At 51.4% G+C, this 68,442-nt stretch overlaps 4 protein-coding genes and 1 non-coding gene across 10 annotated transcripts in view; all 5 read left to right on the forward strand.

Annotated features, from left to right (window-relative positions):
- The first annotated feature begins 14,720 nt into the window (after positions 1-14,720).
- Positions 14,721-20,224, forward strand: PRSS56 (serine protease 56). The gene is made up of 14 exons (XM_063086819.1): positions 14,721-14,734; positions 14,984-15,138; positions 15,782-15,889; positions 16,261-16,314; positions 16,418-16,607; positions 16,978-17,077; positions 17,163-17,322; positions 17,556-17,698; positions 17,946-18,108; positions 18,291-18,467; positions 18,563-18,727; positions 18,843-18,905; positions 19,276-19,382; positions 19,781-20,224. The coding sequence occupies exons 1-14, from the start codon at positions 14,721-14,723 to the stop codon at positions 20,069-20,071; spliced, it is 1,890 nt and encodes a 629-aa protein (XP_062942889.1). The 3' UTR covers positions 20,072-20,224.
- A 453-nt stretch (positions 20,225-20,677) lies between these two features.
- Positions 20,678-29,666, forward strand: CHRND (cholinergic receptor nicotinic delta subunit). Of its 4 annotated transcripts, none has more exons than XM_063093361.1 (12): positions 20,678-20,759; positions 20,992-21,137; positions 21,603-21,647; positions 22,235-22,344; positions 22,503-22,658; positions 22,857-22,966; positions 23,860-24,060; positions 25,286-25,397; positions 25,477-25,591; positions 26,420-26,624; positions 26,713-26,831; positions 27,964-29,666. In XM_063093361.1, the coding sequence occupies exons 1-12, from the start codon at positions 20,708-20,710 to the stop codon at positions 28,144-28,146; spliced, it is 1,554 nt and encodes a 517-aa protein (XP_062949431.1). In that variant the 5' UTR covers positions 20,678-20,707; the 3' UTR covers positions 28,147-29,666. The 4 variants fall into 4 exon arrangements, with proteins under 4 accessions (XP_062949431.1, XP_062949413.1, XP_062949422.1 ...); XM_063093343.1 differs by having other exon boundaries at positions 20,681-20,759; positions 20,963-21,137; XM_063093352.1 differs by having other exon boundaries at positions 20,688-20,759; positions 20,996-21,137.
- A 3,406-nt stretch (positions 29,667-33,072) lies between these two features.
- Positions 33,073-39,293, forward strand: CHRNG (cholinergic receptor nicotinic gamma subunit). The gene is made up of 12 exons (XM_063109815.1): positions 33,073-33,155; positions 33,333-33,472; positions 33,727-33,771; positions 33,947-34,056; positions 34,649-34,804; positions 36,086-36,183; positions 36,547-36,747; positions 36,968-37,082; positions 37,279-37,393; positions 38,112-38,328; positions 38,510-38,643; positions 38,950-39,293. The coding sequence occupies exons 1-12, from the start codon at positions 33,101-33,103 to the stop codon at positions 39,121-39,123; spliced, it is 1,560 nt and encodes a 519-aa protein (XP_062965885.1). The 5' UTR covers positions 33,073-33,100; the 3' UTR covers positions 39,124-39,293.
- A 2,521-nt stretch (positions 39,294-41,814) lies between these two features.
- EIF4E2 (eukaryotic translation initiation factor 4E family member 2) overlaps positions 41,815-68,442 on the forward strand; it is a 26,985-nt gene continuing 357 nt past the window's right edge. The window contains exons 1-8 of one of the 3 annotated variants that reach the window (XM_063102779.1): positions 41,815-41,920; positions 47,393-47,507; positions 48,558-48,692; positions 52,113-52,217; positions 53,715-53,867; positions 53,964-54,100; positions 61,032-61,110; positions 66,193-68,442. The exon at positions 66,193-68,442 is cut by the window's right edge and continues 357 nt beyond it. In XM_063102779.1, coding sequence (XP_062958849.1) covers positions 41,901-41,920; positions 47,393-47,507; positions 48,558-48,692; positions 52,113-52,217; positions 53,715-53,867; positions 53,964-54,100; positions 61,032-61,077 — 711 coding nt within the window. In that variant the 5' untranslated portion in view covers positions 41,815-41,900 and the 3' untranslated portion in view covers positions 61,078-61,110; positions 66,193-68,442. Of the gene's footprint in view, positions 41,921-47,392; positions 47,508-48,557; positions 48,693-52,112; positions 52,218-53,714; positions 53,868-53,963; positions 54,101-55,961; positions 56,228-61,031; positions 61,111-66,192 lie in introns of those variants that run through there. The other 2 variants (XM_063102789.1, XM_063102771.1) reach the window with 2 other exon arrangements.
- TRNAT-GGU (transfer RNA threonine (anticodon GGU)) lies at positions 44,088-44,162 on the forward strand. Its single transcript has one exon. It is a non-coding gene; the product is annotated as a tRNA-Thr (tRNA).

Genomic DNA, 68,442 nt, shown 5'->3' on the forward strand with positions numbered 1-68,442 from the left:
GACTCTCTGTCCCTTGCCTCAGGCGCTCCAGTCCGGCCACCTTCCCTGTGAACCCGTCTGTCACTGCATCTCCCTCCTCCCCCACCTTCATCCCACGTCACTGCTCTCTCCCCCACTCTTCCTTCCTAACCCACCGGAGACAGCGCCGGGGAGACGCTAAGAGTCAGGCCCTCGGAGTCCCAGCTCTGCCTCTTTAGCTGAGAGACCTCGGGCAGGTAACGTAACCTCTCTGGGCCCCCGTTTCCACACCCGAGCCTTGTTTCCACATCTGACACTGGGAAATAACAGAAAGACTCTACCCTCCCTGGGGAAAATTAAATAACACACATAAAAGGCTTAGAATTTAGCAGATTCTGGTAGCCAAGACAGTGTAGTTTTATACCGGGGGAGGCACAATGTCCTGGGGTGTGGCTTCTCTAGAAAGATCCCTGCGCACTTCAGTGTTGAAAGCACCATATTGAGGACTTTGACCTGAAGGGCCAGAACGTCTCAGTGGGGCTGCCAGGTGGTGAAGCTGGGGTCCTTCCTGACGGGGAGGCTCACCCAGTCCAGGACTCCCACCCAAACCCAGGCTTCACCTCCCTTTGCTCCTCCCAGGGCCCAACAGTGCCCCACTGGCCCTCTCTCATTCATTCCACACCTTTGCATAGCCCTTTGCAGTTTCACAGTTTGTCAATTTAATCCTGAATGCATAATCCTGGAGCAGTGTCCTCCCATTACACAGATGGGAAAGCAGAGGCCCAGAGAGGTTATATGAGTTGCCAAAGGCCTCACAGCAGCAACACGACATAGTATTATGGCCTCAAATGTCAGCCACTCTCCAGTATGCCTCCCCCTCTGAGGACCACTTAGTTGCTAGGAGACAGCAAGCTGTGGTTACCACGGGAACCGGGCTGATGTGGAAAGTGGAAAAAGCTGGTGTTCAGGCAGCAATGCTCCAGGTGTGGGTTCCATGGCCCCTTCCCTGCCCCTCCCATCGAGACAACTCTTGGCTTTAGCTCTGGGGTCTGGGTCCAGATCCTGGGTTCCAGGCAGCAGATGCTCAGTGACAAGACGTGGGAGATGTGAGGTGATGGTGCGTTACCCTGGACACTGCCCTTGCAAACCAAGAGTCCTGGTGGAGGATGTGGTCCAAGAGATGGGGGGCAAGCCAGGCGAGGCCTGGGAACCTCTCACTCCTGCATCCCACATTTGCTGCAGTCTTAACTCCTCTGCAGACAGCAGTGCAGAGCAGACTCTCTCCTGGAGAAATAAGAGAAAGGGAGGGCAGGACCACAGTGAGGCACAGAGCCATGCCAAAAGGCTCTGAACCTCAGTTTTCTCATCTGTAAAATGGGGATGATGCTAGTTCCCTTCCCAGGTAGTGTGTTGAGAAAATTGACAGACACAAAGTGCTATGCCTGAAAGATAGACCTCACTAGCTGTGTGACCTTGGACAAATCACTTAGCCTCTCTGAGCCTCTATAGAATGAGGATATTAACAGTATCTTCTTCAGAGCGTTGTTGTAAGGGCTTCAAACAGGGTCTGCCGGGCTTTAAGGACTATGGTGTTAGCTGTTCTATTTTTTTGTTGTTGTTGTTCATTTTTGTTTTTTTATGGGTTTTTTTGACAGCTGGCTGGTACAGGGATCTGAACCCTTGAGCTTGGCGTTATAACACAAAGCACTAACCAACTGAGCTGAGCGGTCAGTCCTTACCTGTTCTATTTTAATAGGAAATGCTCACCACTCTGAACCCAGCTCCTTCTTACTCTCCATCTCTCAGCAGAAAAGCCTCTTGCTAGCCCTCACCCCTTGCCAGACATTTGAGGAGGAGCAGACGTGAGAAATGGGATTCTCTGAGGCCTCAGGCCTCCCCCACTCAAAGGCCTGAGGCCTCCACCAGGCCACAGTCCAGGCCACAGTTCACAGGCTGGGAGGCTGGGGCCAGAGAGAGCGCAGGGGCAGGGGCGGCACTGGCAGCTCAATTTGTTCATCCAGCCTGTCAGTCCCTTAATCTGATCCCCGAGGAACAAGGCAGAGGCTTCACTCTGGATGACAAACGAGGAGGGGAGAGGCCTGCCCTGCCTGGACTCCGGGTGAGTAATGGCCTTGCATTAAGATATTAGGCCTGGACGACGAGAAATGTGCTCCCCCGCCTCCCCCCAGCAAGGCCGGGAAGGGCTTGGAGACGGCAGGAGCCTTCATGAAGACTGGGAAGGACCAGGGGGTGCTGGGCGATTTCCAGAGAGGGCATGGGAAGGGCGGTGGGGTGAGGGACACACAGAGAGGAAGAGAGAGAGACAAGCCACAGAGATGCCCAGAAACAGAGACACAGCAGGAAGAGAAGAGACAAGGGCAGGGGTGGGGGTGGGGGGTTGGGGTGAGGAGAGACAGGTAGAGACAGAGGCTCACTGAGAGACAGAGAGAGGTAGAGGTGTCAGAGAGAGGCAGAAAGATAGGAATCCAGAGGTGGCAGGGAGAAAGGGAAAAGAGACAGAGGGAAAGACAAGGACTTGGAGAGAGGAGACTGGGGGGAGGGGATCCTGCACTAGCACATGGCCAGGGTGCCTTAGCTACCAAGGGGGATTCAGACTCCAGGTGGGGGCTGTGTCCCGAGCCCTCCAGGGAGAGCCAGGCTCCAGGCAGGGCTTCAAGGCTGGTCCTCTGACATCTGTGTGCTTGATCCTGAGACTCCTGGGCCCATGGGACACTGGGGAGGGATGGTAGTCCCATCTGCAGTGGCTTAAACTGATGGGCTGGGCCTCCAGCCACATGGACAACCTGCTTCTTGGAGGAGAGGGGGGACCTGGCCCCCAAGCAGAGAGAGGGGAGCCAGTGCAGAGGGTGAGCTCCAGCTCCAAGCTCCTACACTGTTCTGTGCGTCCCTCCTTGGTAGATGCCAGGTCCCCACAACCTAAGTCCTATGATGCAGGGTTGGTGGGAAGGGGGCCCCTGGAGGAGGAGATGGAGCCAGGCCCAGAGCAAGGTTTGGAGACAATGCAGCCCAGAGACAAGGGGCTGAGAGAAAGTGGAACAGGGCAGAGATGGACTCCAGACAGACCACAGGGGCAACCTGCCCCCCGTCACAACATTTCAGCCTCCCCTAGCACCCTCGGAGGTGGTGCTGTGGACCTGCCCTGCCTGGATTCCAGTCCTAGCTTCACCCCTTTTTGTTGAGTGAACTAGAGCCAGCTGTGTGACCTCTCTTGCCTCACACAGTCCCCCATCTGTAAAGTGGGATGATTATAGCCCCTACTGAATGAAGTTTCTGTGAATGAACTTCACAAATTACTGTTAATTTTATAAGTTCCCCCAGGCCCCAGCCATGTCTGTGTAAGGAAGATACACCTCGAGCAAGTCCCTGTACACCAGTAGTCTCCCCAATAGTTCATGCTCAAATCTGGGAATCCTGACTCACTTTGGTAAGCCATCAACTTCTCCAAGCCTCAATTTCCTCATTTGCAAAATGGGCATACCATGAGGTTCAGTGGAACTAGTCGGGCATAAGCACAGAATAAAGCCCATGCACAAGGACTGGTTCAGATACCCCGGCACTCTGTTCTGAAGACCTCTCTGGCTTTCATGTGTGTGCCTCCCAGAATGGAGATGTTCCGGCACAACTATGAGGTGAGGGGGAGCCCCAAATCCCAGGCCCAGGGCCTCAGGCACCAGAGAGTAGACATCAGGGAGCCCAGCTAACTCCACGACCGTCCCCCTCCTCTGCCAGCACCACCTTCAGTGCGAGTCTGGCTCCTGGCCCGCTCAGCTTCATGGGCGATGCCCCCAGACAGCCCCCGCCTGGTTTAATGCTCTGCTGTCAATGACTTGAAATTCTTTTTTTTTTTTTTTTTGTCGTTTTTTCGTGACCGGCACTCAGCCAGTGAGTGCACTGGTCAGTCCTATATAGGATCCGAACCCGCGGCGGGAGCGTTGCCGCGCTCCCAGCGCAGCACTCTACCAAGTGCGCCACGGGCTCGGCCCTGACTTGAAATTCTTAATTGTTGAACAAGGGGCCCTGCAAAATAGGTAACCAGTCCTCCACTTGGCAAACTCAGATTGCATGGTTGGGCAGTGGCTTGAACAGGGCCAGGGGTGATTTGGAAACAAGAAGGGGCAGCTTTGCGGTAAAGGGGGGACAGCATGGAAAGATCATGGGGAGGGACAGAAAAAGCAGTAGTCTTATCTACCTGCGCCCCAGAAAAATCCAAGTCAGAACAGCCGTGCCCTTCTGCTGGGTAGGCCTGAGGGAGGGGGCTTGGGGGCTTATCACAGGGAGTGGGGGGGTCTGAAACTGACTCCCATGGGCTGCAGGGTTTCTGGGGTAGCCACAGTCACCGAGATCTCCCTTCACCTGCCCCAAGATTTCCCCCTGAATCGTCCAGCTTAGACCCCTTGGTTTTGGTTAACCCCAGCCCTCCTGGGGTTCTGGAACTTGGTCCTGCGCTGCTGCCCAGGACTTCCCGATCCTTCAAGGCTGCGTCTCTCCCGGAGTGCCACCAGGAGGCGCCCCGCGCCTGCTCCGCGCCGCTGGGCCCTGGGAGGAGGGGCTTCGAGGGTCGCTGGGGGGGGGGGGGGGGTCTGCGGCGGCGCAGCCCGGAGGCAGCGCGTCTCCCACAAGGTGACCCTTTTTCTTTCCTGAGCCCCCGGCACTTCTTGCCCCGACTGCAGCCCCCTGCCTCCCACCGCCTGACCCTCCCAGCCCCCACCCCATCCGGTGGCGGGTGTCCCCCCCCCCCAGCCTCGCTCCCCGGTGCTGCTGCAACTCCGTCCACGGTCACCTTTTCTCGTCACCCCCTCAGTCCCACCTGCAGGGTCCTCGGCCTTTGTGGGAGCACAGTTGCTGCAGAGTCCCTTCCCCCTCAGCCTCCGATCCCTGCCTGAAGGTTTCATGGATTAACTGTTCCCAAACCCGGTTTGTTCAGACTCACCCAGCGCTTTAATACTTATTCGCGGACCACCGCAGCTGGAGGTCAGGCCTGGGATCACTGTGTTTATCCGAGGACTGGCTCCAGCCCCCTCAGTCCGTCACTCAGTCCGGTGCTGCCATTCTACCCAGGAGCCCGCTGTCCTCCAGGAAGAAGCAAAGTTCCTGAAATACATATATTTTTAATTATAGATAATACATCCATGTTATTCAAAAATCAAAGCAATTCAAAGTATACAGTCTCCATGCCACTCCCATCCCTGTGCACCTGGTTTCCTCCCCCACCCGGCTTACCCCCAGCTGTGTACTCTTCTAAAGAAAATGAAAATATGGGCTCTTATTTTTTCTCTTTTCTTATACAAAAGGTAACTCACTATGTGCACTGTTCGTCATTTGTTTTCACTTAATCTGTCTTAACATTCTTTCCATAGTAACAGATTCCTTTTTCCTTTTTCACAGCTGCATAATATTCCACTATGAGGCTGTACATAGTTTATTTAATTCAGTCCTTCCTTAATCAGTACCTGGTGTGTTGCTACTTTTTTTGCTCATGCTAACAATGTTGCAGTGAATATCGTCATTTCATAAGCATGTTTTTGTACATATCAGTAGGATAAAATGCTTCAAAGTGGGAGTACTGGTTAAAGAATAAGAGTGTGTGTAATTTGGGTAGGTATTTGAGTCGGTACTGCCAGTTGCCCTCCAAGGAATTAACAGCATTGGACGCTCCCACAAGCAATGTACAAGACTGTTTCAACAGCCTCACCAACAGAGTGTACTGTCAAACTTTTGGATTTTTGCCACAAATTTGCTTCTGTTCAGTGCCCTCTGCCCCCCAGGAAGCCTGCCTTAGCCTCCACACTGTAAGCAAGTCCCCTCCCAACCCCAGCACTCAGGGCTTCTCCTTCACAGCACCGTGTGCATTTGTTTGTTGGTTTTTTGGGGGGGTGGGTTGTTTGCTTTTTTAGAAAAAGGTGACTGGTAAGTTAAGAACCCTTGACTTGGTGTTGTCAGCACCACACTCTCCCAAGTGAGCTAACCAGCCATCCCTATATAGGATCCAAACCCATGGCCTTGGTGTTATCAGCACCACACTCTCCCAAGTGAGCCATGGGCCGGCCCTACCGTGTGCATTTGAAATGACTGAACTTGGAGCTCTGACCTGGGCCTGACCACACCATAGTCGTCATTATTATCATTTCTTTAATGTTCACCTACCAGCGGCCTATAAGCTCCACTGTACCCCAAATATGTGCACATCATAGATGCTGAATACACCTTTGTTGTCTGGGACAGCTCCGTGTGCCCAGCACGTTAGTAGGTGCTTTGCATGGGTGGCCTTGGCTGAGCATCTCAACAACCTAAGGAGGGAGGTGCTGGCATTAGCTCCATTGAACAGAGGAGACTGAGGCTCAGAGACAGGAGGTGAGGGGCTGGCTGGTTAACTTGGATGATTAGAGCATGGTGCTGATAACACCAAGATCCGATTCCTGTACCGGCCAGCCACCAATAAATAACAACAACAACAACAAATTTAATTTTTTTTAAAAGAGAGAGAGAGGGCCGAGCCCGTGGCGCACTTGGTAGAGTGCTGCGCTGGGAGCGCGGCGACGCTCCCGCCGCGGGTTCGGATCCTATATAGGACTGACCGGTGCACTCACTGGCTGAGTGCCGGTCACGAAAAAAAAAAAAAACGAAAAAAAAAAAAAAAAAAAAAGAGAGAGAGAGAGAAAGGAGGTGATTTGCTCAAGGACTCACAACTGTCCAGCAGGAGAATTCTTTCCCCTCAGCCCCTATCCCCTCTCCCAAGACCCGGGCTTTGCTTCTTCCCTCCTCTGGCCCACAATGGCCAGGAGGCGTGGCCAGGCCCAGGTCAGAGCTCCAAGCTGAGGATGGGCCCCCTCTGCACCACCTGCAATGATGAGGAGCCAAGCTGGGGGCTGGCATGAGTCCCTGGAGGCTCTGTCAGCCTGGAGGGTCAGGCACCCTGTGCAGTGGCAGTGCCAGGGCCACAGTGACCCTGGTGGCCGTGCAGTTGCCAGAGCCCCTTCCCGGAGGCCCCACGGCTGTGCTGGCTTTGTGCCCGACTGTCACTCTGTTCCCCAGCAGCTCCTCGTGGCGGCTGCCTGCCTCCCTGCCTCCCATTAATCATGTGTGCGGGATTTATTTTCTCCAGCAATTTATTTCAGCAAATGCAATCTGGGTGTGCCCGCAGGTGGGCAGGATGCTCCATTGCTGCCAGAGTCACAGAGCTCATCTTTATTGTCAGGCTGACAGGCATGATTTGCCAGGCAGTAACCCATGGCAGATGCCAGGCCTGGCTGAGTCCTGGAGCAGGACACTAGGGACCCCAGGGACCAGCCCCACTCCCACATCACCATGAACCTCAGGGTCCCAAGAAGCCTGGGGGGGTCCAGCTTGCCCCACTTTGCTGGGGTTTTGCTGCCCATACCAAGGTTAGCTGGCTAAAGGGGTGTGGGGGGGAGATTAGCCCCCTCTGTCCTCAGCCTAAAACAGGCAGTCAGCAGAGGTCTTTTCTGAAGATCCAGATAGCACCTCTTTTCAGCTTCCTGATCTGGGGAAGGAGGGGTCCTTCCTTCCTGCAGAGCCCTCTCCTTCCCAACACTGCTGGGCAGATCAGCCCTGATTCCCATGAGAGTCAGAGAGAAACAATCAACTAATGCAAACCCCGCTGCCCGCATCGCCTTACCCACAACACGTGTCCTTTCTAGGACTTCCTTTCATCCCTTAGTCACCCTATGTCCCTCTCTCTAGGCTGCCAGGTGCAGCAGCCTGGGCTGGGTAGGACACAGTCCGGAGTCAGTGCTCCTAGTTATCTGCCCACTCATAGACTTTGGAAACAGAAAGGGAAAGGGCTGCGGGCAGCACAGGGCAGGGCCCATCCACCTGGTCCTGGCCCTCACCAGGCCCGTTGCAGCTCCCAGCCATGACCCTCACCCCTGCAGTGTCCCCAGGGGCCCAGGTCCTAATGGGGGCACCTGCTTCTTCCCTTGCTATCCCCCATGCTCAGCCTGAGACCCCCGCCCCCAGCTTGCCCTGCTCAGCTGGGCTGCCTCTAATGCTGCAGATAATTCCTGCTGTCGCAAAGCCATTACCCTGCAAATGGGCCAGCTTCAATGTGTGTGAGTGCATGCGCTCGCGCGTGCGTGCACATGTGTGCAGGGAGGGGTGGCTGCGGCAGGCAAAGCGCCTTGTTTATGCCTCGCTCACTGCTGTAATTGCCTCAGGAGATTTACTGGCTTTGCATGCTCGCCCTGCACCCTCATGGCCTCCACCTCTGGTCCCCGCCCTGGCTGCCACCCTCTGCTGGACCTGGGTGACCGGGCCTGGTGCTCTGGACGTGCCCAGCCTGAGGGTGGGTGAGGCCTTGCAGAGAGGCCCCTGATGTACCTACACACCCCCTCCTGCTCCTTACCTGGTGGCTTGACACAGGAGAGAGTGGTTGGGTACCCCCATGAGACATCCCAGATCTCAGGGGTCCTGAGGAGTAGGGCAATCTGGGGGTGCAAGATGGACATGGGAAGGGCACTGGAGCGACTTTGGTGGCTCCCACTGCCCTGGTTTCACCTCTTCCTCTCCCCTCCAGGCCCCTGGTCTCCCACCATCTGCTTTGTCTGCCATTTGCAGACACCCCCACCTCTGCCCCATGTCACCACAGCTAGCTCACCTTGCCGTCTCCTGCCTCACACAGCTAGGACTCCCACAGAGGGAGGCAAAGCCTTAACCCAACCCTCTTATTTCAAGAACCTTCCACCTTTGCGTCAATACCTCAGCAAACCCCTGCAGGCACCTATGGACTCAGGAGGCAGGTCTGGGCAGTGGTCCATCTCTTCTCCGGTTTCTAACAGTGTGATCTTGGCCACATCACTCAACTTCTCTGAGCCTTGGTGGCCTCATCTGTAAAATGGGTCAGATAACACCTGCCTGAAACAGTTATTCTGATGGTTTAATATATTGTAATACATCACACTACATGAAATTGCCTTTATTCGACCAGCTTTTGACATTAATAATTACTTATTGGGTGAACTGCTACATCAGTAAACTCTATATCATCAATAATATTTCTGCTTGATGCCTGCACTTTTATGTTCTTGATGTTTTGTATTTGTATAAATGCTACCTGCTGATTTTCAAGAATGCAGCAATGAAGGAAAGCACAAAGAAGAAAGTAAAAAGCAAAACAAAATAAAAATAAATCTCAATTTCAGAAATTAAACACAATAATGAATAACCACCATTTCCAGAAACTTCTCTTTGCACTAATACAGATAGAAGTTTAAAAGACAGGTTAATAGAAACATTGCTATAAATAGGGATCCTACTGAAAAATTTAACATAATTTATCAAATCTAATTTTAGTTTATTTTAACAGAAGAAAATAAATGAAAGAAACATGTGAGGGAACCACATTAACTCCAGTAAATATCTCTTTATCATTGAGATAGTGTTTCCAAAAGAAATCATCTAATGTTAACAAAAAGATCTGAAAGCAATAACAATGGGAAATATTGATCAGGGAGAATCTATTATGTAGGAGGAGGGGAAAATGTGAATATGATCATATAAATTGAAGGTGTTAAATTAGCAAATTTCAGAGAAACACAGCTGACAGCCAGATTGAGAAAAGGGAAAGAAAATGTATGAGAGATCACAAAAAGAAAGGAAGAAAAGACAAGAAAAAAGACAAAAGAAAAAGAAAAGAAGAGGAAGTAGGCAGAACTGTGACATGGTTTGCATTCTTCTGATCACGAGGTTACACGGTGGTCTTCAGTGGCGTGGGTGGCTGTGGGTGTATCATGCTGTGTGGCTCCTGCCCAGAGTATGGGTGAGAAGGGAAGGGGCACAAGGGTCGCCGACCACAGAGAGGCCTGCATGCAGGTTTTAGGACCACCTCATTCTCAGAGACCCATGAACCTCTGGGGGCAGCCCCAGCTTCAGCACCCACCCTCCACCCCCAGGCAGCATCCCTGTCTCTCCAGGGCCCTCGTAAAGCCAAGTTCAGACCAAGGCAAGCAGGGAATTTCTGAGCAGGAATCAAAGCTGACAAACTGAAGGAGACAGGCCATCCCTGAGGAAGGCCCCATGGGTCGAGGTGACACGCAGACACCCTCTGAGGGTCGGGCCACACACACCTGAGCACTGTCCCAACCACACACTCCCCTCCCCCACTGCACTGCTCCCAAACTCAGGCCCTGACTCCCCTCACCATGTGCGTGCAGGGCAACAGCATCCTCTCATTATCTTTTTGGGGGACACAAGTCAGCCCATGACAGGAATTGACGCACCCAAGGTCACACGGAGGTGTAATCAGAACCCAAAGCCCAAGGTCTGGATCACATCCCAGAAGACCTGACCTCAGTGTCCCCTCACACTTCAATGCATCAGAAGCCGGCCTGTGGCCACTTTTGTGCCTAGCAGGCCACTGTGGTCAGTAGAGAGGCATAGCCAGGGGTCCCACTATCCCATCTTGGGGACACTGCCCCTAAAGCCAGCTTGGACACCTCTGGGGTGAGTCTCCCTCCCACTCTCCTTTCACGCATTTCTCTGGAGGAGCCCGAGAGGTCAGGCTAGCTTGGGATGGATGCAGGGACAAGCACCTCCATGACATGGAGGGTCCTGAGGAGGGGAGGAAGAAGAAGGTCCCTCCCCAGAGGACTACTATGGACATTCTGGACAGTCAGCTTCCGCCTGAGGCCAGAAAGTGCCCGAGTCTCTCCTCCCCATTTCCAGAGGCCCCTCCCCCATCCTCCTCTGAATATAGGAGAAGGCCACATGCCAGTCAGGGGGCTGTGGGCTGACACAGCACCTGAGTCCCCAAGGAACCTCCTGACATGAGCCTGCTGGGGCATTCCAGAGATAGCCACAGAAAAGGTTTTTTCCCTCCCTCTTCTTGAAATGGAAGGATTGGAGCCAAGATTTTGTCTATTCCTGCAGAAGGGATCCAGGTGGAGGGGCTGTGGCCCGGAGGACATCCAGGACACCCGGGACACCCAGGGTCCAGGGAGGGTCTGTAAATGGCAGACAGGTCGTCCCTCTTCCTAGGCAGGAGATGGGGTGCCTGGAGGGGAGGTGGTGAGAGGGAAAGAGGAGAAACCAAGGGCTGTAGACGTCACTAAAAGTCCTTCTAGGTCCCCTCTGCATCCCTTGTCCACCCTGGACAGTCATCTTGCTCCCCCCCACCCCCACAAACAAAGCAAAAACAAAAACCAACAAGGAGAAGCGAAGCGGGAAGAGCATGGGAGCAGCAGAAGGGGGTGCCCAGCTCTGCGCCTCTCCAGCCGCGTCCCTTCCCTGTATCTGGAAATAACTGCAGGAAGGGCTGGTATCCACAGGCCCCTCAAAAAATGTCACTTCTTTTCCAGGCTCAGGGGAGAGGAAGAGGCTGGGCCTGCCGGAGAAGGGTGGTCCCAGGGCTGGACAGACTGGACGTGGGCATGAAAGAGAAAAGGCTTCAGGCGGAGAAACGGCTTCAGGCCCCAGCCCCTGTGTGGAAAGGGAGCTGGTGGGTAGTGGGGGAACCCCAGGACTGCTTTGGGCAGACTGAGGTTGAAGTGCTGGAGGCAGGAAATTCAGGCCTAGGGCTGGGAGAGGGCCAGTGCCAACTGCTCATTCATTTACCAGATAAGTGTGTCAGGCTCTATTGTAGGTGCTGGGGGCAGCATGGGGATGTGACAGACAAGCCCTGCTCTTCTGCAGCAGACTGACAACAAATGGCCAAACGCACAACTGCAGATGGCTCTAACCAGCCTATTGGGGCATTTGAAACGACTTAATTTTTCCAGGCACTGCCCTCTACTAGGCAGGTCAGAGACCCCTTTCCCCATGGAGGGGGCTGCTCCCTTCCTGACATGAGGCCAGATTCTAAGCCTCTCTGTCCTCCAGGTTAGAATCTTCTCCTTCTAGGCACTGTGCATTGAAACTCCAGTCTCCAGCTTGATCCTAAGCTCTTCTCCCTTTCCCCAGCTCAGGACGAGCTAGGAAGCTCTAGTGGGGGTGGGATGGTGAGTAGAGGCCTCCTCTTTATTCTCAGTTCCTCTGGTGTTGGGGTAGGCAGAGAGGAAGGGGCATGGGCTCCTCATGTGCCTGGGCCAGGGTGTCCCCAGAACCTCAGCTGCTGCCCAGCAGCTGCTCAGAGCCCGGCATGGGCAGCGCAGGTCCAAACTGCCTACCAACCCAAGGCTCACTCCAGTGGCTCCTCTGGGCACAGGGCCCCGTGCTCAGCAAGGCTCCACACTTGGTCACTGTCTTGAAATTCTGAATAATTGTTGGACCAGGGGCCTTCCATTTTTATTTTGCACTGGGACCCCTGCAAAGTATGAGGCCAGCCCTGTCTGCCCGGCATGTATATTGCAACAATATGCGGCTGTTGGTGTCAGACCACGTAGCCCTTTGCCCCCTGTGCTTCAGGGGTCTCCAAAAGCCTGGAGCCACTGGTCTCATCCACACTTAGGGCCAACTCTTAGGCCTGTGGACAACCATGAGATCATCCTCTGCAAATTCTTAGGGACTAGGAACTTCCGAGTGGGGATGTGGGGACCCTCCCCACTCTGCAGTCCCCACCACACCATGGCTGCAGGAGTCCCTGTCTGGTCAGCAAGTCCTCACTAAGCTGACCTCCAACTGGATGCTGAAATAAGAACCTCTCCCCTCTGCCTCCTGCCAGCTGCCTTGATTCCTGATCAAGGCATACGGGATTCCTCCTGGAAGCCCCTCCCTCCTTTCCCCCTGGTCTGGGCAAGTGCAGGGAGGTGCAGAGGCAAGACGCTGTGCTGCTCCAAAGGCCCCTCTCCCTATCCTTTTTTCTGCTTGCTTGGGGGAGGGTCTATGGGGATCGCATGGATTCTGACACGTGCCTGGCATCGAGACCCTCACTGCGGGGAGGTCTGGGGCTGGTGCCCACTGAACTAGACTGTGGGAGATTGAGCCCCTTATGAGAGGCAAGAACCACTCGAGTTCCCACAACGTGGAAAAGATTTCTCTGAAGAAAATGCAAGAGGGTTATGTGGGAGACAGAACAGCCAGACGGTGGCCTGGGAGCTACCCCATCACATTCCAACAGGAGGGGCGGACAAGGAACAAATGCGCCATGCACCATAATGAACAGGTAATTTCACAAGATTTGGATTCAGATGTGATTCTCAAGAGGTGACCCATGACCCAGATTTGGGGGTGGGGTATATATAGGGGAAAGGAGAGGAGAGGGCTCAGGACCAGCTGTGGGGACAGGAAATGGGCAGAGGGGCCAGAGAACAGTGGGACAGGGTTTGAGGAGAATTGCAATCCAAGCTGTAAGGTCCCTGTTTTCTTTGGCAGTGGCTGGGTTCCTACCCTGAGGCAGCTTGGGACAGAAGCCACCGTAAGTAGAGACAGCAGCTTTTGATCCTATTGCTCCTGCCACCTCATGCCCAGAAGACCAGTGGAGGTGGAAGGGTGGGAGGCGGAGCAGGAAGGCTCTGCAAGGCCTGCCCTGGCCTGGCCCATATGGCTTTGAGGGACTCGGGTGGGTGCTGAATGGTCAGAACGTACCCCACTCAAAGGAATTCCCCAGGGAAAGTGTCCTGAGCTGCTTGGTCGTTTATCCCCTCAGTTGGGATGTAAGGACCTGCAGGGCAGAAGCTCAGAGGACAGGTCGAAGCTGTTGGCCTCTCCGCCCAGACGCCTGTGAGGCTTCCCCACCCACCTCCTCTGCTCTCAGGGTCCCCTACCTTGATGGCTCTTACTTGGAACCACAGATAATCTTCCTTTGGACACTTTCTCACGCCCTGTGTGCTAGGGGGTGGAGGACAAAGTTGAGCTAACACCCTCTCTGCCAAGAATTTGGAGATGATGTATAAAAAGATACCATGCAAGATGGGTAGACACTGATACTTCCTGCAATTCCCTCACAACAATCCGTACACAGACAGTATTTCCATGGCATTCCTGAATCAGAGGCACTGTCTTTAGGAAGCACAGTGGGAACTGGGGAAGGGAGAAGCCACATACATGGTGTGTTGGTAAATGTTGAACCACTGGCTGTCCAGGGGGTGAGAGCTCTGGTTCACAGCGTTTACTGGTTCCTGTGGTGTGCCCTGGGGTCACCAGCATGAATTGGGGTGCCAGGGTATTTTGGGGGGACCCCAGGGCATTCTTCAGGGCAGATGGGAACCACCCTGCCTGAGGTGACTCAATCCCAGGAGAGCTGCCCATTTGTGGCCCTTCCCGTGAGACTCCAGAAGACTCCCTCCTGCCAGATCAGGGTCACAGCAACTGAGAACAATGCTGGACAGGCGAGCGGGCACTGTGCAGGGACAGGGGGTCTGGGAGCGCGTCAGAAGCTGCTGGGGCCTGTCCTCCCCGAACTGGGCCACTGTGGGCCTTTCATCTCTCGCCCTGCTCTCCGGGCCACCCCACTACCCCCAGTGCGGCAATTACGGCGCTAATTAGGATGCTTTGATCATCTTTAGAAATGGCCACATTGCGGAGGGACGCTGCCAAGCAATTAGGGGCAGAGGGGCCGGGAGCTCAGGGGCTTCCTCAGGGGGTGGGGATGCCAAGAACCCCCGGACACCCCCTTCCCTCCTCCCTCCAGGAGTGTCTGCCCCCAGCACAGCTGAAGCTCCTCAGAGAGTAGAGGCACATGGGGATGTCCCCCCATCTCGGCCCCAGCGACAGGGCCAGCCCCTGCCCACCAGTCCCCCTCTGTCTGGCCCCTGGCCCAACCGTCAGTTCTTCTCCCCTGTCTTGGCCCCTTTGATGGAGCCGCAGAAACAAGGGCTCTTTTGACAGAAGGGGGGCTCAGAGCTGGGACGATGAGACTTCAAAGGTGAGGGTCGAGCCCACTACCCCACTCCCTCCCCCAATCCTGGCCGCCCTCCCAAGCACCCCCACCCCAGTCTGTGCTGTATATAGCCCTGTGGGCTCCTAGGAGTTAAGGGCCAGGTGAGGGGCGGACCAAGGGAAGTGGGTAATTTTGATGTAAGAGAACAGGGTCAGATGATTTGAGGGACAAAAATTCAGTGCCCAGGGGCAGAAAGGCAGCGGGAAGCGGGCACCAAGGGGTAAGCGCCTGCAGGGTGGACCCCGAGGAGGACAGAGGACAGGGTCTTTTGCCCCAGCTCCTGATCACCATGCTGCTGACTGTGCTGCTGCTGCTGCTGCCCCTCCCAGACCCATGGCCCGCTCATGGGCACCCACTATACATGCGCCTGCCCCCCAGCACCCTGCAAGGTGAGCCCGGGCTGGTCCAAGGGAGCGGCGGAGGCGGGAGGGACACAGAGGAAGTGAGGTCCCTGGTGGGGGAAGATGAGTTTGTCACCCCCACTCATAAGGACCTTTAACCTCTTCTGCCCACCCTGCTGGGAGAAGGGGCCAGGAATTGAGGTTCAGGTAGGAGATAAAGGGGAAAGAAAGGCTGGAAAGAGGAGAACTGGAAGGTCTGCCAAAGGGCATTTAGTGAAGTTTCCAGACTTAGCAGGGAGGAAAAGGCCCAGAGCAGCATGCCCTTGTCTGGCTGGACCTCAAGCGGGCAACTCAACCACAGTTACTTTATGTCAACAAGCCTGAGTTCTGTGATGTCTGTATCTTTGGAGTGCTGTTTTTCCTTTAATGTTTAAGAAAAAGGCGCTTTTCAAAGGTTCCAGCCCAGCTCAGTTGAATTAGAGATATCTCGGGCTGAGGTTCTGGGACCATCTGCTCTGAGTGCTGGACCCAGGGGCCCTGGGGCTCTCTCCTCCCGATTCTGCCCCAGTGCCCCGGGAGCCCAGCCTGCTTCCCTGTGGGTTTCCCAAGGCAGGGCTCAAGGCTGGGGCCAGGATGACTGGACTGAGGCTCCTGCCCAATCATTCATAATTTTGTGCCCCATGCCCCGCAGTTCTGTCGGCCCAGGGGACGCAGGCATTGCAGGTTGCCCAGAGGAGCGCCCAGTGGGCAGTAAAGCGTGTGGTGATGGAGATCCAGCACAGACTGCATGAGTGTCGAGGTTGTGCCAATTATGTCACCCCATGCCCCAGTGAACTTGCACTCACAACCCTGGGCCCTTTCTCCTGTCCGCCTCCACCCCCTCCCTTCCAACTTGACTCGGCTCTGGTGGGCAGAGGCTGGGTGGGGCTGCAACCAAAGCAATGCTGATGAAGATCCCTCCGAGTAGAAAGGGCATGCCAGGCTTGGGGCACAGCATGGGCCAAGAGGGGTGACGGGAGCAGTCTGGGCTCCCGGGGTGAACAGTGAGTTCATCCTGCTGAACTAGCACCTATGTGCTAGGGGGAGGGGCACAAGGGGAGAGAAGCCCAGCCTGGGGTGGAGGACCGGCAAGAGGATGGCAGTGAGACTCAAGGGTGTGTTTCTCAGCAGGACCTGGGCATCCCAGGCCTCAAGCCCCCCTCCTCCAGGACCCACCTGAGTCAGGTGAGGCTGAAAAGTCTGAGGGGGCAGGGCTGAGAGCAGGGTGGGACTCGATGGTGAGGATGGCCAGAATTTGTCCCTCATGACACCACTTGCGCCTTTCTAGGGCCGTGCGGCGAGAGGCGCCCAGGCACTGCCAACGTGACACGGGCCCACGGCCGCATAGTGGGGGGCAGCGCCGCACCCCCTGGGTCCTGGCCCTGGCTGGTGAGGCTACAGCTTGGCGGGCAACCTCTGTGTGGCGGCGTCCTGGTGGCGGCGTCCTGGGTACTCACCGCGGCGCACTGCTTTGTCGGGTATGTCGGGCCCCCAGGTCCCTGCCCAGCCTGCGTCCCCACTGCCGGGTCCAGCACCTGCGGAGTGGTCAGACGGGCGACGCGCGGGACAGCCGGTCTCTGCTGCCCCCTGGCGGCGGACGGCGCCACGCTCCCGGGTCTCAAGTCGCCAGCCCCCGCGCCCGCCCACCCAGGGTGCGGACCCCTGGGGTATGAGCCCACTCTGTGGGGAGAGACCTCCCCGGCCCACCCGCCCTGCCCCCCAGGCAGAGAAACAACCTGGTGTGCGGGATCGCGGCGTGGTGCCAGGAGGCGCAGGGCAGGGTTTCCAGGGGGCCTCGGTGCACCCCTGACCTTCCTGTGAGCCCCTCTCCGCCCCACTCCCCACCAGCGCCCAGAATGAGCTTCTGTGGACTGTGACGCTGGCCGAGGGGCTCCAAGGGGACCAAGCGGAGGAGGTGCCGGTGAACCGCATCTTGCTCCACCCCAAGGTGAGAGGGCACGCTCCAGACGCTGGGGGCTGGGAACAGCAACCCCACCCGCCTCGTTGACCTTGCGCCGCCGCCCCCTCCCCAGTTTGACCCGCGGACCTTTCATAACGACTTGGCCCTGGTGCAGCTGTGGACGCCGGTGAGCCCGGCAGGACCGGCGCGCCCCGTGTGTCTGCCCCAGGGGCCCCGGGAGCCGCCCGCTGGCACCGCCTGCGCCATCGCGGGCTGGGGGGCCCTCTTCGAAGGTACTGGACGGGGCAGGGCCTGGGTGAGCCGAGCGCCTGCGTGGGAAGAATGGGGGGCGACATGACAGAGTTTGGGGAAGCCAGGCTGTGAGAAATCCGGCCTGCTCCAGCTGCCTCCGCGAAATGCTGCCCGATCTCGCAAAGGGGGGGGATTCAAGGAAGGCGTGGAGAGGGACCCTCAAAGCGGGGCTCCTGCCACCCAGACTAGAGCCCCTTCTACCGCTTTCCTGCAGACGGGCCAGAGGCTGAGGCGGTGAGGGAGGCCCGCGTCCCCCTGCTCAGCGACGACACCTGCCAAAGGGCTCTGGGGCCCGGGCTGCACCCCAGCACCATGCTCTGTGCCGGTTACCTGGCGGGGGGCATCGACTCGTGCCAGGTGAGATCCCATACTGATGGGAGGGCGCTGGCTGGCAGCTGCCCAGAAGCAGGACGGCCTCCTTTCCTTTTACGGTCAGGCTGTCGCTCAACTTCACTGAGCCTCTACGTCCTCGTCGCTAAAATGGGTCCGAGTGGTAACCACCGACGAGCTCAGAGCTGCCTTAACTTACCCTGCCAGGTGTAAGGCAGGCAGGAGAGGGGGACGGGAGGATTCAGTGCCCTCTCCCTTGGCTCTGGTCCCTCAGGGTGACTCTGGAGGCCCCCTGACCTGTTCCGAGTCCGGGCCCCGCCCCAGAGAGGTCCTGTTCGGCGTCACCTCCTGGGGGGACGGCTGCGGGGAGCCAGGGAAGCCCGGGGTCTACACCCGCGTGGCCGTGTTCAAGGACTGGCTCCGGGAGCAGATGAGCGGTGAGCGCCTCTTTCCAATCCCCCGCTCCCCAGAGTGTCCCTGCAGACAGCCCTGGGACAAGCCCGGTTCGCCCGCGCCCCCAGCTTTCTTCTGCGTGGGTTAAACCTGTCGCCTTCAGGGGAAGGGCTGCGGGGGCTAGGGCCCCAAACAGGGGGTGAGCTGTCCCCTGCCCCGCTCGCAGCGGCCCCCTCCAGCCGCGAGCCCAGCTGCAGGGAGCTTCTGGCTTGGGACCCGCCCAAGGAGCAGCTGGCACACGCCGCCCAACCCTGCGCCTTCTACGCGCGCCTGTGCCCAGGGTCCGAGGGCGCCTGTGCGCTCCTGGCGCACCAGCAGTGTCTGCAGCGCCGGCGGCGATGCGGTCAGTCCCTTCTCCAGGGCGGGGGCGGGGGCGGGGGGCAGGAAGCCTGGCCCGCTTCTCACCGCCGCTCGGAACCTTGCTTGTCCCGTCCGCAGAGCTGCGCTCGCTGGCGCACCTGCTGCTGGGCCTGCTGCGGGGCGCCCAGGATCTGCTCGCCCCGCGCCCGGGGCTCCGGCGCCTGGTCCCCGCCCTAGTTCGCCCCGCTCCGTCGCTCCGGGAGCCTCCCGGGCACACTGCCCGAGAGCAGCGGCTGCACTCAGGTACCCCGCGCCCTCCAGCCCAGCCCCCGGCCCGGTCCCGGCCCCAGCCCCAGCCCTGCGCTTCGGAGCCAGCTTTCTGCTGCCGACGCGCTCCTCTGACCCCGCGCCTCCCCAGGATCGTGGGCTGCAGGCGCGCGCTTCCCGAAGCGGAGGCCAGAGCAGCGCGGGGAGACGAACGGTAATGACGCCCTCTGCCGGCTGCGCGGAGAGAGTAGGCCCAGGGGCTGGCAGAGGCCCGGAGGGGCGCGGGGGGAATGCGCTGGGGAGCAGTTACCCCAGGAGGAACGGGCAGGACCGCTCTCTCCCTCTTCCAAGTGAGGCAGATGAGGCATTTGAGGGGACTTGCGGCTTTGGGCCCTCATCAGTGTCAAAGATACTCTGCCTTGTGTGATCGCTTAACTTCTGTGAGCCTCAGTTTCCCCATCTGTAGCATAAGGAGGATAAATGTGCCCATTGGGAGGCCGACCTGAGATACTGGTGGGAGTCCCTCTTCAGCTCCACACCCTGTCAGTTTTCTGCTATTCCTTGGACCTTTCCCCTTCCTGCAGGCTGCCCTGGGCTGGAGCCCCTGCAACAAAGGTTGGCAGCTCTTCAGGAGGCCCATGCCTGGATCCTGCAGGTTCCCTCTGAGCACCTGGCCATGAACTTTCACGAGGTAGGTCCCCAGGCTCCCCAGACTCCTTCACAGTGGCCTTGGAAGGCTGACCTTGCTGGGGCCCAGGCCAGAGAAAGTGCAGAGGTCCAGCCCTGATGGGTGGGGAAAGAGGGGACACCTACCCCACAGCAGGAGAGAGGACCTCCCCCACCCCCAGCAGCCTGGGTTGCCTCTGCTCCAGCTCTGGGGTGGAGGTGGGAGGTGGGGTGGAGAGGTGTCAGTGTAGGGGCTCATGGAGGTGTCCAAGTGAGCAGGAAATGAGCGGGGCTGGGATGAGGGGAGGAGAGGGGCCTGGGTCTAGGTGAGAGTTTCTGGGGTCCAGGAAGAGAGGGGGTGACCTCCAGGATTCCCACTCAGGAGTGGGTTTCTGGGCCCCTGACCCCCCTCCTACCTTGTAGGTCCTGGCAGATCTGGGCTCCAAGACACTGACTGGACTCTTCAGAGCCTGGGTGCGGGCAGGCTTGGGAGACCGGCGTGTGGTCTTCAGTGGCCTGGTGGGCCTGGAGCAGGCCACCCTGGCTCGCAGCCTCCCCCGGTTGCTGGTGCAGGCTCTGCAGGCCTTCCGCTTGGCCACCCTGACAGAGGGAGAACCTGAGGGGCCCCGGGTGGGTGTGGGCCAGGGCCCGGGGCTGGGGCAGAAGGGACATCCCCCACTCAGCCCTCAGGCTCCCCTAGCCAGGCAGCCATGAGCCATGTCAGGGCCCGTGGTGTGGACCTACTGCTCCCAGGGACTAAGAGGGGTTCAGGGAGCATGATGACAAGCTGCCACAGCTGGCTGGATGTGTGTGGGTGGGGTAGGGGTCCTGGCCTGTGTATCTTTCCAGGTGTGTGATCAGGGAATCACAGCTGCTTTAATAAATGTTATTTATAATCTACAGAGTCGATTCTGGAGCTTTCTTGGGTGGGGATCTGGTGGGATCTCATGGGGTGGGGCCCACGCAGAGCCCTGTCTCTGTAAGCAGCTGGCAGAGGTCACAGAGAAGCTGGGGAGGGGCTGCTAAGCCCCCATCTGAGTATATCTTCTGCCTCTCATCCCGCGCCACCCGTGGCCAGCTACCACTGCTCCCAGCGTCAGTGTCTCCACCCTGCCCCCACCCTCACCACTAGTGCAGTTAGTCCCAGCCTGGAATCTTTGCCTCATGTCCTTGGGCTCCTGCCCTGGCTAGACAGTCCCCACCCCCTCGTTGAGGTGTCAGATTGCGTTTCCGGCTGCCTCTTTCCTTTGCCCCCCACCCGCACCCAGCACCTGTCCCCTCTCCCGCCCACCCTCATTCCACAGCCCTGCAGTAGGAGGGGCAGACACAAGATGCAGACAGAGGGACAGGATGGAGGGGACTGTGCTGACGCTGGGGCTGCTGGCCACCTTTGTCATTTGTGGTAAGGGTGGACATCATCCCCACCTCTCATGACGCCCACTGGGGCCCCCCACTGCATGACCCCCTGCTGCTCTTTCCTACGTGATGCTCCCTCCCCAGAATCATGCCCAACTCCCCGCTCCCGCGCTGCCATTCCTCACTGTGAGGGCCCGACCTCCAGGCTCCCCACTCAGGGCTGCCTCCTTCCTGGGTCCCCTGCTCAAGGCCCTGTTCCAGTCCTCAATCCTCCCCAGGCAGCTGGGGCCTGAACGAGGAGGAGCGGCTGATCCGGCACCTGTTCCACGAGAAGGGCTACAGCAAGGAGCTCCGGCCCGTGGCACACAAAGAGGAGAGCGTGAAAGTCTCGCTGGCCCTCACCCTCTCCAACCTCATCTCTCTGGTGAGAGGCCCCTCCCGTGGGGGGACTGGGGAGGGAGGGCAGGGACTGCTTCTCCAGGACCAGACAGGACCAGATGGCATGGAGGAAGCTCGAGGCCCCAGACCAGCCTGTGTAGCTCCTTCCCCGGGAAACACGCTCGGGCCACCTGCCATGTCTTGCGTGCCCACAGGCCTCCTGCCCTCCAAGGCTGGCACCCCTGCTCCTCCAGCTTCAGCTCTAGGGGATGCCCCCCCATTGCACACTCCATATGACATGCCACACGCATGATACACTTCAGAGGCCATTTGCCCTCTGGTCCCTGGTCTGCCCACCCACTCCTGCCTGTGAGTGCTCGGGGCAAGAGGCTGGTCGGCTTTGTTGCCATGGTTTCCCCTGGGTGCCAGTTGGGAGTAGGTGCCTGGTAAATGAGTGCCAGTGACAGAACAATGTAGGCTCCCGGAGGACACCACGCCTGTCTGATTACAGAAAGAAGTCGAGGAGACCCTCACCACCAACGTGTGGATAGAACACGTAAGAACACCCCACTCAGAGCCGGGGTGGGGTGCAGGGCCCAGGCTCCTGTGTGCTCACTTCCACTTGGGGATCCCCAGCGTGCCTTGGACACTGTCCTCCAGGAGAGGTTGGCTCCTCTCTACAAAAAAAACCGCAGGCCCGACTGCCCTTCCCCTGACCTAGCGCCCCTGCTAGCCCTGATGGCGCCTTCTAGTGGATTAGAATTCTTCTGCGGGGTGTTGCTATACACCACAGTGCACCACAGATATGTACAATCGATTGTTTCCAAAAAAAATTGTCTGTGGGAAAATTGTGACTGTATCCTGATTTTTATTAGAAGACACTCTTCTGCCTCTTGTCAGAAGTTTGTAATACAGACACAAATCTTCTATGTCCACAATGGAAATAATGCTCCCTCAGTTGTGCAGGGCACATGCTGCAGAGCTGTCGTGACAGACCTGAGTCCCCACTCTGTGCCTACCTCCTCCAGTCCTCTTTTGTCACAGCTCCCAGACCCTGTTCAGCCTTCCCCAAGGAAAGTTGGGGGGCGGGGGGAGCCTGGACAGCAGCAGAGCCCGCTGCTGACACGCCTTTCGGGATTCCAGGGCTGGACAGACAGCCGTCTGAAGTGGGATGCCAATGAATTTGGGAACATCAGCATCCTGCGCCTGCCCCCCGACATGCTGTGGCTCCCGGAGATCGTGCTGGAGAACAAGCTGAGCTGAGCCCCCCATCCTCTGCCCCCTTCCTCACGCGTTCTCAGCCTCCCCCTCCAGCCCCCAGCTCCTGCCTGCCCTTCCTCCTCTGCCTCCCCTGACCCTGTCAGTTCTCAGCTGGCCAGTGCTCACTATGGCCCTTGTCCCTGTCCCCCAGCAATGACGGCTCCTTCCAGATTTCCTACTCCTGCAACGTGCTCGTCTATGACTCGGGCTACGTGTACTGGCTGCCGCCTGCCATCTTCCGCTCCTCCTGTCCCATCTCCGTCACCTACTTCCCCTTCGACTGGCAGAACTGCTCCCTCAAGTTCAGGTGCACCCACGTCTCCAGCCACCCCTCATCCCAAGCCACCCTGCGGGGGGCTGGAGGAGAAGAACAGGGCACCCTCCAGCAGAGGCCCTCCACCCCGTCCTATCAGAGCCCCCTCCCCCGGCGGCCTTCCTCTACTAGCCCTTCCCCCAGACCCCCGCCAGTGGCCGAGGGTCACCCTGTGTCCACTGCCCTCCCCAGTTCGCTCAAGTACACGGCCAAGGAGCTCACCCTGAGCCTGAAGCAGGAAGAGGAACAGGGCCGCCCCTACCCTGTGGAGTGGGTCATCATCGACCCTGAGGGCTTCACAGGTACCTCGAGCAGCCGCAGGTGGCAGACAGGCCCCTCAGACATAGTCACACTGACACCTCCCATCCCCGGAGGTGCACGCGTGTGCACACACACCTCGGACGCCAGCACACAGGTACACGTACACAGACAACACGACAGGCCTCCCGTGTCTGCCCACCCAGAAACACAGACACTCCCACTAACTGACATGCACACATCCCAGAGGCAGAGACGGCACGGTGCCAGTGTCCCCAACCCCCCAGGCCAGGAGACTCTTCTGGGTCTGGGCAGGAGTCCCCGGGGATGGATGCAGCTGAGGGTGGTTAGTGTTTGGGTGCCTGGAGAACCCAGGGGTGTGGCTGGGGTGTGGGCTGTGTCATCCTGATAGGGTGCATGTCATCCCCTCCCATATGCCCTGATGCCCTGTCCGGCAGAAGAGACCCCTGTCCTGCTGGTTTCAGGGCTGACACATCATGGCCAGGGAGTGGTGTTGCTCTTGCTGGCTTGTTATACCCAAGACCCAGCCAAACAGGGGCAGCCTGATTAAGTCGACTTCGCTTTTCTTTTTCACTTAGGAAGACAAGCTTAATAACTGAATGTCTTTTTTTTAACTGTCTCTTTAATCTGTAAATACCTATTTTTGGCTCACGATGTATTTTGAACCAAAACATACTCCCCATTTGAACCTTGTATGGCCTGTACGGCCTCAGCTTCTATTTTTTCCAAGGAGATTAAAAAAAAAAAAAAAATCAGTCGCAGAGGAAAATGTCCCCCTCACAGACCGAAACTTGCATCCCAACCCTCAGGGAAAGACCCGGGGCCGCCCACCGCTTTAGGTTCTGTCCTGGGGTCCTCCTTAGCCCCCAGCCCCTCTTGCTCAGCCCAACGCCAAGTGTCCATGTGTCATCCTCAGAAAACGGGGAGTGGGAGATAGTGCACCGGCCGGCCAGGGTCAACGTGGACCCCCATGTTCCGCTGGACAGCCCCAGCCGCCAGGACGTCACCTTCTACCTCATCATCCGCCGCAAGCCTCTCTTCTACATCATCAACATCCTGGTGCCCTGCGTGCTCATCTCCTTCATGGTCAACCTGGTCTTCTACCTGCCAGCCGACAGTGAGCCTCGGCACCAGTCCCTCACCCAGCCGCCTCTTCCCCTCCCCTGAGGCCACCTGCCCCTCACTTCCTCCGGAAGCTGCATGGGTCACCACTCCTGGAGCTCCCTGCCCAGGATCTAGGCCTGCCTGAGGACCAGGGGGCCAGCCAAGAGGAGGGCTCTGTGACACTGTCCACCCCCCCAAGTGGACAGGGCAGGGTCCCTCCTGGACACTACTTCTGCCTCTCACAATGGGCTTCCCAGAGGCCCTAGGGAGAACTGCTAGACTGTCCCTCTGTCGGGGCAGAGACTGGGTCTGTCATGGTCACCACTATGTGGCCATGGCCCTGGCACACAGGAGGCCATTAGCCATTGAGCCAGTGGGTGAATAATGTGGTGTCCAGGAAGCCAGGGCGTGGGGGCAGAAAAGTAATCTCCACTCTTGGCTCCGAGAGGCAACAATTTTACAATTTCAGTATATTTATTATAAGCAGGACACAGTGAGTCCCAGGGACAAAGGGGACCCAGTCCCTGCCCCTGGCAGACAAGGTAGAAACCATAGGACTAGGCGGGTGGCCTGGGGTGGGGTGGGGGCCGTTCTAGGTGCCGTGGGGATGGGGGGATTTCCTGGAGGAGGCGGAGCTCGAGCCAGACTGTGAAGCGGGTGTGCGGCTGTGTTAGGCAGGCCATTAAGAGCAGCCGTGCAGATGAGGAGGGGTGGGGGCAGGGGCAGGTGGGACCCAAGTGGGGGAGCCCCCTCAGCCCCACCATTGCACACAGGAGCTCAGGTGGGCAGAGGAGGGCAGCGCCAGGCTGGGGCCTCTGAGTGAAGGGCTGAGAGTTGGGATGTTATCCTCGTGCTATAAGGACACCTGGGAGCTTTCTGAGAAGGGGAGTGACACCCAGATCTGTGCTTCAGAAGGAGGGTTGAATAGCAGGGGGTGGGCTAATGGTGATGGCTGGTGTTTGTTGAGCACTTACCCAGTGCCAAGTGGAGTGACGTGTGTTTAACACACTCTCACAACACTTAACAGTTGAGAAAATGAGGTACAGAGAGGTTAGGCTACTTGTCCAAGGTCACCCAGCTAGTAAGCGGCAGAGCCAGGATTTGAACCCAGGGACTCTAGTTCCATAACCCATGATTTTCATAAGGGCACTGTGGCATCATGAACAGTGGTGGCAGGGGCTGCAGTGGGACTCGCTGGGCCTGGGGCCCGAAATCACAGTTAAGTCTGGCTTCCCCAGGTGGTGAGAAGACGTCAGTGGCCATCTCAGTGCTCCTGGCCCAGTCTGTCTTCTTGCTGCTCATCTCCAAGCGGCTGCCTGCCACATCCATGGCCATCCCCCTCATCGGCAAGTGAGTGACGCCCACACCCAGCCCTGCTCCACTCACCTGTCCTGGCCCTGGGGGCTCCAGGCTGAGTGTGTGCCCGCAGGTTCCTGCTCTTTGGCATGGTGCTGGTCACCATGGTCGTGGTGATCTGTGTCATCGTGCTCAACATACACTTCCGAACACCCAGCACCCACGTGCTGTCCGAGGGCGTCAAGAAGGTGAGCACTCTCGATCCCCAAATGCTGGAAATTGTCCAGAGGCCACCTACAGGAGGACAGGTGAAGACACTGGGCATACTCGGCAGGGGAATACCACCAGGCAGTGCAAAGGCACCGGGTGCTGCTGCATGCCAGCACGGATGCCCTTCCCAGCACGATGTTGCATGCAAGAAGCCACACACCAGACTTCACAGACTGCAGGGTTTTCTTCCCATGAAATGCAAGAACAGGAAAAACCAGTCATTGGTGACAGAAGTCAGGATGGTGGCTACCTCTGTGGGTGGGTAGGAACTGCGGGGAGAGACCTGAGAACCTTTTCAGGATAATGTTCACTACCTTATCTGGTTGGTGACTACACAGTTGTATGCATCTGTAAAAATTCACCTTCTGCACGCCTACGATTTGCTCATTCTACCTCGGTTTATAGGAAGAAGATGAGGACCGAGGGGGCAGGGTGCTCGGGAGGGGCTTCCCTCTCGGCCACTGCAGGGCCAGCTGACTGTTCTGGGCTGCCTGAGAGTAGCTTAGCAACTCTTTTTGTCTCTAAGCATTTGAGTGGGGAGAGTTCAACATTTTGGGCATTCATCTTACTTTTTCATTTTTAATATTTATTTTTAGTGAATGAGTTCTGCTCTGTGTTGTGAGTAATGAGGGAGAGTTGGAAGTAACCTAAGTGTCCATCAGCAGGGGATCAGGGGAATAAATGACAGGGTCAGACTGGGAAGCACTGTGTGGCAGCCAGGAATGGAGTCACACACATTAGGATGGGCAAAAGTCACCCCGTGTTTGTAAAATGGCCTTTCTTGTGTCCCCTTGACCCTGTCAAAGCTCTTTTTGGAGACTCTGCCCAAGATCCTGCACATGTCCCGCCCGGCAGAGGATGGACCCAGCCCTGGGGCCCTGGTCCGGAGGAGCAGCTCCCTGGGCTACATGTCCAAGGCTGAGGAATACTTCTTGCTTAAGTCGCGCAGTGACCTCATGTTTGAGAAGCAGTCAGAGCGGCATGGGCTGGCCCGGCGCCTCACCACTGCACGTGGGTCTCTGGTGGCCTTGGCGTTGACCCATCTGTGGGAGGTGGGGGGAGGCAGTCCTCATACCCTGTTCTGGCCCCATGTCCACAGGCCGGCCTCCAGCAAGCTCTGAGCAGGCCCAGCAGGAACTCTTCAGCGAGCTGAAGCCGGCTGTGGACGGGGCAAATTTCATCGTTAACCACATGAGGGACCAGAACAATTACAATGAGGTGAGTGGCCACAGGGTTGCCACATGCAGGTGTTCAGGTAGTGCACTGACCAAGCATATCCTGTCTTCAGGGCTCAAGGTTCCCCTCTGTTTTAGTCCGTTTTGTGTTGCTGTAACAGAATTACCTGAGACTGGATAATTTATAAAGAAGAGAGGTTTATTTGGCTTATGATTCTAGGACAGCTGCGTCTGGCATGAGCCTCAGGCTGCTTCTACTCATGGCGGAAAGTGGCAGGCTGCCGGTGGGTATGAGCAGATCACGTGGTGAGAGAAAGCAAGAGAGAGGAAGCAAGAGAGAGAGAGAAGGTGCCAGGGTCTCTTTAAGCAACAAGCTCTCGCGGGAACTAATCGAGCGAGAACTCACTCATTAAACCCCCTCCCCCAGGGAGAGCATTAATCCATTCAGGAGGGATTCGCCCCCATGACTCAATCAGTTTCCAACACTGCCACATTGGAGATCAAATTTCCACATGGGTTTTGTAGGGGACAACACATCCAAACTCCATCACCCTCAGAGACACAAAACAGTTTAGATGAGGGAGTTCATGGTGAGTGCAGATTCCAGGCCCTCAGAGAGGAAGGACTCCGGCCTTGTACTGCACAGCGGCACACCAGCCAGACACACAGCCCCATCCTGTGCAGGCCACACTCAGCATCCTTAGGGCCCCTTCTTTCTCCCAGCTGGCAATCTTTTTCTGTCCCTGTTCAACTCCAAGCCTGATGCTCCAGAAAGAGTCAGACATTTAAAAGGTAGCCATAGATGGTTGTTCAATATTATACAATTTTTTAAAATTCTCTCTTGAGAAAGGGGTACCTTTTTCCAGTTCACATATGGGCTAGCAGTGGCCCTAAGTGGCTGGGAAGGGTGAGAGAGAGGAGAGGGACCTGTTCCCCGTCCTCAGCCCCCAGCTCCTGGAACCATACCTCCCAGACCGACAGAGTGACCAGCCCTGTCTGTAGCCAGAGGGTTTGTGCTCTTCCTGGGAATATGCCAGCACACCCTGTCTGCTGTGAGCAGGAGGTGGCCACCACAGACCCACCAAGGCCATGGCTCCATCACTGAGCGCTGGCTAGGGGTGCGGGTCTGTGGTCTGAGGGCCCTCCTTAAACACTCTCTGTGCTCCCACCCCCAGGAGAAGGACAGCTGGAACCGGGTGGCACGCACAGTGGACCGCCTCTGCCTGTTTGTGGTGACACCCATCATGGTGATGGGCACGGCCTGGATCTTTCTGCAGGGCATATACAACCAGCCCCCACCTCAGCCTTTCCCTGGAGACCCCTACTCGTACCATGTGCAGGACAAGCGCTTCATCTAGGGTGGGCTGCGGGGGTAGCCAGGCAGACAGCAGGGTCTAAGAGAGGAGCAGCTCTCCCTAGGAGGGCCAGCTCCTGGCCTGAGGCTTGTGCCCTGTGGGTCCTGCAAGGCTGGGGGTGGAGACCCAGGAAGCGAAGGGGCAGCCCCACTCCTCAGTAGCAGTTCCTTTGCAAATAAAGACAGGAGCCACCCAGGATGGTCTGAGAGAGGCCATCGGCTGGTAGAGATGGGCAGGACCATGTGAGGGAGGCAGGAGGCTGGCTCAGGGGCCAGGGAGGATGCCACACAGGCTGGCCTCATGGGGAGAGCTCTGTGAGGGGTCAGACAGAGGCCTCTTCTCTGCCTCCCCCTCCCCCCTAGGTGGGGGTAGAGAAGGCAGGATTTTGTGCCTTCGCTTCCTGGCTCCTCCAGCCACCCTCAACCTCGGGCTTCTGAAGCCTCACCTGGAGCTGGGGCTGGGGACGCCTCTCTCCAGGCCCCTTAAGGAAGAAGGTATTCTGCAGGGGTGGGAGCACCAGGTTTCCAGAATGTCCTTTCCCAGCCCTGTCTGTCTCGGCCACTGTGTGTCTGAGTCCATCTGCGAAGCTGAGGACTGGCGTGGAAGGGTCGGGCTCAGCCTGAGGTCACACACACAATCCCAGAGCACCAGAACTCAGCCTCTACCCTCCGGAGTGCCCCATCACCCACCCCCACTCCTCCTCCCCAAAGTAGGGTTGCCATGCCATATTTGGGATATACTTATACTAAAAAAGTATTCATTGTTTATCTAAAATTCAAACTTAACAGGCATCCTATATTTTTATTTGCTAAATCTGGCAACTCTACCCCAAGGGGAGCCCCCACTCAATCCTATCCTGAGGGCCAAAGGCCGAGGCCGCAGGAGCTGTGGTAGCCCACTTCCAAGGTGGCCTCAGCGATCCCACCTCCTGGTGTTTGTGCCCTTGTGCAGACCCCTCCCACGGTACCAGGGCTGGTCTGTGTAACCAATAGAATGAGGCAGAAGTGATGGCTTATTGCTTCCGAGATTAGGTTATAAAGGACACTGTGGCTCCTGTTTCCCTCACTCATTCTCACTCTTGCATCAATGGATCTCTCTGGGGGGAAGCCAGCTGGTGTGCTGGAGAGGCCCATGTGGCAAGGAACTGGGCCTCCCTCCAACAGCCCCATGAGTGAACTTGGAAGTGGATCCTCCAGCCCCAGTGGGGCCTTCAGATGAGCTTGCAGCCCCACTATGCGTCTTGTCTGCAACTCCATCAAAGTCCCTGAGCCAGAACACCCAGCTGAGCTGCTCCTGGATTCCTGACCCTTAGAAACCGTGTGATCTTAGACATTTGTTGTTTTAAGCTGCAAAGTTTTGGGGTAGTTTGTTATACTAGCAGTGTGACCTTGGCTGAGCCACTCCTCACCTCTCAGCTTCAGTTTTCTCATCTGTAAAACATGTGTCGAAGAAGTACTACTCATGAGGTGTTGTGAAAATGGAATTTGCTAGTAGGAGTAAAGGTACTTACATATGTCCTACAATTTTAAGGGGTGGTTATTTAACCCATTCCTCATTTGTGGGCCTGGGTCATGGAGAAGGGTCTCTGGGAGCCCCTGTGGGAGATTCACACCCAGGTCTTCTGCATCCAAGCCTGGCATGGTGACTGAGAGAGAATGGGAACAAGGCACGAAGGGCACAATTAGTCACCTCCTGGATGTACAGGCTTAAGGGCTTCACAGCTCAATCCATTTCCCTCAGAGGGAATCAGTGACCTTGTTAGCTCAGATATACAGAAGGTGAGATTTATCATCTTTAGATGTAGCCAAAGGAAAAAGAGACATTTAAAACCAAAATTGACCCTAGTAACTGCCTTCCAGGATGAACTGTCCACAAATTCAAGGTACAAATCTTTAATTTTCCCTTCTGAATAGGAAAACCAGCATGAATTCATATCCATCAGATGAGCAAATAGTCCAGGACTTCCCTGGGGATTGTCCAACTCTGGGAGGGTGTCTGTTCCCAGCACAGAGATGAGAGAGGGCCTGAATCCAGGGCCTTCGGCCATGGTCATTGCTTCTCTCTGCCACACAGCGGCGCAGTTGGCAGCGGGTCTCAGTCCAAGTGCCAGGCGAGTCCTCAGTTGTGTCAGGCCCCACTCAGGTGGCTGTGCACCTTCCAGAGAAGACAACCCCCAAATGCCACACCTGACCAAGGGTGCCTCTTGCACAGGCTCCCAGGGTCACAGCAGTTTCCACCAGCAGCACCCACTCTCCCAGAAGCCTGGTCCCAGGGTGCTGCCAGGACTGGTCCACTCCAGCTGACATGGAACTCAAAGTCCTTTCCTCCCCAAGAAGTCATACATGCAGGGGCAGCTTCCCAGGAAGCCAAAGGGTGTCCCTACACTCTCTCCAAGCCAGAGGGATTAACTGCTCTCTTTCAATGGGCAGCAAATCAGTTAGGAATGCACCAGGCTGCAAGGAACAGAAACTCAACAAACCATAGCTTGAACAAATAATGTTTCCTTTTTCTCACATAATAAGAAAACTCGAGGTAGTGGTGGCCACGTTGGCTCAGCTGTCCAACAGAGCTATCAGGGACCCAGGCTCTTCGCTGTCTGTCTGGCCCTGTCTGTAGCACGTTGGCTTTTGTCCTCATGACTGATGGTTCCATGTTATGAACTGACTGCTGCAGCTCCACCCTTCACATCTATGCTCAGGTAGGAAAGAGGCTCCCATTTCTTACCCCTTTTATCAGGAAGCAAAGCTCTCCCATGGAGCCCTGCAGACATCCCAATGGCTGAAACATCACACAGCTACCCCTATCTGCAAGGAAGCCTTAGAAATGAGTGTTTAGCTTTTCCAATCTCTAAAATACTAGGCTGCAAAGGAGGACTAGCTGTTAGACAGTGAGTGATGTCTACAAATGATTTTCTCTTAATGGGTCCTATTCCTCCACACTTAGCCCCTCCAGGAAACCCACTTCTCACAGATGACTCGCCCTCCTGAGAGGAGGTTTCACAGTCCTCTCAGAGCACGAAGAGGGGAGAAAACAGGAGTTCATATCTTCATATGTAGGGAGGTAGCATAATTCATACCAGAAGGGAAATGAGTCTCCATAATCTTCCTTCTCCCTTTCAGACTCTTGTGGGGAAGGAAAAAGAAAGTCAGAGATGTGGAAGCATCAGCTGACCCCCTGGGGGTGGGGTGGGGACTGAGGAGTAGAGCTGGTCCACTGTCTGGCACTGCTTTCTGACCACGGAGGCCATTAAGGATCTTTGGCAAAATGTGGGCTTGGAGGGGAGCAGAGAGGTGGAGAGATGTGCTCTGCAAAAAAGGGTGAGGGAATTGAGTCTGGAGGGAGGGGGTGGAGTGGGCACCAGAGGGCAAAGTGGGAAGGCAGGGAGTCCCTGAAGTGAGGCTTGGAAACTCCAGGGCAAGTGGGCTACACAGACAGATGCACAGTAGGAGTGAAGCTTTGGAAGGGTGCGGGGCCTGGAGCAGGACTGAGCATGAGGATGGCTGCCAAGCCACCCAAAGTATCTCAGTGGAAGAGGTTCAATGCCAGAGATGACTGGGGAAGGCAGATGCCACCACTACTGCCCCAACCCCCCGCCCCCATGAAGTCTTGGCCAGGACAGGAGGTACTTGAGGTCCCACTGCAAGCACTGGGTTCTGAGCCAACCTCCCTTGGGTCTCCAAAGACAGAGCACTTTGGCCCACTTCCAGTTTTCTGAAACACATTCAAATGCCACAGACATCATTCACTGGGGAGGGGAATGTGTCCCCAAATGGTGCATTCCCTCCAGCCCTCAGAGGCCTCCATCACCCGGTCCCCCTGGATGCTGGTGGTAGCTTGGAGGGTGGGTGCCACATATGGAAACCTGAGTTCTCTGTCTTGTGCATGTACCGAGACACGCTGACCTGTCTGCTTGGGATAGGCGGCCGGAAGGCAAGTGGTCTGAGCCTGTGGCCACAGCCAGCAGCAAAGCCCGTGGCTCCTATACCAGCCTCATCCCCACCCTTTCTGGACCATAAAGCACAACGTAGATGGAACTCATTTTCCAGCTCTTCCTTCCCCTTCTGAGTCCCCTCATCTGACTCTCTGGGGCTACAACCTCGACTCTTGTCCGCCTGCCCCAGGAGACTGTGAGTTCCCGGGAGCAGCTCGGGCTTGCCCCTGGGCCTCCATGGCCTAGCGCTGTGTCGGCACGTGCGGGGGCACCACGAGCCTGCCGGATGATTGCATAAATCCTGAGGCCCCGCTGAGGAGCCCCTATTCAGGGGCTGTCCTAGTCACAAGTTCCAGAACTTTCTCAGCTCTTCTTACTTCAGAGCTTACTAGGTCTGTATCCCTTGTCTCAAGGCACGGAGAGTCCAACCCAGCGTTCTAACCTGCGTTGAGGTGTCACAAGCTGCAGGGCATAATGATCTTTCTCCAAGACACTTTACCCACAGAGTCTTGGCCCAGTGAGTGACCCATAAAGATGTCAGGCTGGTGAGAGAGGTTTGGAGTCCTCAACCACATCCCAGAGAAACTCACATGCAAAACCAGCCTCCACACCTCCCCAAATCCTGACTCCACGAACAAGGCAGGAGGGAGCAGGATCAGCCCCCTCTGGAGCCTCAGTCAAGGCCCATCTCTCCCACGCCACCTGTCCCTGGCTGCATCCTTAGCCAACCAGCTGGAAAACGGATGTAGGGCTGGGACAACTGAGTTTGGGAGTGGGGACAGAAGGTGGATCATTTCTGTTGGGGGCCCTCTCTCCCCTCCCAAGTCTAGGTAACCCGAGATTGCATTGTGTCCATCCTGGAACAGCTGACAATGCTGTGGTCAGACAGCTGGTGCGGCTGGACCTGGCTGGCTGGGCTGCCGGGGTGGGAGTGCAGGCTGTTACATGACACCAGAGCCCATCTCTCCCTGCCCCAGACCTGAGAGCTGCCATCCCACCCCTGTCACTGCAGAGAGCCGAGGCACCATGCTTGGGGGCTGGGGACCACTTCTATTGCTGCTGCTGCTGGCGGTCTGCCTGGGTGTGACACAGGAGAATCGGGGCCTGGGAGGCAGAGCAGGGGCTCAAGGCCTCAGGGGATGGAGGGTCAGGAGGGCTACTGGGCCCCAGCTCCCCGAGTCTCCACTGCACACTCTCCACGGCCTCCCCCTCTTTCTGCCTCCAAGCCCTCCAGCTGGGCTCATGGCGTCTGTTGCAGGGGCCCATCGCCGGAACCAGGAGGAACGCCTGCTCGCGGACCTGATGCACAGCTATGACCCCCACCTGCGGCCCGCCGAGCATGATTCAGACGTGGTCAATGTCAGCCTGAAGCTCACCCTCACCAACCTCATCTCCCTGGTGAGTCACGGGAGGGAGGAGGGGGTCAGCACACCATGCCCGGGACCTGCTGGGGAGAGCGCAGGCCAGCTCCAGCAGCCGGGAGGGAGGGGGCTGCACAGGGGAGGCGCCGGGGGGCCTGGGAAACGCCCTTGGTTGGGGTGGATTCTGCTCGAGAGGCGAGGGGCCACTTGGCCCTATTAGTGGCCTGTGGGGACTGGCACCTGGGAGAGGGCAAGCCATGGGGGGCTTACCCCTCCACTCCGCACCTCCAGAACGAGCGAGAGGAGGCCCTCACCACCAATGTCTGGATAGAGATGGTAAGAGGCCATCCTGCTGCCCCCCTCCCGTCTATCAGGGCCCCCACCTTGGGGCTCAAGGTCTCCTTAGAGCTCCTGCCCCTGCCCTGCCTCTTCTGTCCCCCGGGTTACACTCCCATTCCTGGTGGCGAGTGCCGTGGGGGGCAGAGGCTGGCAGCCGCCCGTCCTCCTGCAGCAGTGGTGTGACTATCGCCTGCGCTGGGACCCACAAGACTATGAAGGCCTGTGGGTGGTGAGGGTGCCGTCCACCATGGTATGGCTGCCAGACATCGTGCTGGAGAACAAGTGAGGAGGGGACGCAGGCAGGGTTGGGGGGACAAAGGGCACGAGGGTCAGGGCCTAGTAGAATAAGGGGGCTCTGGGAAGAGAGACAGGTGAGCCGACGGTGCGCACACAAGACAACGTGGGGGGATGGAGAAGGAGCAGACAGAGCACGTGCTGAGGGCAGGACTCTGCAGCCCTCGCTGCACCCGGCTCCATCCCCTCTGGGCTGGGCCACCTGGTGGGCTACTCCCCTCCCTGGGGTCAATGACAGCTCCTGTAGAAGCTGTAGGGGTGAATGCACAGGTAAGAAAAGTGTTTCACGCAGGCTCTGGCACCTTGAAAGAGCTTAACAGATGTCAGTCGCCATCAGTGCCATTGCTGTTATTACCGAGAGTTGGAAAAAGAGAAGCAGAGATTGGGGGGGCCCAAGAGAGGCTGTCTGGTGTGGGGGTGGCAGGAGACTGCTGGGGGAGGTGGTGGTTCCAGGTGGGACCGGTCAGAGGCACAGGAGGCTGGGAGGGGTGGGTGTCCCCGGGCCCCATCCACATGGGGCAGAGGGTTGGTCCGGGGCCACAGGGTCTGAGCCCTCAGCAGGCGGCCTGGCTATGCGCAGCGTGGATGGTGTCTTCGAGGTGGCCCTCTACTGCAATGTGCTCGTGTCCCCTGATGGCTGCATCTACTGGCTGCCGCCTGCCATCTTCCGCTCCTCCTGCTCCATCTCCGTCGCCTTCTTCCCCTTCGACTGGCAGAACTGCTCCCTCGTCTTCCAGTGAGGCCATTTATGGGGTGGGGGAGGATTTAAGGGGCTGCTCTAAGAGGGGCTGGGCTGGGCTGGGCTGGGCTGGACTGAGCTGGGCTAGGCTGGGCAGGGCTGGGCTGGGCTGGGCTGGACTGGGCTGGGCAGGGATGGACTGGGCTGGGCAGGGCTGGGTTGGGCTGGACTGGGCTGGGCTGGGCATGGATGGGCTGGGCAGGGATGGGCATGGATGGACTGGGCTGGATTGGGCTGGGCTGGGCTGGGCAGGGATGGACTGGGCTGGGCTGGTCAGGGATGGGCTGGGCTGGGCTGGGCAGGGATGGGCTGGGCTGGGTAGGGCTGGGTTGGGCTGGACCGGGATGGGCATGGATGGACTGGGCTGGACTGGGCTGGGCTGGGCTGGGCTGGGCTGGGCTGGGCAGGGATGGACTGGGCTGCGCTGGGCTGGGCTGGGCTGGGTTGGGCAGGGATGGACTGGGCTGGGCTGGGCTGGGCTGGGCTTGGGGCTGTGAGGGGCCCTGGCCTTAGCTGTGGTACCACCTAAAGGCAAGGGCCTGTTTCCATCTCTCCTCTGTGCCCATCTCAGGCTGAGACCCCTGAGGGTGCCCAAGTCCCTCCCTGCTAAGCCCAGTTCCCTCACTCATCCTACTTCACTGCCTCAGTTTTCCTGCCTGTGCCCCAAGGGGAGAAATCAATGTTGGGGGAGGGGGTGAGAAGGCATACACATGCACACACACAAAACCACCACATGCTGCAGACCCACAGAGAGCGGGGCTGTCCTCTGAAGGAAGAGCCCTAGCCCGGAATCTGGGCTAGAGCCTGTATGCCACCAAGCCACACCTGGGGAGGGGGGCTCTGGGTCTCAGTTTCCTCATCTGTAAATGTGGGAAGAGTTTTCCTGTATTTTAGAGGAGCAGTCTTTTTACAAGGAAACTTGGCAGGGAGACCCCCCTCAATAAACAGACCTGAGAGGTCCTCTTTGGTAGGCATGTATTTTCTATGTCATAATCGTTGGCCCTTCCTGCCCTGGTGGCAGTGAGAGGGATGCACACAGAGTGGCCCTGGGCCCTTTAGCCAGGTGACAGCACTGAGCTGCAGCCTCCCGGCCCTTCAACTCAAACTCCCCCCTGTACTCCACATAAAACCACAGGGTTTTATAGAGGACTCAGAAGTGTGGGGCTGTATTTTTTGAAGGAAAACTGCCCACAGTTGCTCTCAGATGACCACCTCTGTGACCTCACGGGCAGGTCTACCCACACTCAAGTTTATCCTCTTTCCTTCTACACTTTCCAGGTCCCAGACCTACAGCACCAACGAGATCAATTTGCAGCTGAGCCAGGAAGACGGTCAAAGCATTGAGTGGATTTTCATCGATCCCGAGGCCTTCACAGGTAACCCCCACCCAGGGGCTCCTGGGCAGCCTCGTCCAGGATCCCTGCTGGACCTGGCTGTGGGCAGAAGGCCAGACCAGGGTCATGCCCCTCCTGTGTACTCAAGATGAAAACAACGGTAAACCATAAAATAAGTTCTTAAAAAGGTCCAGTGAAGTTCTGACTTTCCCTAGGACAATCACTCCAGTTCTGAAGGGAGGAAATCAAGTACCCAGTCTCCTACCCATTGCTGTCCCTCGATGGTGCCCCTTCTGCTGGTCTCCTTAGGGCACATGCGGCCCTTGTGGCTGGGTCACGCGGGCTGCAGGGATCTGCCAGGCCCACACTGCCCGTGCCCACCCTTGCCTGCCCATTCTGCTGCAGAGAACGGGGAGTGGGCCATCCGGCACCGGCCAGCCAAGATGCTGCTGGACGTGGCAGCGCCGGCCGAGGAGGCGGGCCACCAAAAGGTCGTGTTCTACCTGCTCATCCAGCGCAAGCCCCTCTTCTACGTCATCAGCATCATCACCCCCTGCGTGCTCATCTCCTCCGTCGCCATCCTTATCTACTTCCTCCCTGCCAAGGGTACCCGGAGAGCCTGGGGGAGGGAGGCCATGCCCCATCCAGCAGCACAGAGGACAACTGGGAGGACAGGCAGGCCCTGCCCAGGCACTGGGTGGCAGCACGACCCAAGACCAGAGGCAGTGGGCTCCTTGTGGGACAAGGGGGCTCCTCTGTGGGCGGTGGGAGGGACGCACAGCAGGGAGGTGGAGACCTGCTCTGAGGTCTTCTTGGTCACGGGCAGCGGGTGGCCAGAAATGTACCGTCGCCATCAATGTGCTCCTGGCCCAGACTGTCTTCCTCTTCCTTGTGGCCAAGAAGGTACCTGAGACCTCCCAGGCGGTGCCACTCATCAGCAAGTAAGGCTGGTCCTCTACCTGCCCACCTCCACCCCTCCCTTCTTGGGGCCTCCTGGCTCTGCCCTCGTGCCATCTCCCCACCCCACCATCACCAATTCAGGAGACCTGAGGGGAGTGGCCACTAAGGATGTGGGTGGCATCTGGGTATGGGGTGCCTAAGGGCCACCCTGGCCCCTGCCAACCCCCACCCCAACAGGTACCTGACCTTCCTTCTGGTGGTGACCATCCTCATTGTGGTGAATGCTGTGGTCGTGCTCAATGTGTCCTTGCGGTCCCCACACACACACTCCGTGGCCCGAGGGGTCCGCAAGGCAAGGCCTTCCCTGCCCACTCCAGCATCCTCCTGCCCAGCCCACTCACATGAACCTCCGTCTGTGCCACATCCCTGGCCATATCCTCACCAGCTGCATTCAGCAGCAAACCTGTCCTGTGTGCATCTTGAAGCATGTGCTAAGATGGATTAATAATACTGAGCACTTACTGGGTGCCAGAGATATTACATTGATTAACTTATTTAATCTTCATAAAACCCCTGTCAGCTGGGGATTAGCATCATCTCCACTTTATAGAAGAAGAAACTGCTAAATAGCTTGCCCAAAGTCACACAGCCAGAAAGTGGAGGAGGCAGGATTCTGTCCAGGCAGTTTGGCTCCATAATCTGTGTGATCTGCAGCTCATCTGCAGCAGTCATCTGGGGCCCTTATTATAAATGCAGATTCCCAGGCCCACCCCAGGCATCCTAGGCCAGAATAATAGGGGAGCAGGGGACAGGAATCTGGGTGTTTGTAACAAGTGCCCTGTTGATTCTGTTGTGCACAAACATTTGGGAACCCAGACTCTGTGTCTGATACAGAATAGCCAAGCCGTACCATGGCCAAGTCACTGTCCCAATACACTGCCTCCAGGTACCCTGCAGCATGAGCCCTTTGCATCAACCTCCAGCTTCTGCTCCGAAGCTCAGCCTGGCTGTCAAACACTCAGGTGTGCTGGCTGTCCATGATAAGCCACCCAGAACAGTCTCCTCTCCAGGTGTTCCTGCGTCTCTTGCCCCAGCTGTTGCGGATGCACATTCGCCCACTGGCCCCAGCAGCTGTGCAGGATGCCCAGCCCCGGCTCCAGAATGGCTCCTCCTCGGGGTGGTTGATCACCACTGGGGAAGAGGCGGCCCTCTGCCTGCCTCGCAGTGAACTCCTCTTCCGGCAGCGGCAGCGCAATGGGCTGGTGAGGGCAGCGCTGGAGAAGCTAGGTGAGACACAGGCTATGTGACACTGGGGGCACTCCTCCTCAGGGACTCCAGATGGGGAGCCAGGCACAGCAGATGAGTGTTGGGCAAGTGTCCAGGTCTGCGAGAGAAGGCCTGGGGTCCCTGAGGAGAGGCCACCTTCCCTGCCTGTTTTACTCCCAAACCTTACCCTCACTCCCACCAGAGAAAGGCCCACAGCCGGGGCAAAGCCAGGAGTTCTGTGGCAGCCTGAAGCAGGCCGCACCCGCCATCCAGGCCTGTGTGGAAGCTTGCAACCTCATTGCCCGCGCCCGGCACCAACAAAGTCACTTTGACAGCGTAACCAGGGGTGGGGTGGGGTGGAGGTGGTTTGAATACCTGGGCTTGGACCTGAGATGGGGGCAGGATGAGTGGGGTGGCCAAGGTAGGACAGTGGGTTGGAGAAAGTGGAGCTGGGAACAGGGAGGGAGAGGGACTTTTAGGCCAGGGGACCATGGAAGAAGCCGGGTTGGGGCTTGGATGTATGGGATAAAGGCCCAAGGAAATGGAGAATGGAGACCTGCTAGAAGCACGAGGATGGCAGAGGGATCCAGGGCAGTCTTGGTGCCACCACTGGTCATCCCACACCCTGCCTCCCGCCCTCAGGAGAACGAGGAGTGGTTCCTGGTGGGCCGTGTGCTGGACCGTGTCTGCTTCCTGGCCATGCTTTCGCTCTTCGTCTGCGGCACTACGGGCATCTTCCTCATGGCCCACTACAACCGAGTGCCAGCCCTGCCATTCCCTGGAGACCCACGCCCCTATCTGCCCTCGCCAGACTGAGCCAACCAATCACTGCTGGGCATGTAGGAGTCATATATGTGGGTCACACTGAGTCTTAGCAGCTGTGTTCTTCTGTTGCTGAGGTCATGAGTGTGCCCTTTGGGAAGTGCCCTTTAGGACCAAATGAGCCAAAAGGTCCTGAAAAAAGCTGGAGAAATAAAGAGAGAGAGTTGGAGTCCTATAGTGGCTGGGCATGGGCTGTGGTCAGGGTGTGCTTGGGGTCAGCATCCACGTGGCACTGGCTAGCTCATCCTGGCACTAACCTCTCTTCCACTTAGCACACTCCCCTCATTTCAGCAAAGTGTTAGCAACTCCCATCATTTTGAGGCCTTAAAGACTCTGTATTGTATGATGCCCATAAGCGGGCAAGGTCCTATCCTCCAGGCCTGGGACTGGCTTTCCTTTCACAAGTTCTCCCTGAAGGAGGCCAGTCAAGAGAGGTGTGAAGAGTAGCAGCTAATGCTTTCTGGAAAGAAGGGCAGCAGCTCACCTCAGCTGGCATCTCCCTACCCTGTCTTCTGGGTGCTATGAGCACATGATACTCACCTGCACCAGTGGCCTTTCCATTCACGTTCCTTTTTTTTTTTTTTTTTCTTTTTCATCATTCATGTGCATTTTTTGCCACTGATCATAAAAGATTTCTTGAATTTTATTATTTTTCATTGTTAGATGAAAGAGCTTCTCATAGCATCATGGACAAGTAAGAGTCACTTATTTGATATGGGCAAACTGGGACCCAGAGTAAGAGGGATTCCCCAGAACACTGGTGGTTAAACAAGGTTTAACCCAATTTCAGATGCTCTGTGGCCTGAAAAATGGACTCTCTTCCCTCTCTTCTCAAAGTCCAGGATAGTTGACAAGGAAGACCTAGGCAAAGAGGCTTGGGGTTGACAGAGAGCCACTGGACTCTGCCTTCCAGGAGAACTTGATTGGTCTCCCTGGGCCCCACTTATCAGGAAGTAAGATGACCAGCTGAGGGCTTCCTGGGGGAGAGGAAAGGCCGTGCTCTGAGAACACAGCTGGGGCTGTGTTCTGCTGGTGACCAGGGGGCAAGCTTGGGCAAGTCATGTATGCTCCCTGAGCCTGTTTCCTCATCTGTGTAAATATGGACACAAATATCAGTTCCTGTCTACCCTCACTGCAGGATCAAAGGTGCAGGTAAAGGTGATTCAAGATGTGAAAGTGCCACATAAAGTCCTGAGAATGGGACATGTTGGGAGGAGAGAACTCCAGGAAAAAAACACCCTCTCTTCAGCACATTGCTGGCTTTGGGGCTAAATCACCAGCAGGTTCACTTTATTTACTCCAGTGTGTGTGTGTGTGTGTGTGTGTGTGTGTGTGTGTGTGTGTGTGTGTGTGTGTGTGTGTGTGTGTGTGTGTGTGTGTGTGTGTGTGTGTGTGTGTGTGTGTGTGTGTGTGTGTACATGCACTGTGTGTCTGGAGCACAGTCAGAGCCGCAGGGGTGTGTGTGTGTGTGTGTGTGTATGTGTACATGCACTGTGTGTCTGGAGCACGGTCAGAGCCGCAGGGTGTGTGCGTGTGTTTGTGTGTGTGTGTGTGTGTACATGCACTGTGTGTCTGGAGCAGTGTGTGTGTGTGTGTGTGTGTGTGAGTGTGTGTACATGTACATGCACTGTGTGTCTGGAGCACAGTCAGAGCCGCAGGGTGTGTGTGTGTGTGTGTGTGTGTACATGCACTGTGTGTCTGGAGCACAGTCAGAGCCGCAGGGTGTGTGTGTGTGTGTGTGTGTGTGTGTACATGTACATGCACTGTGTGTCTGGAGCACAGTCAGAGCCGCAGGGTGTGTGTGTGTGTGTGTGTGTGTGTGTACATGCACTGTGTGTCTAGAGCACAGTCAGAGCCGCAGGGTGTGTGTGTGTGTGTGTGTGTACATGCACTGTGTGTCTGGAGCAGTATGTGTGTGTGTGTGTGTGTGTGTGTGTGTGTGTGTGTGTACATGTACATGCACTGTGTGTCTGGAGCACAGTCAGAGCCGCAGGGTGTGTGTGTGTGTGTACATGCACTGTGTGTCTAGAGCACAGTCAGAGCCGCAGGGTGTGTGTGTGTGTGTGTGTGTACATGCACTGTGTGTCTGGAGCACAGTCAGAGCCGCAGGGTCCTGGGGGGAGGGGGATAGGACTTCCACCTGGGAGGCAATTTGATGACGGCGGGACCATCTCAGGTTCTTGTGAGGCCCTCACTAGCTTTGCCACCTGGTGCGAGTCTCTCGACCTCTCTGAAAGCCTTAGAGGGCGGAGAATTCGCTCCATAGCCCCTGGCACACAGCACGCACTCACAGATTAACACCAGCCACCATTTATTGAGGGTTACTGTGTCTCGCGCCTGACACTGGCTGGTGGAATCCACGGGACAACCTGAGGCGTCAGATACGATACAGTAGAGCGGCGCCAGCGCGGAGCAGCCTCGGGGAGGCTGAGAGAGACGCCGGGACCGCGGCAGGTGGAGTCGGGGCCGAGAGCCCGCGCTGTCAGCGACGCGGTGCGGCCTTTTCCTCCGAGCCCCGGCGCGCGGGGAGGCCGGGACTCGCTCCCTTGGGCGGGCGACCGACAGGGACGGGGCCCGGGACGGGGCCCGAGACGGAGCCCGCGCCGCCGCGTAGCCGCCCTGGGCCGGCGTCCCGGGGAGCTGTCCCCCGCCAGGCCTGCGCGCCGACGTTCCGCCGCGCCCCGCGCACCGGAAGTGGCCGGACCCAAAGCCGAGGGACCTGGCGGAGCGGAAGTCACTCCTGAGGCAGTGGCGACAGCGGCGGCGAGAGGATGAACAACAAGTTCGACGCGTGAGTGGCGCGTGGCCGCCCCCCGGGCCCCTGCCCCCAACCGTCCCCCCGCGCCCGCGCCCCCTGGGCTGGGGCGGCGCAGACTCTGCGGCACCAGCCTCGGTCCTGGGCTCGGGCTACAGCCGGACTGGCTTGGGCGGGCGGGCGGGCGGGGAGGAGGGGGCTGGGGAGCGCGGGGTGCAGGGGGCCCGGGGACGCCAGCGCCGTACGGACCGCGGACGAAGCGCGGGGCCCGGGGGAGGGGGCTGTGGCGCCCGGAAGGAGGTTTTCGGACGCCCCGCCCCGGCAGGTTCGGGTTGCCGGCGGCGTGGAGGGGTGGAGACCTCGGCGGCCTGGGTGTTTTCGCAACGTTGCCGCCCTGCCCGAGTCCAGCTGTCCTCACAAACCCACTGGGTGCCTGAGGCAGGTCACCTCTCCCGTCTGTGCCTCCGTTTGCTCATCTGCAAAGTGGGGACAGTAACAGAGCCTGTGTCATAGTGTTGTGAAGATGCAGTGAGGTAATGGGGCTGCTGCGCTCAACACAGTGTCTGCTCAGTCACGGAATCCTCATCTTCCTGAGACTCTTCCTCCTCCCTTTCTGCTCCCCGCCGGCTCCCCACTTCCAACACGCTCGCCCACAGCTGCTCAGTTTCTTGCCCAGCGGGTGCACTTTGCCGTTGCCCCCTCCCGACCTCTGATTCCTAGTTCCAGCATCAAACAATTTGGAAGTACACAGAGGAAATGCAAAAGTGTTTTTGCGTATTTCCCTCCAGCGATTGTGTTTTGAGATAGACTACGGTATTCTCTTTTAGTAGTCTAGTGAATCTGTCTCTTTATCCAAAGACCTAGAATTCTAGTCCCAGACCCACCGGTTACCAGTTGTTTGACAGCAGAAATGTTAGCCAGTCTCAGAGCCATTGTTGCCCAAGCCACATTAGTGGTTAGTACCGTGCTGCTGCGCCAGCTGTGATAAAGAACAAATCACCCTCAGCAGTGCTTAAGATACTTGTGTAAATTGCTAAATAGTGAGATATAAATATAAAGTGGAATTGCTATTAGTTTAGGTTATGAGCTGGTGCTGCTGATGGTAAATAGGGCTTTTTCCAAACAGTGAGTGCTGGTGTGCAAACTGGGGGCTACTGGATTTCCAAAATTCCAGGCAGCTCCTCAAGAATGTTTTCTGATTGCTGAGAGGCCTCTGCTCCTTGAGAAAATCTTTGGCAGACTGCTTCTCCATCCTGCTGCTTACCTGAGCCCTTCCTTATACTCACCCCCTCCCCCACCATTAGTTCTGCAACACCTAGCTCCTCATCTGAATCCTGCCTCAGTGGGGCTTTCTGCAACCCTTAAACCCCTTCCTCCACTGATTTGAACAAATCAAATTTCATCCTAAGAAAAGACACTTTATGGGTCATCTGGCTGAGTCCTGCCCAAATCATTTGGGGGTCTGCAGTAAGAATATTAATTATGGGCAACCACAGTTATCTTGCTGGGTAGTTTTCATATGTTATTTTTATTCTTTTTAACAGCCCTGTAAAGGGGATCTTGTTACCTCCTTTTACAGATAAGGAAAATGAGTTTAAGTAACTTACCTCAAACAACACGAAGGGCATCCCTATTTGTTGCATGACCTGGTTTCAAGCACATCTTGACAAAAATTAACCTGGTTCATTTTAATTACTTCTAATTATTAACTATTATACTGACCCACAATCTTTTAATATCTGTTCTCTAGCTTTGAAGGAAAAACAGAACAAAACAAAGCTTTCTTTCATTTGGAATTAGCAATTGAAGACAGAATTCCTGCCTCTAGTTTTGTTTTTGTTGTTTTTGTTTTTTGTGCAAAAATTCTGCAGCGTTTAGAATACTGTTACATATTTGGAGTCTGCACTCTTCACCACATCATTCCTAAGAACATGTTCCAGTTTGCCATAATCCTTCTAAGAGTCCAGTGCTTGGACCTGACTACAGTAGTATAATCTGATTGGCTCAGATTAAAGAGGGCGCTAACCTCTTTTATTGTGTGAACTCTACTTCTCTGAATGTAACATAAGATTGTAATTCTTATTAAGAATTAAGATTGCTTTTAGGGGTGAGGGGTCATACCTGTCAAGTCTTTATATCCTGTTGACATGTAAAACCTTAAAATGCTTTCAGCTTTCACAGGAACTGCATGCAGTCCTGGGCTGGCTGGTTAGCTTAGTTGGTTAGAGCTTGGTGTTGGTAACACCAAGGTCAAAGGTTCAGATCCCTGCACCAGCCAGCCACCTAAAAAAAAACAAAAAGAGGAACTGCAGTCCCAACTGTGATAAACTTGCTTTTCAGCTGTAGATGCCATAATTGATTTTGTGTCTATTATATATGGTTTACTTTTTATTCTCTATCATTAGCTTTTGACCCATTTTTAGCTATTGTGTGAACCACTTATTTGGCACTCATTGCTTTGATCTTAGAGATCCATTGATTAAACAGATGTTTGTTTTATACCACTGTCTGATGCTGGTGCTATAAAGATGAATTAGACCCAAGTTCCTACCTACAATGAATTGGTCTAGTTCTGGGGGTGTGAGTTAATACCTGGGCAAAAGGTTGGTGAACTAAGGTGCCACTCAGTCTGGATAGCCTCAGAGATGCTAATTGTCCCCCTCAGTCTGTGGAGCATTGATTTTTCAGTCTGTGTTGTACCTTGGCTCAAATCCAGCTTCAAGATGGTAAGAGTAGCATCTGAAAAATAGGATGTAAAAGATTTGCCTTGAGTGTAGGGCATAGTGGTTGATCAGCTCCACCCTCAAGAAATAAATGCACTAGATGAAGATCCATTAGGGTTTCCATTTATCATCTTAGAAGGGAGTCTGGAAGTGGCCCAGGGATCACAGTAACATTGTTTCTTTTCTGACATAATTATTTTTGTTATTCTTTTTTCTGTTTCCTAGTAGTGATTAGCAGCAAAACCACTAAAAAGAAAGAAACATATGCTTTTCTTGGGACTAGGAAAAATGGGAGATGCTGGGGTGACTGTGCCCCTCTTCAGCCAAGATCTAACAAGAGGGGACCTCAGAAGCTATAGTGGGTGTTGGAAGTTAAGAAGAGAGGAAAATGGTTTGCATCCCTAGGGTGTGCCCTAAAGAAAAGTGAGAGGCTGTCTTGTGCCTAAGCAATAGAAAAACCCATGAGATGTTCTTGATCAGGAGACAAAAAACTGGCCATGATAGTATAGCTGGCACAAGTGCAAACATTTATATGGGGAAGTTCAGAAGAGGGCAGCTTGACTGAGCCTTGGTTCAGAGAAGTTAAGAAATATTTCCAAGAGAAAGTGGCCCTCAATCTGAGTCCTGAAGGACAGGTTACCTAGGGGAAGAGAGGGTTTCTCAAGGAGAGACCACATGATGAACATAACAGAGGGGTGAGGTTGGGGAACTGCAATTAGGTTGATATCACTGGAATAGAGGACGTTTGTTGGGACCAGGCAGGAGATATTTGGACATGTGGGCAGAGCAGGGGACTTTGCACCATGCTGAGGCATGAATGTGTGTGTACCTTATCTCCTCAGCTAGGTCCTTGGGGATAGGCACTCTGGTAGCTGATACACAGTAGTAGATGCTTGGTAATTATTGGTAATTTTTAACCCATGGCACTCATGTACTAGACAGGCTCTTTTTGAAAAGGAAACCAAACTAACTCAAGTTTAATAAAGAGGTAGAGAGTATCATAAGCACAGACAATGATTTCAGAATTCCAGAGAGGCTGAACTAAGCCAGATAGATAGATGGTAGCATTAGCAGCAAAACCAAACTCTCCTCTCCACTTTCTCTGTTCATCTTCTCCGTTCTCTTTCCCTCTACTGGCTTTCTCTGCTTTTATTCATTATCTTTACTCCCTCATGGCTTTTCTTGTGTGGGGCCCATATGGCTCCTCCTGAATCTGTGATCTTTCATTTCCTGGATGAAATGCTGAGGGAGGAATCTGCTTGTACTGTATTTTTCAGCAAGGCCCTGAGGCATAGGTTATTGGCCAGGCTAGACTGCCCTTTGGTCAGGTGCCCTTTCTAGTCATGTCTTGGCCAGGGTGGGGATGGGAAGGTTCGTGGCACAGGCCATGGCCACCTGAGTATATCCTACAGCTAGGGCTGTGAAATGAGCAGAGCAGCTTGTCCATTCTCATGTTTATTGGATACTTTTTATATGTAGGTACTGTGGATTCATGGGCAAAAAAACAAACTACAAATACAAAATACAGCATGTTTCTGTATCTGCATAGGGTAATATTTGATATATAATTGGAGCATTTCTATTACCTTTCTTGAGAATTGCTAATTCCACTTGACTATACATATAGTCATTGGGGCCAGAAAGATGATTTCAAAGAACATTCATGATGAGTTAACTGTCCAGCCCTAGAACAAATGGCATTCTCATTAGCTTTGTGAACTCACTTCTCTTTCTCTTTTTGTCTGGATCCAGTGAATTTTAGGTGTACCTGAAAGCCTTAGGATAGTTTCACTGCTCCTGAAAGGGTAGTTCTTAATGGACATTTGACTCGGTGTTTATGAGGCAAAATCATATTCATTCTTTCTTTCAGTCATTTATTTTTCCTTTTCACTTAACATTTATTCAGCATCTTCTTGTCCTGGGTGCTGGAGATACCGAGATAAAATAAGACACTGCTTTAAGGGAACCCTCCATCTAGTAGGAAAAACACATGGGAGGAATGGCACCTTAGGCTGAAGGGGTAGCATTTGCAAATGGCACCAATGTGGGAATATAGGTTGCTGTAGAAGATGGGGAGGGAAGGAGGATGCTGCTGGCAGGAGTCAAATTCTAGCGGATCTTACATTTCAGTGTACTTAATCCTAGAGGGTGGGCATCAAAGGACAACGGACAGTTGAGAGTTTTAAGCATGGAAGTTAAATGATTAGATTTGCATTTAGAAAGATAATGCTGATGACAATGTGGAGGATAGATAGAGGGCGAGAGATTTGTGTCAGGGAGACAATTTAGAAATTTACTGTAGTGATTGAGATGGCAGGAGAAGAGGGCATGAACTAAAGCAGTAACAGCGGGTAAGGATAGGAGAGATGATAAGAAGAAAAAGTGTCAATATAGATAGGTAAGTTTTTAACCTTCATTTGAAATGTCAAAGCATTTATTTAATCCAGAAACTCTTCTCATTATTGACTATTTTTGACAGAGAAAACAATCTGTTAAACTGTTTACCTTACAATCCCTTTAACTGCTTCGTTTTGTGGCTTGTTAGAAAACTGAAAGACAGTGCTGTCTGGAGTTCACAAGTTAGCTGATGGGCATTTCATTTTTGTTTAGTCCTCCTAATTTGCCTTTCTACATTCCTTTGCCCTTCTCTCATCTCAGGTGCATCTCACAGCTTGTATTTTGAGTGACTTCGGCTCAATTCGTAGTTCATAAGACCTGGTGGCTTTGTTAGGTAAGCAAGAATCAACTTAGTTATGGAATGACATTGTTTTGCCTTCCCATTCAGCTTGAAAGATGATGACAGTGGGGACCATGATCAGAATGAAGAAAACAGCACACAGAAAGATGGTGAGAAGGAAAAAATGGAACGAGACAAGAGTCAGAGTAGCAACAAGAGGAAGGTGAGTTTTATGCTGCACAGGTAGTTGCCTTCGGACTTGAGACTTGGTTATCTTATGGAATCTATTCATCTGAAAGATGCCAGATTAACTTGATGGCACCCTGTTTTGGAATATCTAATCTTGTTCTCAGAAAAAGATTGTGGAATCACCAGAGTTCATTTTGGGACTTAGAACTTTTCTCTTGCCACAGGACCTTGAGATGATTCCTTGATTGTGGCATTCTCCTAGTGTGAGGTGGGAGAGATTAATTCTGGAGTTTAACAAAGCTGTTAGCTGCTTCATAAGCTGCTGCTGAGTATTTCAAATCCTATACATTCCTTGAAATTTTAGACTCTTTAGGCAGTAATAGTCTAAGTTGAAAATGACTTGGAAAAGAGAAAATTTAGAGAACGAGAGGTAGATGGATCAGGGTTTTTTCCTTGAAATATTAAAGCAATCATTAATTCATTTATTCCACAGTATTGAGTATCTCCCCAAGTGCAATGCTAGGTGTTGAGAGGACACAAAGGTGAATGAGACTGTTGATGAAGGAGCTTACATTTGATAATAATAACAATTCAATAGCAACAATAACAGTAACTGACATTTATTGAGCACTTAGTCTGTGCCAATCACTGTGCTAAGTACTTTATATCTACAAATACATTTATCTTCTCAGCAACCCTGTGAGGTGGTTATTATTATTTTCCTCATTTTGCAGGTAAGAAGCTGAAGTACAAGCAGATTAAGCAACTTGCCAGTGACACAAGAATGACATAGAAGATTCAGTGCTTGGACTAGGCATATGATAAGATAAAAACATAAATACTTATGATACAAGGTAGAAAATTATAAAAGCCATCAAAACACAGATAAAGTGTTACAGGAATTTAGAATCAGTTAACCACTAAGGAAATTTACTGTGTAAGCAGAATCATGAGCACATTGCGTAATTGAGGTGGTATCCTTTTTTAATTGTGGAGGTGGTAAGGAGTGACACTGTAAAATGTTTTCTCAGTCTCAGAGCACATGACAAATGCCCAGGATTAATACACCTTCTTTACTTCTCAGGCTGTTGTCCCTGGACCAGCAGAGCATCCCCTGCAGTACAACTACACTTTCTGGTATTCCAGGAGAACCCCTGGCCGTCCTACCAGCTCACAGAGCTATGAACAGAATATCAAACAGATTGGCACCTTTGCCTCAGTGAGTACTTAGTGGTTTCATGGAGTGTGCCTTGGTAGTAACATGCGTGCCTGTATTTGATGAGTCCTTACTATGTGTAAAATGTCATGGGGGACACCAAATTCTATACTGTCACTGTGTCCATCCTCATGAAGTTTGACAGAGTGAAGCTGAAAGCAAAGTTTGAAAGTTCCTTTTGTATTTAAGAACCTCCCATTAGGTTTTTGGCTATGTTAGTGATTATGCATAAGGTAGCATCTTTTTCCTGTGTTCAGAAAAAAAATGAAATCTCCAATAATTGTTTTTGTCGGTTCTGTCAGTACAGAGAGCCCAGGCTCTGTCTCATCCCGCTCACAGCAGATGAGGTTTGTGTACCCCAAGAAGCTGCCTGCAACTAACACCAGCCTTGTTCAGAGAGATCATTATGCACCTTCTGTATGCTGTACATTTGATCTCTAGGCAGAATGAAATTCAGGATTTGTTGTTTTCTTGAAATTATTGAGGCATTTGTTCTGTTTAAAATGCAGAAACTGGAAAAGAACATTATCATAGATGGTAAACTAGTAAAGAGGAGGACACAGTAATAGGCACTTTATTTGTGTAATTTCCTCCAATCATTATAGCTCTGTGAGGTCAGTGATAATTTCCATATTTTACAAATGAGGAAAGCGAGACTTCAGTTAAGTATCTGATCTAAAGTCTCAAGTCAGTCGTAATTCACTTGATTTAGACGGGTAGCCACTATTGAAACTTAGGTCAGTGAAAGTTAGATTCCAAATTCCATGCAATACACCAAAATGCGTGCCAAGAGGCTCCAATTTTAAAAATGTTGCTTACTAGGCAAACTGTATATTTTTAAGTTTACTGTTACTCAGATATGCAATTTAACCGGTAATCACATCATTTGTTTAACGTGAGATCCACAACATTACTATGCTGAGTTGATACAATTTCAGCCCATAGCGAAGATCTTGTTTAGTTGGCCTGTGCTGTCTTATCACTGGTAAATGTATGTTGAATGAATTCAAGGTCTTTAAAATGAATTAGGACACAGAGCCTGCCCTTAGGGAAATAAGGTGTGCCCAGGAACTTCCACATAAAGTAGAAGTAGACAGTGAGTGCTGCAATTTGAAAGGCACAGCCAGAGCACTCTTGGAGTCAGAGGAAAGAAGGAGTGATTCCAACTTGGAGGAAGCTGCCTTGGAGGAGATGGGTTGAAGAATGAATTTAAAGAATTGGAACAGGTAATGAGAAAGGGATTCTTGGCAGCAGGAACAATGGAATTAAACATTTGAAATATCCATGCATTTCTAACATTCCTGGATCCATCACAAAAGTTTTGATTACCTGCTATATGGGAATGCTAAACATTACTGGTAAAATGGCAGCCATTATGTTATGAGCAACTGGTTAAACACCTGGAGGATCAGAGAAAAAACTGTACTGGAGAGTACATTTTTATTAAGAACTCTTACTATATTAAATTTCTCACAGAGAAATAATTACATCGTGAAACCTTTTATTAAATCCAAAGCATTATTTCCCAATGGTTCTCCACTTTTCTTTTTTCTGGGCAGCTGGTCAGTGTGGGGAGAAATTCTTAATCCTAATCTTTAACATTTAAAATTTCTTGAAATCAGGGTGACTGAGAAGGCAGTATCTTGAAATGGAAAGAACACTGAACTTGGACATCACAAGGCTAATCTCTTCTGGTCCTTGATTCTGTGGGCTGAAGCAAGTCCTGAAACCATTTTCTCAACTGTAAAATGAGGAAGATAGTTGAGATGATTTCTGAGGTCCTTTCTGTAACTCATCCTGAGTCTGTAAACATTTGTTTTTTGGTTTCAATTAGGATTTTCACGAAAAATCTTTCAAAGTTTAATAATATTTCTCAAGCTGCTTACTTCATCTCTTGTCGTTTGGATATAAGATTGTGCAGTTTGCTGTAAGATTGGAATAGATCAGACTGTTAAAGCAATGGGGAACTCTTGACTGGAGAATTGGAGATGGTTGATGTACTTTATTTCCACCACACCTCTCCAGTTCCTAATTCACAGTAAGCCACTGGCTATAGTAGGTATGCTTTATTTCTTTCACCTGTGTTAGAGTGGATAAAGGTTTAGGTTATTACTCATTGTATACATATGACCACTTATTATCCCAAATCACTGTATGCAGTTAAGCTTAGCGGTTGCGGAGATGAGACACTGCATTAAAGACCTATGAAGGGCATTAGTTCCTGACTTCTTTTTAACATGTAAGACATGTCATGTGTTTCTGTTCCAGAGAGGAACTGAATGTACAGCCATTTCACACAGTGTAAGGTCCATTTCTCCTCAGTTGCTACCCAAATCTGGAAGTATGACCTGAATCTCTGTCCACTCACTACTCATTTTCAGCTACACAGTTGTGGTATCTTTCTGTGTGTTGATTGAGAGCCAGCCTCCTCAGCAGTGTGTTGGCAAATACCAACTGTTTCTCTTCAGACTGTTTCATGTTTTCTCCTGGCCAGTAGGTGTTCTCTGTGAATTACAGAGGAATAGAGAAATAATCTCTCCTGTCAAGACACTATTGAGAGATACACCATGATGATTATAAATAAGCATACATTAATGGAAAAATACAAGTCAGTTTTCTAATAGGATTGTGAAGGAGGGCCAGGAAAAACATAATGTTTCTAGCTCAAAAGAGGGACTTAAACCCTAGCTATGAGAAGCTAAGTCCTGTTTGATTTTGGACTGTCCTGGCTTTAGCAGTAGCATCATGGTATAGAGGAGTACATGTGGTTGATTCTGTCACTTATGCACTTAACTAAACAGAACTAAAAACTGTTTCATTCTAGCTAATGCTATATTTGCTAAATAAACAATCTTTGGGGCCTGCCCATGGCTTACTTAGGAGAGCATGGTGCTGACAGCACCAAGTCAAGCATTAAGATCCCCTTACCGGTCATCTTTAAAAAAAAAAAAAGTCTTTGATCAAGAAATGATTTGGTTCTAAAAAATGCATTGAGGCTGAGGCTGTGTGGCAGTTAACTTCATATACCTCAAGACTAAAGGATTTCTTTCCATTTTGCCAAAAACTAGTCTTCATACTGCATGATATGATTTCCTGCAGCTTCAGTGGAAGAGTACATATTAACGTGGCTTCACCAACTAAAGCTCCTGGCTGAGGCTAGCATTTCTCACCCAGAGAGTTTATTCTTGTATTGCCAATGTTACTTTTTTTTTTTTTTTTAAATCAAACTCTATGAAACGCTTTTTCTCTAATAATATGCCTTCCTTTCCACAGAATGCCCCAAATGAAAATGTGTCCTAAAGAGGATAGCCTGTAGCAGAGTTTCTTCCATGCTTATGCTCTTAAGTAAATTTCAGATCTTCGGATGCATTCAAAGAAAAGGAAAAGATACATCTTTTCTATTCTGGGGTCTTCTCTCTGCAGGTGGAGCAGTTCTGGAGGTTTTATAGCCACATGGTACGTCCCGGGGACCTGACAGGCCACAGTGACTTCCATCTCTTCAAAGAAGGAATAAAACCCATGTGGGAGGTGAGGACTGAGGGCCTCTGACTGCTTTTTTGAGCAAGTTTTGTTTTCTTTTGCTTTCTAGCCCTGCCAAGGTTAAAAGTATTTTCAAGTCTTCTCTCAAAATTGCATCACTATTGGCTATATCTTTAGAACCTGAACCTCTAGAGGAAGGCACTGATGCCATTGCTTGTCTGCGTGGGTTGGTGCTGGGTAGTTTTGAAGATTGTTTTATCACTAAAATTATCTTATAACATTAAAGAGTTTTTTTTTTTAATTACACTTATTCCTGTATAACTAATTTTTGTGTGTGTATGTGTGATATTTTTACATAGTATACATATGATTAATGTGGGTAAAAAAATAAGCTTAAAGGCAGTAGTAACTGGAGACCCAGAGCTGAGCTCTGTAATCTTTTTGCAGAGCTATTAGTTGGCTGTACAGTGGTATATTGCATCTTCTATTCTGATCCCAGGGCGTTTTTCTAGAAGACAAATGTGGTTACATCTGCTCCAGGGCCCCCCCACCCAACCCCCTCATCTTATGCAGCTCTCTATTGTTCACATGATCCAACACCTAATTTACCTTTCAAGTTTCATCTCCCATCATCTCTAAACCTTCCCTTCCATGCAGCTAGACCCTCCTGTTTGCATCTCCCTGGCTCACAATCAGGTTTTGTACATATGGTCCTCCCAGTGCCCACTGCACCATTCTCCTGCTTTACCTGCCTGATTCCTGTTCCCCTCAAGACCCCACTGAAATGTCTCCTCTTCTTGTTTCTGACTGTCTCGTTCTTCCTTAACATTCTGTGAGTATCTCTGTTACAAGCAGCACTTGTCAGACTTCTTTGCTGTAATTAACTTTCTTTTCTATCTCCTCTGCTAGACTGGATTGAGGTAGAGACTGGGGCTTTGTGTCTGTGTACTTGATACACTCAGTATATGTTTAGCAAACAAAGTTATGAATGATCTGTGTTTGAAATCTGACATCATTTCATTTTGATTTCTAAAGTAGTTCCATTAAAGGACTTTTAAACCATTTTTTTAATGCTTTATAAAAGATTCTGGCTTCGTTTTTCTTTTTTTTTTTCCCCTGTATCTTCCGTCTCTAGCCCTACTATCATTTCTTCTATAAAGTTGAATAATTGGGAAGTGACAAGTCTTAGTATTCAAGGATTCTTGGCTTTTTACTGCCTTAATGCAAAAGAAAAAGAGCTGTGAAACCATATTTTTTAGTGACAAATTATAGATGTATATATTTATGAGGTACAAAGTGGTATTATGATTCTTTAATACAATGTGGAATGGTTAAATTTTTCTAATTAACATATTTTTCTAATTAACATATTTCTGACCTCAAATATTTAACAATTTTGTGATAAGAACATTTGAAATTTACCCAGCAAAATTTAAATGTATAGTACTGAATTATTAGCTATATTCTCTATGCTGTGTAGTTGATCTAAAAAAAGAAAAAATGTGAAGCCGTATTTTAACTTGAGTGCTTTTTGTCATTCTACAGGATGATGCAAATAAAAATGGTGGCAAGTGGATTATTCGGCTGCGGAAGGGCTTGGCTTCCCGGTGCTGGGAGAATCTCATCCTGGCCATGTTGGGGGAGCAGTTCATGGTTGGAGAGGAGATCTGTGGTGCTGTGGTCTCTGTCCGCTTTCAGGTAAGCCAGCCATGAGCCAGTCTGGCTTCTTGTGTTGCCCTTGCTCTCCTTGCTGCCTCTGGTTTGCTTTGATGATTCTTTCTGTTCCTCCTGTAGGAGGACATTATTTCAATATGGAATAAGACTGCCAGTGACCAAGCAACCACAGCCCGAATCCGGGATACACTTCGTCGAGTGCTTAACCTACCTCCCAACACCATTATGGAATACAAAACTCACACCGACAGCATCAAGTACGTGTTGTGGGGGTTTGGGGGAACATGTCCCTAATCTTAGCAGAAGTAGATCCATAGTTGGACCCAGAGTGATATGATAGTACAGGAGACTGATTTGTGCAGAAGGGGCAGACCAGGCTTCCCCTCTAGGGCTTCTGGCCAGTTGCTGTAGTTCTTGTTGGTGAGGTTCCCCGTCCACCTATACTACGAGGTATTTGTAGAAGAGAGAGGCCTTCTGCGGAAACCCAGTTGCACTGCCGAGACTTGCTTCATCTCTGTAGGCTCTCTTGTCTTTCATATGCTAACAACCATCCTAAAATGAAAGACAAAGCTTTTCTTGCTGTTTTTTAAGATAATTTCACTGAACAATAAAGTCCTCTACCCTGCCCTCCCTTCACTCCACTTTTGCATGTCTTTTTAACCTATTAGCTTCAGTCTGCTTTCTTTGTCTGGGGAAATTGACTTCTTATCAGGAATAAGGACTCCATTTCCTTGTGTGTAGAGCTGGAATCGTAGAGGAGGCAGGATAGCGTGTGTGAGAGAGCAGAATGAAAAGGAAGCTTTGCAGTCTCCCTAGGACTCAAGAAAATGGAGCGGCCTTTCCACAGTGAAAGTCACTGATTAGGCTCGCTCCTTCAGTGATTGAGTGTCAGAAATAAGCTCAGGTTATTTTGAAAAAGTTGTGGGAGGGCCGACCCCGTGGTGCACTCGGGAGAGTGCGGCGCTGGGAGCGCAGCAGCGCTCCCACTCCTGCCGGTTGGGCTCGGATCCTATATAGGGATGGCCAGTGCGCTCACTGGCTGAGCGCGGTGCGGCCAGTCACAAGAAGACAAAAAAAAAAAGAAAGAAAAAGTTGTGGGAAGTGGCTATCAGATTGTCTCAAAACCAGAGGGAGAGCTAGCCAGCTATAAGTGAAGACTTTTAGGTTTAGTTCTCTCGTGTGGCCTTGTATCAGTATATGCCTTTTTCAAGTCTCTTTGCAACTCTTCTTCAGTTTCCCCACCTGTAAAATGGGGGCCAGTAATACTTTACCTAACAAGGCTGTTGTGAGGCTGATGTAATCTTCGTAACTGAGATGGAGATGCCCTTAACAGAGCCAAGTGTTATTATTGCTGCGTTCATCATTAGTATATCATCATCATGTTATTAAAGACTAGTAGTGAGCTCAATGGTTGTGTTTAGCAGGCAGACCATTTGTGAATCTCTTTCCCATGCATTCACAGATAGTGTTATGGGTGGAGTTGGCTTAACCAGCTAAGTGCCAGTTTTTAACTGGGAACACTGCCATGGGAGTTGGTCCGTAATCAAATGGCTAGACATGATTCATCATAGCCACCAGCAGTTATTAGCTAGCCGTGGCCCTAGTTATTTGCCTTAGCAGTCTTGTGTTAGCTTTGTTTTTCTCTAGGCACATTTTTCTTATTCTCTGTTCTGAGGTAGAAGTAGTTTCTGTCCTCCAGCCAGATTCAGTCCAGACTGGAGAGATCTGCACCTTTTTAAGGTTACCAAATACCTCCCACCCCCATCTATCCCAGAAGCTAGCTTTTCACCTGGATAAGAAAGGGAAAAAGATATTTTTCGTCAACTCTCCCCTCTCTGCTGTTCTCCCTTTCTAATACCTTGAGGGAGTTCTTCCTGACTTGGGTAGAAACATGTATAGAAGTCCTTACAGAGTCTAGGAGAGACTGTGGACTATTTTGCCTTAGTCTGCTAGAAAGACCGGCCTGCTGCTCGCTGCTTTATCCAGAGCTCGGCCTCTGGCACTCCAGCCCCGCAACTGTAGGGACCAGAAAACCCTCCTTGAGACCCACATACTACTTTCCCTTGCGTTCCCCTCTCTTTCCTCTCCCAATGAGCCAACCTTTTGCACTTCCACTAGAATGCCAGGCAGGCTGGGCCCCCAAAGGCTCCTTTTTCAAAACCTCTGGAAGCCGCGGTTGAATGTGCCATGACCCTCTCCCTCTCTGGATGGCACCATCATTGAAGCTGGCGTCATCGGAGTCTCTTGTTCTGTTGGCGTGCTACCTGGAAGATCCTTCTGTCCTGGACAAGAGGAATTGGAAGAGCATTTTATGTTTTAAGAACAGGCTGACATGCAGCAGCTACAACAACAGCTGAGATCACTTAATAAATGGTGCTAAACTAGCTTGTCTCATGCTCTTGCTCTTTATGGTGCATCAAAGATGTGGCCTTTTGGACTGACTGTCACCATACTAAGGGATGGCACAGACTTCTCCATGGAGGGCCATCCAGGGATGCAGCCTCATTCCCATAAGCCCATTGTGTAGTGTCATGCAGTATTTTGTTCCAGGACTGCTGAGGTCTGACACAATGAGGTGACATCTAGCTCTCAAAATTAAGTCCCCATTTTCTGGTATTAAATTTTAGTTCCCATTTAGTCATGCTGATGACAAGGACAGAGTGATTTCCGATTTAGAATTCAGTTTGAAAGTCTGCTGAGGTTGGAAAGGGGGCTCCTTGGCCTTTGCTTCGCTGACTTCCATTTGCCTTTACTTCAAAGAAATCTCTTGCTTGTAGGTTAAAGCCCTGCTTCCATCTGTGTGTGGCTGTACATGTATAGCTTCCTCACTTTGTGCTAACAGGGTTTTCTCACTGGTGCCAAAGCTGCCCAAGCCACAAGCTCTTTGCCAGGCTTCTCCCTTCTGCTTTCCCTTTAGAGCTAGATCATCTTCCTTTCTGAGCTGGCTCTGCTTGCAAGATCTCAAGATTATAGCCCTTCCCTTTCTCCCAGTCCCAGTGTTACTGTGCGTCAGGATCTGGGGTGGGAAAATATCTTCACCCTATGTGAGTTTGCTCCTTAGGATATCTGACCGTAGCACGTAGCAGCCCCTCATATGCTTTGTAGCTTTGGCTCGTATGTGCTGCAGCTTGGCCATTAGGCCCTTAACCTGCATGTAGAGTTTTAGCAAGCCTCGTGTTATGTTTTCTTAGGAGCTACCACCAAGAACAAAAATAAACAATCACTTTTGCATACACTGGGTTGGGCTGCCTGAGAGGATCTGTGAAAGTAAGGTTGAGTTTTCCAGAGTGGCTGTTCACTTTGGCAGTTTTTGGCAGTGACACCCTGTACTTGTACCATCCTGACTTACCCCAGTCTCCATGTGGCCTTTGACCGCACAGAACACACACATTGGGACCAGCACATTGGGCTCAACATGCTAGGGGTATTTGTGTCACTGCTTCTTTGTTTAATGTATATCCAGAATTGGTTGAAGTACCTAGAAAATGGGAGATTTGCTGGAATATGGAAAGGCCCATTCTCTATGTTCTTAGCATTTCTCAGAGTTACCTTCTCTGGCTCTTTCCCTCTTGCCTTCCACTATCATGTTACATGCATTGACCTTAATTTCAGCTCTACTGTAATTGCTCTGGGGGATGAGCTTGACGTCACCTTCCAGAGGAAGAGTCGATCAGAAAGCACCAAACTGATCTTGAGACCCTTCTGATCCTTGCCACACTGAACAGAAGTCAGAACTAGTTCTGCTTTGTTCTGGTCCTTGTGGCCCTTCCACAGGTATGGGCTTGTTTCAGCCAAGGAACAGCACCTGCTGGGGCTCGAGAATTCCAAGGGAAGGGAAGGAAGAAAACCAACAATTGTTCTCCACCAAGTACGCTGGAGATTAAGGCTGCTGGAAATGGTGTGGGGAGTTTTTTCAGGAGTGGCTTAGATTTTTCAGTCAGGTGTTCCTGACTCTGGCTTGCTATGTTTCAGTTCAGTCTCTAGTGTCCTCCTTCAACTGTTTGATTTTTCCAGCCTTCCCCCAATCTTGCTGCTTGTGGCCTTTTCTTCTTGCTGCTGCACCCTTAGGTGAGCTGAGAGGCATCCACTGCCACACAGAGTGGACTGTGAGCTTTGCTGCAGAGGACTCCTGCCCTTGTTTATTGCCGACAGCTCACCCCTAAGTAATGGGAAACTTGGTAATTGAGTTTCTGCTCAGGTCATGGCTCCTTTTAATGAGGCCAATTCATATTGAATTTTCATAGGTTTGGGTCCTTGCAAGCCTCAAGTGACTCATCATATCCTCTGCTTTGAGGAGCAATCTCATAAAACAGCCAGAATCATGGGGACACCAGGATAAAACTGGGTACAGAGCCATATAAAACAACAGTGTCTTTTGTGAGGAAACTCCTCTTTGGAATAGTCTCATTAATTCCCTTGCACAGCTGGCCTGGAATGGAAAAGGGGAAGACAGCTTCCCATAGTGGGCCATAGTGCTGGGTAAGACTGGCCAGACTTCTGTGCAGAGAGAGTTAAGGGTAGGTGATTTCTCTTTATTCCTTTATTCTAGAGGAGAAACAGGTCGAATCATGGGGAATTTCCTTTACCATGTCTAGATGTCATTGTATTTTAACACTGAACTTTAATATATAGCCAAGGACCAACCCATCCCTTCTGTCATGGCTAAGTCATAGCCCAGCATAATTGCTGGCCCAGCTTTGCGTTTGTGAAATGCACTGCCATACGGATAATCAAAGTGAGGAAAGCCCAGATTAGCAGGAGTCTGAGCTCCTCTGTGGGTGTTGAGGGCTAGCTGAGTGCAAAGCTGTGAACCTTGCAGGCTTGGGGCAGCAGTAGAGGCAAATAAGTTTTGAATTGCAGAGAAATGAGATCTCTCTACTCTCAGAATTTGCTTTCTGGTAAGTGAGATGGGACAAGAGTGGTCTTGAAAGGGCTCTTTGTTCTCTGTCATTTGAATCTCTACAGAATTCCTGTAGGCTATATTAATCATGGTAATTTTTTCTTTTTTAAAAAACTATAGTCATGATACTTTTTACATTTAACTTGTTCTTTCTTTACCTGTAAAAGAAGAAAGTTTTAATATTACCCAATATGCCTGGTTTGCCAGGTGAAAAATAGCTAGAATATTCACACCTAGCTTCTGGCAGTGGATTTGCCTCTTAGCCAAGCTGTTGGCCTGTAAGAATAAGAGTGATTATACCAAAGACTATAGCCAGCTATTTTATTTTCACTGACTCCATGAGAGGAAATTTCTTTCTTTTTTTTTTTAAAAGATGACCAGTAAGGGGATCTTAACCCTTGACTTGGTGTTGTCAGCACCATGCTCACCCAGTGAGCAACCGGCCATCCCTATATGGGATCCGAACCCGTGGCCTTGGTGTTATCAGCACCACACTCTCCCAAGTGAGCCATGGGCCGGCCCAGAGAGGAAATTTCTTAACCCAGATTTTTCATGTTGAGGTTTAACATATAATGAACGTATTTCTGAAGAAACTGAGAGGGTGATTTAATACTGGAATGGATTAGAGGGCAGCTCTGCAGTTCATATTTCTTCAGGTCCTTGACACAGAGAATTGCTTTGTTTAGGCTCATGTAGGTATGGGCCTTTCTGGAAACAAAAGGATAGATAGATAAGATGAAGCTTCAACACAGCTGTGTAATTTCTTGACACCTGAGTTGTTTAAGATGGAATTTAAATGTCACTGTTAGAAAGAGTGAGGGTTTCCCATGTCATTGCCCCAACATTGGATTTTGCTCTGCCCTTGGTTTGTTTGGAGTAAAGAGTGAAACTGCCTTGTGACAGTACTAACAAGGGGCTTTCCAGAAGGGGCTGTCTGTGGGACAGGCATCTTGCTGTGTAAATTAAGTTTAGGAATTGACAAAGACCGGCATGCTTGTTTGGTGGTCTTACATTTTTTCTCAATTTAGTTAGCATAAACTAGTAGCTTTGGTGATACTCTCTGAAGAAACCATTAACTGCACATCTGCCTCTTATTCTAAGACATAAATCATCAACTTATAAATGTTGCTGTTCAAAAGCAGGAAACAGTAATGAAACTGGTATAAACATTACCTAGAAGAATGAATTTGTTGTGTCACGTGTCCATACATAAACCCTTTCTTTAAAAAAAACAAAAACAAAAAACCTGTAGAAGGCCTGATAAAGTATTTTAGTGATCATACTATTAAATGTGCACCCAGGGTGATAATATACTGGCATCAAATTATACCAAGAATGGAATAATTGATAATAAAACATTAGGTTTAGAAGTGCCAAATTTTATATATAATTCGCAGGGAACTTACCACTTTTGGGCTGAAAAGTGGCTAGGTCAAAAACGTAAGAAAATCAGCTCCTCTGAGAAAACTTGAGGTGGGTTAGAGCTTCTGGAGAAGATCTGGCTTTCTCCTTTCGTCACTCACCCAGCAGTCACCGAGGGCCTGTTCTCTGTGGAGCACCACCTGAGAGACCATGTACCACTTCAATCACATTTCTCATCTCTTCCTCACCCCAAATTCTAAGTTGAGTTAATCTGAACAAAAGTTGTAATGAACCTTGTTCCCTGGAAATTTTGAACTGCCATGACCCACACAGCTTAAATTTTAAGCTAGTAGTTACATGGATATTTTAAGAAACAGATGGATCTTGACACATTTAGGGTCTGAGTTTAGAAGGGATAGAAGGTTGGGAATGTGAAAGCAGAAAATAGTATAATGTTCTCATTGCATCATTAGACATCATAATGCTGTTGGGTACTTGCCTTCACCTTCAGGGTGAGGTCTCGTGAAAGACTGCATCTACTACCTGCTTCCATGTTCCCATGGCAGAAAAGGCAAGAAGTGCTGCTGCCCTTTGCTGCAGTAAATTGGAAGCATTTCCAATGATGATTGAGCTTTAGCTCTGACCTCACTGGCCTCCCCTGTAGTCTTGTCAAAGGAACATGGTTGTAGATCCTCAAGGGAATAGTGAGGATCAGACTTCCCAAATGGAGTTACCAGTAGAAGTGCCAGCTGCCCCTGCTAACCTGAGAGCAAATACGATGGGGACCTTGCTATTCCCTGGTACCTATGGATCCACACAGCTTGGAGGGCTTCAGAAGTGGGATGTGGGGTTATCATGTCTGTTCTTTCTGTTCAAAAGCTTTTGATCTAAATGTGCTATTGTGTTTTTTGTCTCTGGTTTGCCAGGGCCTGGGAGGAGTTTCATGGCCTGGTGAACAGCAGCGGCCGCTGATCGGACGCTCCCCCTCTGTCTCTCACACTCAGGGTAGGGCCTTGCCTATCTTCTCTGTAACCCTGTAACATACCTCTCAGCCACAGGACCCCTCTTCCCACGGGGATGTGTTCTTCCCATGTACCCTCAACCTTGCCTCTGCCAATATTGAGCCTCAGAGAAAAGGCGTGAATCCCAAACCACTGGATTCTTGTCCTCCCTGGGTCATATGTCTCCAGGCAAACCCCTGGGCAGGTCACTTAACCTCATTATGCCTGTGCTTTCTCATTTGGGAAATGAGGCTCTGTGGACCAACAGACCTCTGAAATCTATTTCATTGCTAACATTTCATGATGATAAATGTGCCACAAGTCTTTTTTCTTTTGCTCAGATGTAGTCATATTTAAGCCATCTGAGTATGTCCTGTGATTAAAAGGGCAATTCCACAGGCTCCCGAAATGGGTTAGGTGAGAGGTATGTCTCTTGTTTGCTGGTGGTGTTTGTCAGTTGTGAAAAAACAGTAATATAAATTCAGGTTTCAGCAGTGACAGTAAACAGTGGGTAGATTTCAGAGCTGTGGAAGAGACAGTTCCAGGCTATACTGTAACTAGATGTCACATGTTTACTAGTAGGGAGAGGCACTTAGCGAAGGAGGGAGCAATGAAAGCAGTCACTTGAAGAATTTTTGTATTTCAGTTAAGAGAGCACCAAGTCCATGTTTGTCTCTGTGGCAGAAGGAATTGGGTAAATTTATTCTGAATGAGGAAGGGATGGAAGTCCAGTATCTGCATGTGCTGGAGATAAGAGCCTGTTCCCGGACAAAACTATCCTCACCTCTACCATCCCCGAGAAATAGAGTATTTCTTAACTTGGAAAACAACATGTCAACTGTAGAAGCTGCTTCAGAATTCCCCCCTTGCATCCCTCAGACGGGACAGAAGAAAGAAGATGACCAGGAGGGACAGAAGCAGGTGGCCGGGAGTCTGGGTGCTCCGTGTGGCTGGTAGCATCTGTAGATAGACAGTCACACATTTCCTGCCACATGATGATGCCACCCAAATCTTTTTTTAAAATAGTTTGATTCCTTTATTGTAAATTCCATTTTCAGATGGTAATACCAGATTTTCTAAACTATGTTATAAAAGGTTTCTCCTTAAAATATAGTCAACACAGATTCTACGATGGCTGCTAGTATGCGTAAGGAGGGATGAAAAACATGTCAGCTCTAATAGTGGATAAATTATTTTTATTTTGTGGGCTAAAAAGTAGCAAATATTTGAAATAAGTTAAATTTTTAGAAGCCTATAGAAGTGCTATAATGGAATTGTTTTAATAACATTGCCATATTTAATTATTTCTAAGTTGTTGGGGGTTTTTTGCTTTTAATATTCTTAAAATTGGGTGCTTAACAGTGAATGTGATAAGAAAGGTTTTGTCATAGTTTAATTAGCAGTGTTTACTTCTTAAAGTACATGAAATAATGGTACTTTTAAAAATTGGCAGCATCTTAAGTTCCATGAGAAAAAGTCTTTAAAATGAAATTGATTAAGCAGTAATGGTCACACACAAAAAAACCAAAATGAAATAGGAATAGACAGAATGGAAGAAAACTTAAAATGACTCCCCTTGCCCTTAGCAGACACTAAATCCCCCAGGAAAAATATCTTTGAATAGCTTTGAAAAGTAACACATTTGCATAATTGCCATTTTGTGGTCTCTGTTCATTTTGTTGCCCCCATATCTTCTTTGGACAGGGAAGAGGCAGGTGAAGGGAGCACTTCATGGTTTAGGTGTTCTCCTTGAAGCATAGACTTGGAAGTCTGTAAGGAGTGTTTGAATTTAAGCAAAAAAGTCAGCTCACTTCATTGTCCTAAAGGACTTCATATTTCAACTCTATTGGTTTAACCTTGCTTTAAGCAAAAGAGGTGTTCTGAGAAGATACACATGCCATCTTAGAGGTCTCTTAACACTTTTAAGCCTCTCTTCCTCTCTCCCTTTTCTTTCTCCCCTTCTAAGTAGATCATGATCTATGAAGAAATTTGGTAGAAAAACTGCTATTTAAATAATTCTTCTTGAACCACAAATAATTTTCCTCAATTTATTTGCTAATATGATTTATCTAATAGTAATAGTTATTAAAATAGTGATGTCTGATAGATTATTTATTCAAATAGTCCTAGTATTTTAGGGCTGTTTCATTTGACTTCTATTACAAATAAGTATTGCCCTTTTAGCCATGGCTTTAGTAAAAGTTCCAGTTAGCTGCTGGGAAAGGATTCTGGTTACTTAGATGTTTGGGCTGACATGCAGAGGACAGTGATCTGTATTGTTGGGGAATGAAGTTGGCATGGTCACTGAGTGGGAGATGAGGATTGAAATTTGCCCCACTGAAGCTAGAAAGGGATTGCAGCTTTACTGAATATGCAGGGAGAGAAGAGGAAACCAGAACTGGCCTGTGGTGGACAGCTCCTGTGTCCTGTTTCATACTCTTAAGCACATAGCCCATGCACCATCACAGCATTGCCAGATGAGTAGAGGGCTAGCGTTCAGGAGCTCACTGTGGATTTTCTAAATTTTAGTTAGCTTTTAAAAGAAGAGAAGCACATTTAAAAGAAAAAAAAAAAAGTTGCCTGTGGCCTCTGCCAATTCCTGACTTCATTCACCTTTTCCCTGTCTCTCCGTGAGCTGCAGCCTGGGGCAAGGGACATAATTGAGTATGAGTTCCCACCTTGTTTCAGGTGAACACATTCCTCACGCTAAATTAGGCACTGAGCTGTTCTCAGCCCACTATTTTTTTAGAAAGGCTGGACCAAAGCCATAGGGCCCCACTGCCACCAGCCTGCTTTAGCTGTCAGGAGCAGTCCACCCACCCTCATTGCTCATTTGCTTTCATGTTAAATCAGACTGGAAAAACACAGTTGGATTTTCCTGGATTTTCCTTTACTCTTCTTCCCTTTTCCATTTTGCAAATGGACCTTAGAATGATATGACTTTTTAGTTTTTTTTGACTATAAATAAAAATATTTGAATGGGAAAGTGTTATAGAACCTTTCAATTTACCTGCCATAGAGAAAATTTATTTCTGGCCCAACTCCAGCACAGAACAGGAATTCTTCCAAAAGATAAGCTTACCTGCTTATGATGATGATTATCCTGAAAATTCTCTTCCTTATATCACTAAACAGCTGAAAGAGCTATAACCACATAGTTGCCTCCCATCTCCCTTACTGGATGATAGATAATTCTCCCATAGTCAGAAAATTCTGATTCTACTTTCTCACATCCCTGCCTTTCTGTTCACTCTTCTAAGAAGAAGAGTGGGATCCCTACTGATAGACTTCTATTGCCCAATGGCTATATGGCCCTAGAGGTGGCATTTAAAGGGAGGAAATTGAACAGAGCAAATGTTCCTGCATAATCACTTTGTTTAGTATTAGATGTATGTAGGATAAAGCATCTTCTGTAATGCAGTCTCAGTCACACAGAACATCGTCCCTGAGAGAACTCAGAAGTAACACACACACATCAGTTACGCCTGCTTTGCTCCATGTTATGATCACATATGTTCCTTATCATTCTTTGCTGGCTACTTGTGACACCTCAGAGGGATCTGTCCTTTTGAAAGGAGATTTTTATACCATTGGCCTTTCAAAAAGATGACCATCCCATTAACTCTGTGTTTAGCTTTTAGCTTCTTAGATGAAAATAGTTGAAATACTCAGTAGCCACTGATAAATGAACCACATGGACATGCATGTCAGTTATAAAAATACCAATGGACTTTGAGATGACATCAGTTTCTTCTCAGCCCAAGTTCATCTACACCAGCTGCAGTTTCCCCTCTCAGTATACTTATCCACAGTCATTCTCTTTGTGGGGTGAGGGCTGTTACTGTCAGCCTGCCACCATCATGGAGGAGAATCTGTTAGCCAGTAGCAGGAGGAAACTACTGTTTGGCTGTGCTGAGCACATTCTTTCTTCAGTATTTATTTACTCTGGACCAAGTGCATATGCCTAGTTAATTGTAACAACTTTTAGATAGGTCAGTTAAAGCCAGAGCTTCTAGAATGTCCCTTTAAAATGAAAGGGAAATAACTACTCCAGAATCCAGGTTAATGAGAATTTCTGTTTCAGATTTCTGGTAAATTTAAGTCTGAAGCACTGGGCTAGGGCCGCAGCGAGGTGGCCTTTAAAGCCCTGCCAGCCCTGAGATTTTGAAATTCAGATGGTGATGTGACCTGCTAAGATTGTCATTGGCGCAAGAGGAGTTACTAGTGGGTGATCCAGCCTGTCTGCAGCCAATAGGAGGCAACTAGGAGGACACATGTTAGGATCTGCTTGCCCTCTTTCCCCCCTACCCACCACCCTACACACTTATCTTTCAAGAGTTAGAGCCATATTTCTAAAGTGAAAGATACCCAGATTTGACTCCTGGAATATCCTTTCCTTTTGTAAGCAGCTCTGACTTTTAAACTGAGGATTGTTGGTTGGTTGATTGGTTTTTTATTTATGTAATATAATCACATGGTTCAATTTTTTGAAAAGTATATGTGAGAGAAAGTCTCCCTCAAACGCTGACTCCATCTGCCCAGTTTCCATTGTGCCCTTTCCTGCCCCCTGCCCCAAGTACCCACTGTTGTTGATTTCTTGTGTAGCCTTTCAGAGTTTTCTAATGTATATACAAGCAATATGAATATGTAACCTTATTTCTCCCAGCCCCACTCACATAAAAGATAGCATACTGTGTATACACATTGTTCTACACCTTAAATTATCGAGTTATCTTGGAAATATTTCCATGTTAGTAGAGGGCTTTCTTGTTTTTGTTTTTTAGGCTGCACGGTGTCCCATTATATGAATGTTTCATAATATTAATATTTAACCAGTCCCCTCTTAATCTGCATTTGGATTGTTTCTAATCTTTTGCTATTGCAAACAATTGAATTGAAGTTTTTGAAGGGACTTGGGAGGTGGGTTGCCATTTTGGCATTAAGATTGGCAAGGAAGGAAGGTTGGTCCTGGGGTGTGTCATGGAGAGCCCGAGAGCTGCCAAGGTCAGTTCTCCCCTGTGTATGTGTGATTGTGTATAGATGATCTATGTATTGAACACTCTATTTTCTCCCATTTTTTTTTCAGGGACAATTCAAGCTTTCGAAATACAAAAATCACATTGTGAAAGTACACAAGCTGGCAATAATCCTTTTCTGTATGTGTGTGTTTGTCCGAAATGGATGGCAGGCCTCCAGCCAGTCCTTCCATCTGCTTACTGAAGGGACGTCCCTGAGCCGCGTGCTCCCTTTTGCACTCATTTCTGGAGGACGGATTCCGCTAGACACCCTCCAGCATCGCTGACTTTATAAAGCGGAAAAAGAGAAAACGTGACTTTGTAATAGACAAACATTGTTTTTTAATGGGGTTCTGTGGGGGGAGTTTAGCCTTCGGTTTTGCTGTGTGCTGTCCAGATGCCTCTCGGTATCCTATTGTGCTCTTCTCATGCTGGATGAAGGGCATCATGACCACGTGTACATGCCAGAGCCGTCGATGAGGGGGATCAGTATTATGAATGTCTGTGCATCCAGGAAAAGCTTTCTGTTGGAGAGTCCCGGAATAGCTGTATATGCTCTCTTGTAGCTCTGCCATTAAATTATTGGGACATTTTGTTTCCTTCTCTCCCCCCTTCCCCCATGCCCACCACTTTCTGAAAATGTGTTACTGATGTGATGACTCTTCAGGATTTTGTATCATCTGCCTTATGCCCTCCAGTCGCCCTTCCTGTGGGACTTTCTCCTTCTCAGGCACTCCTGCACTTAGAATTGTAATCCAGTGGGTCATGCTAGTTTCACTGAGGCATCTTAGAGTATATGCTTTGGTAAATTAAGCTGAAGCAGAATCCAGTTAGATTAGGAGCTAGATTGTAATGTAGTTTACAAGTGCAGGATTTGGAGGTGAGGGCAGTGACTGAAATCATTTTCCCAGAAGAGCAGGGCCTGTGTGTCAAGTCTGTTTCTGTGGGTTCTTTCATGTCCCTTATTGAGGAAGGGAAGCAAAAGCTGGTTATTGCCAGGTGTTGATATTTAATATGTTAATTCTATGATCCCGAAACTGGGACATTTGAAGAAAAGGTGACCTTGCTGGATGGCTATATTTGCATGGCTGTGCCTGTCTGTGGTGGTTGGAAAACCCTACTTTCAGTCTTCATCACCTGGTATGTATGTTAGCAAATGTGTGCTGATCCATAATGCCCAGACAGAAACCTTGAAGGCGACTGCACGCATGCTTAAAAATGACCAGTCACTCATCAGAGAAGCAAAGTAGTCTGACTCCAGAAGGACTGAAGAGAATCAAAAGAGCACCTAGGATTCAAATAAGTAATGAGTAAGAGTCCTACAGCAGCCTCCAATGAGCACTGTCTTACTTGGCTCTTGTGAGCAAAGATTGCAGTACCTTAAATTAAGGCCTCTCTTTAAAACATATCCTTGAAGGCCAGGGGGATCCTTAGCCACCTGGTCTCAGAGAAATCATGTGAGAGTAACATGAATTTCCTTATCATATTTATGTTACTCTCTTCCTACTTTCCAACTCCTGAACATGCTCTAATTACCACTGTTTGGGGATGCTTTTCCCTGAAAGAACAGGGGAAGTACAGAGGCCAAAAGGGAGGTGCTTCCGTTACAGGTTAAGTTAGATAAGAAGATCTAGCAGTGATTGGAACTCCAGGAATATGAGGAATGCTTTCTGGTGTCCAGACAATTGTGAAGGGCTCAGGAAAATACAGGAGCAACACTGGCGACAGCAGGGAGGAAAGGCTGCCTCCTGAGATTTGTTCAGAGCCCGGGGAGATCTTCACTTTTGCCTAAACTCAGATTTGCCATGAAAATTCCAAAGAAAGCAGACATTTGGATTTGCCCTCCTTTGGGCATCTATCTGACTGTTGTGCATACGTATAGGTGCATATGTGTACAATGTGTTGATGAGTGATGGTTTGGTCAGGCCTGGTGGGTAGGTGTGTTGTCCATAATTTTGCTTTTTTGGGGGGTGGTTCTCATTTGTTCAGATTTTTGCATCTCTTATGTTTTCTAGAACTGCTCATGTTTCTCCTTCGTCTTTGTCTTTGTAGTATTTGATGGTTATTTTTTTCCCAGCAAAAATATGCTGGGAGAACCCAGTGTTCTCCCAGAACAATTTATCCAAACCACCCATTTTTTCCAAACTAGCTTGAGAGGTCTTTTCATTTATTTTGACTTAAACAGGCTGAGCTGTAACACTTTTATGGCTATGGTATCACCTGTTCTAGAGACAAAGGGAAAAAAGGCCTGCCAGGGCCAACATAACCAGTGTGGTGGGTTGCTGCCGGAGAATGGGAAGTAGGTCTCTACTTGGCACAGT

The sequence above is a fragment of the Cynocephalus volans genome, chromosome 1 (genome assembly GCF_027409185.1).
Source record: "Cynocephalus volans isolate mCynVol1 chromosome 1, mCynVol1.pri, whole genome shotgun sequence".
NCBI lineage: Eukaryota > Metazoa > Chordata > Mammalia > Dermoptera > Cynocephalidae > Cynocephalus > Cynocephalus volans.

Coding starts and splice junctions, on each gene's coding strand:
- CHRND (XM_063093343.1), top strand. CDS start 20,689: ATGCAGACAGAGGGACAGGATGGAGGGGACTGTGCTGACGCTGGGGCT. Junction 20,760..20,962: donor GGCCACCTTTGTCATTTGTG/GTAAGGGTGGAC, acceptor CCCCTGCTCAAG/GCCCTGTTCCAGTCCTCAAT. Junction 26,625..26,712: donor CCGGCGCCTCACCACTGCAC/GTGGGTCTCTGG, acceptor CCATGTCCACAG/GCCGGCCTCCAGCAAGCTCT.
- PRSS56 (XM_063086819.1), top strand. Junction 15,139..15,781: donor GCCCCCCAGCACCCTGCAAG/GTGAGCCCGGGC, acceptor CATGCCCCGCAG/TTCTGTCGGCCCAGGGGACG. Junction 16,315..16,417: donor CCAGGACCCACCTGAGTCAG/GTGAGGCTGAAA, acceptor GCGCCTTTCTAG/GGCCGTGCGGCGAGAGGCGC.
- CHRNG (XM_063109815.1), top strand. CDS start 33,101: ATGCTTGGGGGCTGGGGACCACTTCTATTGCTGCTGCTGCTGGCGGTC. Junction 37,083..37,278: donor GCGGTGCCACTCATCAGCAA/GTAAGGCTGGTC, acceptor CCACCCCAACAG/GTACCTGACCTTCCTTCTGG. Junction 38,644..38,949: donor AACAAAGTCACTTTGACAGC/GTAACCAGGGGT, acceptor TCCCGCCCTCAG/GAGAACGAGGAGTGGTTCCT.